General features: G+C 41.7%; 1 protein-coding gene and 9 non-coding genes across 10 annotated transcripts; all 10 read right to left on the minus strand.

The window, feature by feature from the left end:
- Positions 1-8,494: 8,494 nt before the first annotated feature.
- LOC117393423 (U4 spliceosomal RNA) lies at positions 8,495-8,635 on the minus strand. Its single transcript, XR_004543191.1, has one exon. It is a non-coding gene; the product is annotated as a U4 spliceosomal RNA (small nuclear RNA).
- Positions 8,636-19,471: 10,836 nt separating this feature from the next.
- LOC117393424 (U4 spliceosomal RNA) lies at positions 19,472-19,612 on the minus strand. The gene has a single exon (XR_004543192.1). It is a non-coding gene; the product is annotated as a U4 spliceosomal RNA (small nuclear RNA).
- A 997-nt stretch (positions 19,613-20,609) lies between these two features.
- Positions 20,610-20,681, minus strand: trnap-agg (transfer RNA proline (anticodon AGG)). Its single transcript has one exon. It is a non-coding gene; the product is annotated as a tRNA-Pro (tRNA).
- Positions 20,682-21,630: 949 nt separating this feature from the next.
- LOC117393425 (U4 spliceosomal RNA) lies at positions 21,631-21,771 on the minus strand. Its single transcript, XR_004543193.1, has one exon. It is a non-coding gene; the product is annotated as a U4 spliceosomal RNA (small nuclear RNA).
- A 997-nt stretch (positions 21,772-22,768) lies between these two features.
- trnap-agg (transfer RNA proline (anticodon AGG)) lies at positions 22,769-22,840 on the minus strand. Its single transcript has one exon. It is a non-coding gene; the product is annotated as a tRNA-Pro (tRNA).
- Positions 22,841-31,126: 8,286 nt separating this feature from the next.
- Positions 31,127-31,267, minus strand: LOC117393427 (U4 spliceosomal RNA). Its single transcript, XR_004543194.1, has one exon. It is a non-coding gene; the product is annotated as a U4 spliceosomal RNA (small nuclear RNA).
- A 997-nt stretch (positions 31,268-32,264) lies between these two features.
- Positions 32,265-32,336, minus strand: trnap-agg (transfer RNA proline (anticodon AGG)). The gene has a single exon. It is a non-coding gene; the product is annotated as a tRNA-Pro (tRNA).
- A 950-nt stretch (positions 32,337-33,286) lies between these two features.
- LOC117393428 (U4 spliceosomal RNA) lies at positions 33,287-33,427 on the minus strand. Its single transcript, XR_004543195.1, has one exon. It is a non-coding gene; the product is annotated as a U4 spliceosomal RNA (small nuclear RNA).
- A 997-nt stretch (positions 33,428-34,424) lies between these two features.
- Positions 34,425-34,496, minus strand: trnap-agg (transfer RNA proline (anticodon AGG)). Its single transcript has one exon. It is a non-coding gene; the product is annotated as a tRNA-Pro (tRNA).
- Positions 34,497-38,409: 3,913 nt separating this feature from the next.
- On the minus strand, positions 38,410-52,411 carry LOC117393422 (C-X-C chemokine receptor type 1-like). Its single transcript, XM_055232460.1, has 5 exons — positions 52,235-52,411; positions 43,497-43,937; positions 41,323-41,673; positions 39,805-40,023; positions 38,410-38,484 (listed from the first exon to the last, which is right to left on the minus strand). The coding sequence occupies exons 1-4, from the start codon at positions 52,409-52,411 to the stop codon at positions 39,826-39,828; spliced, it is 1,167 nt and encodes a 388-aa protein (XP_055088435.1). The 3' UTR covers positions 38,410-38,484; positions 39,805-39,825.
- Positions 52,412-57,324: the final 4,913 nt, after the last annotated feature.

Below are 57,324 nucleotides of genomic sequence, written 5' to 3' on the forward strand. Positions count from 1 at the left end.
CAGTTTAACGGTTCTGTATTTGGGCCAGGTTTTTAATTTGATCTGTGGCTAAATCACTTTGATACAGTGCTTCTCGATGATTTTCTATCATGCCCCCCCCATGAAGAAGGCCCCCCCCCCATACTACAATACTACTATAATACTACTACCAACTATAAAAGCACAATTTAACAAAACAAAAAACAAAAACAAGAAAGCAATATAGATCAACTTACAACAAAAATACTTTAATAACATTGTTTTTTTTTAACTTTGTAAAATGTAAAATGCGGTTATCATGAAATTTCTCCGCTTCACGGACGGACTGGGACAAGATCCTTAAAGATGCACGGGAATCTCCAGTGACGGTGAATGGAAAAAGCATCCGTTTTACGGCGGACTACAGTAGTTTCACTGCGAAACGAAGACGTGCATTCGCTGGAATCATGGAAGAAGCCAAAAAACAAGGCTTTAATGCTTTCCTCCTTTATCCGGCTAACTTAAAATTATCTAAAGGATCTGAGTCCGTTTTCTTTTTAGAAAAGGGAAGATATGTAAATATACTAATAGTAACGGGAATGGGGCAGATTTTCTTTATGTAGCCACCTTCTCACATAGTCAGGTGAATACATTAGTTTAGGGAGGGGAACCCACCTTACGTGAAGTTTCAGCTTTTTCTTTTCTTTTTCTTTGATGTTTTTCTATTCTTTTGAGCTCATGGTGATACAGGGCGGGAGTTTTGGGATATCCATATGTTATGATTACTATGTATTTTTATTGCATGTTAAAGAACAAACTGAAATAACATGACAACTTGTGTTAATATATGTACTTGGAATACTAAAGGTTTAAATGCCCCTATCAAACGTACAGCATGTTTAGATCACCTTTTAAGACACAGTGTTGACATCGCCTTTATACAAGAATCCCATTTGCAAAAGGCAGATGTTAATAGATTCTCCAATCAACACTATTTTATTGCTGCATCTTCTTCATCAGAATCAAAAACCTGTGGAACATTGTTAAATTTAGATTATGTTTAATTACTATCAATTACAAATGGTTTTGGCAGCTCTGATGGGCGTGTTGCATATATAAAGGCTAATATTTTAGGACGAGATTATGCCTTCATCTCAATATACGCACCAAACCATTATGATCCAAAGTTTTATGGGAAAATAATAGACATTTTATCAGGTTTACAAGAATATGCAGTAATTATTGGTGCTGATATGAATGGTGTATTAGATGTAACCCTTGATAGTTCATCTTGTCGCTCACAGTACGCACAAAAAATGGCATCTAATGCTTTTGGCAACTTGTTATCTGATTTTCTTTACAAGATTTATATCGTTTATCTAACCTTTTTTTCAAATAGGCATAAAACGTATTCTAGAATCGATTATTTATTAGCTAATCCTTCTTCCTTTATGAAAATACACAAGGTTCAAATCATTCCAAATGGCCTATCTGACCATTCAATGGTCATTGCCAAAATGTCTCCAAACAATATTCCATTAAGAGCCACTAGATGGCGTCTCAATATCACTTTACTTAAAAACTTAGATTATTGTGATTATATAAGAATACAAATTAAACAATTTTTATTTTTTAATTCAGCCCCTGAAGTTGACCCACGGACATTATGGTCTTAAGGGTTGCATTCGTAATGCTACGATTTCTTACTCATCACATATTAATTAGATAAAGTTAGAGAAAATTAAATGATATGAGCACATTTTACAAGTATTAGAACAAAAACAACATCGAGTGGGATTCTCTGATAACAGAGCAGAAATTATTGAGGTTGTTAAAACAAAGTTATACACACTTCTTCGAGCCAGAGCTGAATTTGACATTCATAGAGTTAGACAAAACCATTATTTTAACGGTACCAGAAATAATTCACTTCTTGCCATGAAATTAAATAAATCCACAAAACACAGTAATATAACCACTATTAAAGCAAACAATGAAACATTAACAAATCCTAATGATATAAATAATGAGTTTTACTCTTTTTATCAAACACTATATTCATCCACAATTGAGTTAAATAAAGCAGGATGTAAAAAATTTCTACATGACTTAAGATTAACTTCATTATCTCAAGAAGAAAGTACAAATCTTAATAGTAAAATTTCATTGAATGAGCTTCATGCTGCTCTAAATAGCATGAAACAAGGTAAATCCCCAGGTTGGGATGGTATCCCTCCAGAATTTGATCTTACATTTTGGAATGATTTAGGACTTTTGTTCTTAAAAATGATTTGGACCTCAATTGAGAAAGGTTCCTTCATTAATGATGCAAATCAAGCAATAATTACTCTTTTACCTAAACCAAATAAAGATCAAACTCTATGTAGTAATTATAGGCCTTTATCACTTCTTAATAGTGATGTTAAAGTTTATGCCCGAATCCTGGCTCATCGCATTGATCCATATATGTCAAAATTGATTAATTGTGACCAAACTGGTTTTATCAAAAATCGATTGGCATCTGATAACATAAGACGATTACTTCATATTATCCACGCCGCCACTGATTTCCCATCTGACTGTGTTATTTTATCTCTTGATGCTGAAAAAGCTTTTGATCAGCTTGAATGGGAGTATCTCTGGATGGTTATGGATCATTTTAAACTGGGACATACTTTCATCAATATGGTAAAATTACTATACACGGATCCTTCAGCTGTGGTGATAAGTGGAAGTATTACGTCATCTTCTCTTCGTATATCTAGATCATGTCGTCAAGGGTGCCCTTTAAGTCCTTTTCTTTTTGCCTCGTCTTTAGAACCCTTAGCTCAAAAAATAAGACAAAATAACTTTATCTTTCCTATAAGCTTTAATAATACTAATCATTACATCTCTCTATATTGTGATGACATTTTATTATATATAGATAAAGCATCGACCTCTATCCCACATATACTTGAGACATTTAAAGAGTTTGGTTCACATTCTGGATATAAGATAAATTGGTTAAAATCGGCTTTACTTCCTCTTAATTCATATTCCAACCTTGTATCACTTCCGTCTATAATTCCGAGAGTAGAGCATTTCAAATATTTGGGTGTGGAAATCTATCCATCACTAAATGTAATTGCTTCTACAAACTTTATAAACATTTTAAACTAGGTAACTCTTGACTTACAACGATGGGATAATTTCCCTACTACTTTGCAAACTCGAATTTCTATTATTAAAACAGATATATTACCACGTATGCTTTTTTATTTTGCAATGCTTCCCCTCTCTCCACCGCCCAGGTATTTTGAAAGGCTTCACTCTCTGATTTCAAAATATCTATGGAAAGGAAACCGACCACGTGTCTCTTTACCTACGTTACAGCGGCACAAATCTTCAGGAGGCCTTTCAGTGCCCAATTTCAAATACTATTACTGGTCTTTTGTTTTACGTCCACTGTCTTCATGGTTCTGCCCAACGAGTGACTCTGCATGGAAATGCATAGAAGAAAATCTAGTTCATCCTCATAGATTAAAGGACCTAATTTACTCTGCTATCCCACTTAAACGAGCAAAGACTCGTTTTGGCCCAATAATTACTAATTTACTAGCAGTCTGGCGATACGTGGAAAAAGAATCTAAAAGCATACAAAAATGTCATAAGAACAGCCCACTTTTCCACAACTATTCATTACTATCTGGGGCCAAACCATTTGCATTTTCACAATGGGAAGAGAAAGGGATTCATGTGTTAGGAGACATGTTTGGTGATTCTGGGCTTTTCCCTTTTAGTGATTTACGTGCCGTCTTTAACCTGCCAGCATCTTCTTTTTTTGTGTACCTGCAGTTGAGATCCTCCATGAAAGCCTATGGGGTTCCATGGACTGAACCCCTTACCACACACAAATTACACCATAAATAGAAAAAAGAGCTTTGTTACACAAATATATCATTTATTATTGATTGCAAATTATAAACCATTGAAAATTGAAAACGTGTGGAGTAAGGATTTGGATGCAGCAATGGAGAATGACAACTGGAAAAGAATATGGAATACAGTTACTTACTCATCAAAAAATCCAAACCATCAGGTACTACACTTCAACTTTTTACATAGAACTTATTTAACCCCTAAAAAGAGATACTTGATGAAGCTCACTTCTTCTCCATATTGTGATAAATGTTCAGAGAATGTGATTGGTACTTTTATCCACATGTTTTGGGATTGTAAAGACGTCAATATATTTTGGAAAACTGTACATTCCTATTTAGCTAAAATGTTAAAGATTTTTGTTTTACCCCACTTATCGTTTTGATTAATGATTTTTCAATGTTATCAAATTGGTCCTTTTTTCACAAAAAGATTTTACTGGCAGGGTTGACAGCAGCGAAAAAACTGCTGGCCCTTCGCTGGCAAACATCTAACAACTTGACTCCGAGTCACTGGATCAATACCTTTCGCTATATCATCAACATGGAACTATCAGTAGCTAAAATGCATGGAGCCAAAACAAAAACTATCTCATTATGGAGTAAAACCTTATTGGAACTGGATAATCTTAAATAAGCAAGACTGTGTATATATGTGTGTGTGTATATATATACCACCAACACTGTTTACAGTGCGGGTGGAGAGCTGCTGACCTCGACTGGGGATGTTGTCGGGCGGTGGAAGGAATAGTTTGAGGATCTCCTCAATCCCACTGTCACGTCTTCCGAGGAGGAAGCAGAAACTGGGGACCCAGAGGCGGACTCGTCCATCACCTTGGCTGAAGTCACTAAGGTGGTTGGCAAGCTCCTCGGTGGCAAGGCTCCGGGGGTGGACGAGATCCGTCCTGAGTACCTCAAGTCTCTGGATGTTGTGGGGCTGTCTTGGCTGACACGTCTCTGCAACATCGCGTGGCGGTCGGGGACAGTACCTGTGGAATGGCAGACCGGGGTGGTGGTCCCTCTGTATAAGAAGGGGGACCGGAGGGTGTGTTCCAATTACAGGGGAATCACACTCCTCAGCCTTCCCGGTAAGGTCTATTCCAGGGTGCTGGAGAGGAGAATCCGACCGATAGTCGAACCTCGGATTCAGGAGGAGCAGTGTGGTTTTCGTCCTGGTCGTGGAACACTGGACCAGCTCTATACTCTTCATCGGGTCCTCGAGGGCTCATGGGAGTATGCCCAACCAGTCCACATGTGTTTTGTGGATCTGGAGAAGGCATTCGACCGTGTCCCTCGTGGTGTCCTTTGGGGGGTGCTCTGGGAGTATGGGGTCCGGGGCTCTTTGCTAAGGGCTGTCCAGTCCCTGTATGACCAGAGCAGGAGCTGTGTTCGCATTGCCGGCAGTAAGTCAGACCTGTTCCCGGTGCATGTTGGACTCCGCCAGGGATGCCCTTTGTCACCGGTTCTGTTCATTATATTTATGGACAGAATTTCTAGGCGCAGCCAGGGGCCGGAGGGGGCCTGGTTTGGGAACCACAGGATTTCATCTCTGCTGTTTGCAGATGATGTTGTCCTGATGGCTTCTTCGAGCCAGGACCTGCAGCAGGCACTGGGGCGGTTTGCAGCCGAGTGTGAAGCGGCTGGGATGAGAATCAGCTGCTCCAAATCCGAGGCCATGGTTCTCGACCGGAAAAAGGTGGTTTGCTCTCTCCGGGTGGGTGGTGAGTCTCTGCCCCAAGTGGAGGAGTTCAAGTATCTCGGGGTCTTGTTCACGAGTGAGGGAAGGATGGAGCGGGAGATTGACAGGCGGATCGGTGCAGCGTCTGCAGTGATGCGGTCGCTGTATCGGTCCGTTGTGGTAAAGAAGGAGCTGAGCCGGAAGGCGAAGCTCTCGATTTACCGGTCAATCTACGTTCCTACCCTCACCTATGGTCATGAGCTCTGGGTAATGACCGAAAGGACAAGATCGCGGATACAAGCGGCTGAAATGGGCTTCCTCCGCAGAGTGGCCGGGCGCACCCTTAGGGATAGGGTGAGGAGCTCGGTCACACGGGAGGAGCTCGGAGTAGAGCCGCTGCTCCTACACGTTGAGAGGAACCAGCTGAGGTGGCTCGGGCATCTGCTCAGGATGCCTCCTGGACGCCTCCCTAGGGAGGTGTTCTGGGCATGTCCCACCGGGAGGAGGCCCCGGGGAAGACCCAGGACACGCTGGAGGGACTATGTCTCTCGGCTGGCCTGGGAACGCCTTGGGGTCCCACCGGAGGAGCTGGAGGACGTGTCCGGGGTGAGGGAAGTCTGGGATTCCCTGCTTAGACTGCTGCCCCCGCGACCCGGCTCCGGATAAGCGGAAGAAAATGGATGGATGGATGGATATATATGATGGATTCATCATATATATCAGAATCAGAATCAGAATCACTTTTATTGATCCCCGAAGGGAAATTCTCTTAGTTAACAAATGCCACAACCACAGGATAGAATTAGAATAAAAATAAAAAGTCATTTAAATAAGAATAAAATTTGTGCAATAAGATATATATATGCTTCTGGGATGACTGGCTAAGGGGGTTTGGGCGCTACAGAGCACTGGTCTCATCGGTTCTAGTATCAATTGCTGTGTTTGTAGCTATTTTAACCTTGTGTGGATGCTGTTGTATTCCTTGTCTTCGTTCCCTGATCAATAGGTTAATAACCGCTGCCATCTCACCCGCACCTGAGGACAAAGGGGTGCCGGTGTACCTATTGGAGGGCAGTGATGACGAGAACCCTGAAGGAGCACTTCCAAATCACAGTTCGATAAACAGGAGGGAATGATGGATTCAAAATATATATTCAAGTTATATTATGTTATCTCACTGTTCATTTTAAAGGTACTGTAGGTACTGTAATGTTCACTCTTATTATAATCATTATATTCATTTCAACTATGTAAACTATGTAATCTGCACTAATGTTTGTTCTTGAGTCTTGCAGAAAATGTCTTTTGAAAGTGCAGGATCCCACAGGAAGAAGGTCACTGTGAAACCTAAAACAGAAACATCATGGGAGGATGTTTTGTGGAAAGAGTGACCTTCTGGAAATGCAAAAACAGAATATATTTCTCTGTGAATTTCGTCATATGTTTTTACACTGCTTGCCCCCCGCCTTTCAGAGTATGTGTATGTAACTAGGGTTCCCTAACTTTAATAAAGAGGTGAAAGACGGTCTGGGCCCCCAGAGAGGGTGGTGGTTTGTAACTGGGTTTTTTTGCCTCTCCGCTCTTTCTCCTCAATATTGAGACAAAATAATCTCTCTTGTCTTCTCTTCTCTTTTGAACTGTAATATAGGTTGTGAACCTATCTATCTATCTATCTATCTATCTATCTATCTATCTATATATATATATATATATATATATATATATATATATATATATATATATATATATATATATATATATATGTGTGTGTGTGGGGGGGGGTGTGTGTGTGGGTGTGTGGGGGGGTGTGTGTGTGTGTGTAAGTGTATATGTAAATATATATATAAGTATAGTATGTATAGTAATGTATAGGGGTATAGGAATACATATATAATGTGCACACATATATATGTTTTATGGAATAGGTGAGTGTATATGTATGTACGCATATTGGAAGTATGTATTTTGTTATGTATTTTGTAAGTGTACTTGCGCATACACATAGACAAATATGCAATGTTTTGATCTTGTACATGTGAAGCCCAGGGAAGGGGGGGTAGGATATCACCATGAGCTCGGGATGATTTTTTTTTTTTTTTTGGAGGGGGGGTCACAAAAAAGTAAAATGCATAAATGTCCTTGAAATTCATATATATTTTATCCTTATTTGAACTATACACATTTTTGAACAACTGATTGAACCATTTGATACTGAAAAAATAAAATAAAATGAACTTTTATTGAATATCAAATAAAAATCTATATAATTAAATAAACATCAAATGAATAAATTAAAATTAAGTAAATACCAAAATAATACAATAAAATTAAATAAATATCACATTAAACATTAGAATTAAATAAAATCAATAAATAATAATAAATTAATTGCTCGGCAACATTAACAAGACAAAAATAAATAAACAATTTGTCCCTTTTTTTTAATCAAAATTAAGAAGTCAGGATTAATGGCTGCAATGAGCATGGCATAGTATTAGCTCTATGGTGTAGGCCAGATAAAAGGGCACATTTATCAAATGCTGATGTTTATGTTACGGGTCTGGTCTAGGGGGGGCAGACCCGAACAGAAGAAAATCCCTGAAAAACCAGGAAAAATAATGAGACGACAGGCAGTGAGCTTGGTTCTGTGCAGCCTCGCTTCATATTATGAAAGAGGGTTGCACGAGACGCTCCAGGTAGGGTCGGACCGGAAGACCCGCTACATTTCACCGCCCCCTTGTGGCACTCTCCCAAAACATGAAAAAATCTCAAATAAAACAAGTCACATTAAAATTTTATAATAATTGAAGGATTTAGTATATTTTAAAGCAACAGGAGCCTCAAGTAAGTCTCTTTGTAAATAATCCAATAATTAATAACATAAAATATGACTGCTCATTTTGTGTGCGTCACATTTAGTTTCATACTTAAATACCAGTCTCCTCAGAGACTGTCAAAAATTGCCATAGCCGACTATTTTTCAAGTCGTCAAGGCGGGGTATTGGGTAAAGTTTTCAACTAGCAATAATCGCGTCTCGGATGGACCTCATAGACTACGATACTGCCACTGCGCAAAGCTAAAGTTTGTTTGGAGCTAAAATCGGCTGGCCTTGGTTTTACTCACTTCCTGGTCATGGTAGGTTAATTGTGGGCGGAGCAAACCTTTGACAAGCACTGCCTGAGAGAACAGGGCTACTTTGAAAAATGATTGCCTATAACACATTGAAAGTCATTGGTAACAGGCTCCAATGCCATTTGAATGCAATAGCAACAAAATGTATAGCTACAAATTAGAGCACAGAAAAAGTCTTTGATTTTTCCTACACCTGAGCCATTTTTCCCCCAAGAAGGGTCTGGTTGCAGCCGATGAGAAGAGAGAGCTGCACTACCTCAACTTCAGGTGGGGATTAGTTATTGTTTTTAGACCAGTAACCCTGACCTTAATCCTAGCAACTGATTTTGAAATAATACATCATTTCCAGCATTTTATTATTGATTTTTTATTTGCAGTAGGACGTGATGTGGTGGAGCCAAACAGACTCTGACAGATGTTCCATTTTTCAAGCATTAAAGCACTCCCCTGTAGCATGATCAACAACTGAGTGAGTGATATCAGGGGGGAATAGTGATTTAATGGGAAGTGTATGCACTGTTCTTTGAGTTGGACAGTCTGGGATTGAAATTGAGAATCATAGACCTAGACCAACGAGCCACATTTGTTTGCAAAATTGTGGCAGGCTGAGAATAGTTGAGGAAAACTGCAAAGTGACGCAGCTTTTAAAAGACAAACAACGATTGCCGTCTGGGATTTGAAGCCAGGCATGCGAAGCAAGAACCCCTAGACCAACAGGTCAAGATGCTTGAAAGGTCACCTGTAAAATGAACAACATTTTACTGACTGATATCAGTTGTGAACTCTCATTGATTGGGAATTAAACTGTCACCTTTTTGGGTAGAACAGTGTGGGATTAGAATTGAAATCCACACACACTGGAAAGCTTGGTTCTAGACGTTGTATTCGTTGATGGAAATGGCAAACTGGTGCAGCTGTTAAGAGATAAACAGAACTGGAAGCCGGCTTTCTTGGAGTCCCTGGGAGGGGTACTAGACAGTGCACCAACCGGGGACTCCCTTGTTCACCTGGGGGACTTCAGTGCCCATGTGGGTAATGACAGTGACACTTGGAGGGGCGTGATTGGGAGGAATGGCCTCCCCGATCTGAACCCGAGTGGTGTTTTGTTATTGGACTTCTGTGCTAGCTAGTTTGTCCATAACAAACACAATGTTCGAGCACAAGGGTGTCCATCGGTGCACGTGGTATGCGTGTCTTGGACATTCGGGTGAAGAGAGGGGCTGAGCTGTCAACTGATCACCACCGCTGGCGGAGGAGGAAGCCGGACAGACCTGGCAGGCCCAAGCGCATTGTGAGGGTCTGCTGGGAACGTCTGGCGGAGCCCTGTGTCAGAGGGGTCTTCAACTCACACCTCCGGGAGAGCTTCTCCCTGATCCCGGGGGAGGCTGGGGACATGGACTCTGAGTGGGCCATGTTCTCCACCTCTATTGTCGATGCAGCTGCTCGTAGTTGTGGTCGTAAGGTCATGAGCTCTGGGTAATGACCGAAAGGACAAGGTCGCGGATACAAGCGGCTGAAATGGGTTTCCTCCGTAGGGTGGCCGGGCGCACCCTTAGGGATAGGGTGAGGAGCTTGGTCACACGGGAGGAGTTCGGAGTAGAGCCGCTGCTCCTACACGTCGAGAGGAACCAGTTGAGGTGGCTCGGGCATCTGCTCAGGATGCCTCCTGGACGCCTCCCAAGGGAGGTGTTCTGGGCATGTCCCACCGGGAGGAGGTCCCGGGGAAGACCCAGGACACGCTGGAGGGACTATGTCTCTCGGCTGGCCTGGGAACGCCTTGGGGTCCCACCGGAGGAGCTGGAGGACGTGTCCGGGGTGAGGGAAGTCTGGGAGTCCTTGCTTAGACTGCTGCCCCCGCGACCCGGCCCCGGATAAGCGGAAGAAAATGGATGGATGGATGGGTTTGCCCTGTGACTGTATGCTATTTTCTGAAGAATTACAAAAAAAGAAACTGTAAATAATAGCCATTTCCAGTTTCAGTGTAGGTCGTGCCTCCCATCAGATAGAAATAAGGCAGTGTCCACCAGCAATCTGACCAGAACTGAAGACACAGCTTGAATGAGCAGGAAAACGTATTCGCTCCTACAACTTTTTATCTAGTTGTACTTTTGGCTTTTACTATGGATCAGACCAGGATAGATTCTAACTTATAGATACTAACATTTCTAAAACATTTCTTTCGAGAGATTTCACCAAAACTTTCCAACTTTCAATGCCATCCCTCAGATGAAAACTTATATGTAATCAGTAAGTCATTCAGTTAGGTCAGTCATAAGCATTAGTGGACAATATCATCACCTGAGGTTTCCAAAATCTCCCCTTCTATCCAAGAGGCTTCAGATCCCTCTGTGGTGAGGTTAGATCTGAAAACACCTCATATCCAGGTCCCAACAGAAGGTTTAGAAAAGGGATTTAAAGCTGTCAAAACCCCAGATATTCCTAATTCCGGACCATATTTGCAATAAACTCCAGCCGCCAATGCACAGCCACCTGCAATTAGGAGTCCCTTCTTCCATTTGCTGCTTGAATCTGCAAGTTCTTGGATTTTATCTTTTTGCTCATCATTTTTCAGCTGTAAAGTATTGCTTTTCTTTACTTCATGACAGTGTAACATAGTAAGTTCCTCCAACCTTGCTTTTATAAGGACATTTTCAGTTTCTGTTTTGGTTTTAATTGACTGAAATGTTGCAATACTTTTTGAGAGCTCCTCTATTTGAGCTAAAAACTCTAGACGGTCCCGATCAAACATTTGTTTTTCCAAGGTCATTAGACACTGATGTGCCTCCTCCTGTCGACTTAGTTCACTTGTGAGAGCCTTGTTTTTATCAGTTTCTTGTTGAATCTGATTGTTGAGCTCATAGATTGTGTCCTTTGCTCTTTTTACCTCAGCATTTAAATGACCTATAGCCTGAGACATCTTAGAGTTTTCATCTTGAAGTAACTGAATTTGAATTTCATCCCGAAGGCATGTCTTCGGCTGGGTTGAATATTCCTCATACTCTGAGATGGTTTGCAAATGCCTCTCCTCTCTGTGTTGCAAATTGGTGAGCCGGCCTTTAAGCCGTTTGATATCCGCTTCTTTCTCATCATTCTGCATCTCGAGGTCAAGATTTCTTTCTGCTTCCTTACTGTATAAAGAGGTAATCTGTTCAAGCCTCTGAAATAAATGCAACTGTTCAGCCTCCATTTTGTTCATGTTTGACTGAAGTCTGGCATTCTCCTCAGTTTGAGCCACAAGTGCAAGTCTATCCTGTTGTGACTCTTCTTTTTCTTCTATGGACATCCTTTTATATTCTTCCTTCTCTTTGTTAAATTGTGCATTCTTTTCCATAAAAGACTTTAACTGCACTTGAAGTTTACTAATCTCAGCTCTGAGCTCCTGATTTTCTTCTGTTTTTTCCTCAACTTGACTGATTTTGTTTCTTGTTGTCCTTTCAGTTTCTTGGACTTTAGCTAGTAAGCTGGTCTTTTCTTCCGTCAAATCTGAAATTGTCTCCCAAAGCTCCTCTTCTCTAGACTTATAATCACAGATAATTCTTTTAAGATGTTGGACCTCTTTCGATATTAACGTGTGGCCCTCTTCTGGGTCATCCAGATTAAAATCATAAGCAGAATTCTCCTCTTTCATTACTGCAAATTGGCAGCACTCTTCTGTATAATTTTTCTCATCAAAATCCATCTCTGAAATAACCAAATCTGGATTTTAAGATGATTAAAAGCTGTTGGAAAAAAAATACTATAGTGTGTCAATTCTATTACTTCTGCTTATTCCGATGCTGCTTTTAAGTGTATCCTCTGTATTTGATCAAATGTCTAAACTGACTACATAGGCTATATTGGTATACTCAACAGTAAAAAAAGGCTATGTGACATCACAGCTTTATGATGTCATCAAGTTCTGTTGCTAGGACGCATCTCCTGTTTCAGAAGTCTGCCAAGCAGTGTTGCCATGGTAACCATTCTTAGCCTTGCAAGTAATTGCTTGCTGCATTCCAGTTGAGTTCCAACTTCATAAATTCAAACACCCTTCTATCTTAGAATTGCAATCTTGGTCTCCAACTTTCCGAGTAAAAATATCATATCAAAATCCGAGTTTGGACCTGCCTTTGGTGATCATACTTGTATTTAGTTTAGTTATTTTTCCTTAAGTTGCTCCCTACTACCTCTGCAATTATAAATGTGCCTATATTATGCTCTGATTAATGACTACACCAAGCTAATGTTAACAAAAGAAAAAATCCACTCTATACTCTACTGTATATTTACAGCATGTGGCTGAGTGGCTAACACTCACACTTCACAGCAAGAAGGTTTCGGGTTCAGTCCCTAGGTTGCCTGGTCTTTTTGTGTGGAGTTTACATGTTTCTCCCGGTGGGCTTCCTCTGAGCAATCCTGATGAGGTGCCCCAGCGGCATTTAGGGATGGGTCACATGCAGCGAAAAAGCTTTTTTAAAATCTTTTTTTAATTATAAACCAACCATAGAGCTCAACAGTGACCGCCTGCTCCTGGTTCTGAAGTCAATTTCTCATTCATTTTTCCCCATAGACTGAAAAATTAATATTAAAGGTTTGAGGCTTTCTCAGGGATAATCAGCTCTGTAGTAATGAAGGACCACAAGACCTATAATTTTATGCCCAATCATTTTAGTTAGCACGTATTTGGTTAGACTCCATGATGACTTTGAAGTCTTTGAATTTTCTTTTGAAAGTCTATGGGAAAGATGAATTTAAAAAATTAATTATGGGTGTCTTTATTGCACTGAAAAACATGCGTCCATCTGTCGGTTCTGACCTCTCCAAATTAAAAAATGGTAACCATTATTAAACCGTCGGTAGTATATACCCGACTGAAACATAAAGTCAGAAGGTTTAATGAGTTCCACACAGGTAATGTGAACAATGAAGCAACGGACTCTCCAGAAAGGGCAGAAGAGAATCCTGAGACGTGCACAAAATCTTCATGAGTTCCGGTACATTCCATAGGTCTGCGCCCCCTGGTGGGCACGTGTCATTTACCTTAGTGTTAGTAAGTCAAGATACTAGTTTGATGTAGCACTGCGCAAAATACCTTTGAATAATAAGATGAAAAGAACTGGCACGGGAAGGGAAACAGTGCCCTCTACTGTTATTAAAGTGGTGTAGCCACTGGCCAAAATACCAATTGTTAAACTACAATATCCCACTATATGTACAACTAATCAGTGTTCTCTGGTTTATAGACTATGAATGTGAAAATGATATTGTTAGCTCTGTCTCAACATCTGTCTGTGTGCTTACGTAACGTATCTTACGTGACGTCGCTGAAATAATTAGTTTTTATTTTTTAACTATTTATTATTTAATAGAAGACGAGTCAAGGTGTCGTCGTCACAGCCGTTTACTTCTGTTTAAACTGAATGAAGTAAGGAATTAATCATTCCCTTTGAATATCAATAGGCAAATATAAAATTCGAGGTGATTTTTTCCCAATTGTAGCTTCTACATAACTTTAACAAAATGCACCTTGTTAAAACATATAAACAGAGACAGAGGTAACAGTATTATTTTTACATTCAGAGTCTATGTACAACTAATCGGTGTTCTCTGGTTTATAAAGTGGGATATTGCAGTTTAACGGTTCTGTATTTGGGCCAGGTTTTTAATTTGATCTGTGGCTAAATCACTTTGATACAGTGCTTCTCGATGATTTTCTATCATGCCCCCCCTATGAAGAAGGCCCCCCCCCATACTACAATACTACTATAATACTACTACCAACTATAAAAGCACAATTTAACAAAACAAAAAACAAAAACAAGAAAGCAATATAGATCAACTTACAACAAAAATACTTTAATAACATTGTTTTTTTTTAACTTTGTAAAATGTAAAATGCGGTTATCATGAAATTTCTCCGCTTCACGGACGGACTGGGACAAGATCCTTAAAGATGCACGGGAATCTCCAGTGACGGTGAATGGAAAAAGCATCCATTTTACGGCGGACTACAGTAGTTTCACTTGGAAACGAAGACGTGCATTCGCTGGAATCATGGAAGAAGCCAAAAAACAAGGCTTTAATGCTTTCCTCCTTTATCCGGCTAACTTAAAATTATCTAAAGGATCTGAGTCCACCTTACATGAAGTTTCAGCTTTTTCTTTTCTTTTTCTTTGATGTTTTTCTATTCTTTTGAGCTCATGGTGATACAGGGCGGGAGTTTTGGGATATCCATATGTTATGATTACTATGTATTTTTATTGCATGTTAAAGAACAAACTGAAATAACATGACAACTTGTGTTAATATATGTACTTGGAATACTAAAGGTTTAAATGCCCCTATCAAACGTACAGCATGTTTAGATCACCTTTTAAGACACAGTGTTGACATCGCCTTTATACAAGAATCCCATTTGCAAAAGGCAGATGTTAATAGATTCTCCAATCAACACTATTTTATTGCTGCATCTTCTTCATCAGAATCAAAAACCTGTGGAACATTGTTAAATTTAGATTATGTTTAATTACTATCAATTACAAATGGTTTTGGCAGCTCTGATGGGCGTGTTGCATATATAAAGGCTAATATTTTAGGACGAGATTATGCCTTAATCTCAATATACGCACCAAACCATTATGATCAAAAGTTTTATGGGAAAATAATAGACATTTTATCAGGTTTACAAGAATATGCAGTAATTATTGGTGCTGATATGAATGCTGTATTAGATGTACCCCTTGATAGTTCATCTTGTCGCTCACAGTACGCACAAAAAATGGCATCTAATGCTTTTGGCAACTTGTTATCTGATTTTCTTTACAAGATTTATATCGTTTATCTAACCTTTTTTTCAAATAGGCATAAAACGTATTCTAGAATCGATTATTTATTAGCTAATCCTTCTTCCTTTATGAAAATACACAAGGTTCAAATCATTCCAAATGGCCTATCTGACCATTCAATGGTCATTGCCAAAATGTCTCCAAACAATATTCCATTAAGAGCCACTAAATGGCGTCTCAATATCACTTTACTTAAAAACTTAGATTATTGTGATTATATAAGAATACAAATTAAACAATTTTTATTTTTTAATTCAGCCCCTGAAGTTGACCCACGGACATTATGGTCTTAAGGGTTGCATTCGTAATGCTACGATTTCTTACTCATCACATATTAATTAGATAAAGTTAGAGAAAATTAAATGATATGAGCACATTTTACAAGTATTAGAACAAAAACAACATCGAGTGGGATTCTCTGATAACAGAGCAGAAATTATTGAGGTTGTTAAAACAAAGTTATACACACTTCTTCGAGCCAGAGCTGAATTTGACATTCATAGAGTTAGACAAAACCATTATTTTAACGGTACCAGAAATAATTCACTTCTTGCCATGAAATTAAATAAATCCACAAAACACAGTAATATAACCACTATTAAAGCAAACAATGAAACATTAACAAATCCTAATGATATAAATAATGAGTTTTACTCTTTTTATCAAACACTATATTCATCCACAATTGAGTTAAATAAAGCAGGATGTAAAAAATTTCTACATGACTTAAGATTAACTTCATTATCTCAAGAAGAAAGTACAAATCTTAATAGTAAAATTTCATTGAATGAGCTTCATGCTGCTCTAAATAGCATGAAACAAGGTAAATCCCCTGGTTGGGATGGTATCCCTCCAGAATTTGATCTTACATTTTGGAATGATTTAGGACTTTTGTTCTTAAAAATGATTTGGACCTCAATTGAGAAAGGTTCCTTCATTAATGATGCAAATCAAGCAATAATTACTCTTTTACCTAAACCAAATAAAGATCAAACTCTATGTAGTAATTATAGGCCTTTATCACTTCTTAATACTGATGTTAAAGTTTATGCCCGAATCCTGGCTCATCGCATTGATCCATATATGTCAAAATTGATTAATTGTGACCAAACTGGTTTTATCAAAAATCGATTGGCATCTGATAACATAAGACGATTACTTCATATTATCCACGCCGCCACTGATTTCCCATCTGACTGTGTTATTTTATCTCTTGATGCTGAAAAAGCTTTTGATCAGCTTGAATGGGAGTATCTCTGGATGGTTATGGATCATTTTGACATACTTTCATCAATATGGTAAAATTACCATACACGGATCCTTCAGCTGTGGTGATAAGTGGAAGTATTACGTCATCTTCTCTTCGTATATCTAGATCATGTCGTCAAGGGTGCCCTTTAAGTCCTTTTCTTTTTGCCTCGTCTTTAGAACCCTTAGCTCAAAAAATAAGACAAAATAACTTTATCTTTCCTATAAGCTTTAATAATACTAATCATTACATCTCTCTATATTGTGACGACATTTTATTATATATAGATAAAGCATCGACCTCTATCCCACATATACTTGAGACATTTAAAGAGTTTGGTTCACATTCTGGATATAAGATAAATTGGTTAAAATCGGCTTTACTTCCTCTTAATTCATATTCCAACCTTGTATCACTTCCGTCTATAATTCCGAGAGTAGAGCATTTCAAATATTTGGGTGTGGAAATCTATCCATCACTAAATGTAATTGCTTCTACAAACTTTATAAACATTTTAAACTAGGTAACTCTTGACTTACAACGATGGGATAATTTCCCTACTACTTTGCAAACTCGAATTTCTATTATTAAAACAGATATATTACCATGTATGCTTTTTATTTTGCAATGCTTCCCTCTCTCCACCGCCCAGGTATTTTGAAAGGCTTCACTCTCTGATTTCAAAATATCTATGGAAAGGAAACCGACCACGTGTCTCTTTACCTACGTTACAGCGGCACAAATCTTCAGGAGGCCTTTCAGTGCCCAATTTCAAATACTATTACTGGTCTTTTGTTTTACGTCCACTGTCTTCATGGTTCTGCCCAACGAGTGACTCTGCATGGAAATGCATAGAAGAAAATCTAGTTCATCCTCATAGATTAAAGGACCTAATTTACTCTGCTATCCCACTTAAACGAGCAAAGACTCGTTTTGGCCCAATAATTACTAATTTACTAGCAGTCTGGCGATACGTGGAAAAAGAATCTAAAAGCATACAAAAATGTCATAAGAACAGTCCCACTTTTCCACAACTATTCATTACTATCTGGGGCCAAACCATTTGCATTTTCACAATGGGAAGAGAAAGGGATTCATGTGTTAGGAGACATGTTTGGTGATTCTGGGCTTTTCCCTTTTAGTGATTTACGTGCCGTCTTTAACCTGCCAGCATCTTCTTTTTTTGTGTACCTGCAGTTGAGATCCTCCATGAAAGCCTATGGGGTTCCATGGACTGAACCCCTTACCACACACAAATTACACCATATATTAAATAGAAAAAAGAGCTTTGTTACACAAATATATCATTTATTATTGATTGCAAATTATAAACCATTGAAAATTGAAAACGTGTGGAGTAAGGATTTGGATGCAGCAATGGAGAATGACAACTGGAAAAGAATATGGAATACAGTTACTTACTCATCAAAAAATCCAAACCATCAGGTACTACACTTCAACTTTTTACATAGAACTTATTTAACCCCTAAAAAGAGATACTTGATGAAGCTCACTTCTTCTCCATATTGTGATAAATGTTCAGAGAATGTGATTGGTACTTTTATCCACATGTTTTGGGATTGTAAAGACGTCAATATATTTTGGAAAACTGTACATTCCTATTTAGCTAAAATGTTAAAGATTTTTGTTTTACCCCACTTATCGTTTTGATTAATGATTTTTCAATGTTATCAAATTGGTCCTTTTTTCACAAAAAGATTTTACTGGCAGGGTTGACAGCAGCGAAAAAACTGCTGGCCCTTCGCTGGCAAACATCTAACAACTTGACTCCGAGTCACTGGATCAATACCTTTCGCTATATCATCAACATGGAACTATCAGTAGCTAAAATGCATGGAGCCAAAACAAAAACTATCTCATTATGGAGTAAAACCTCATTGGAACTGGATAATCTTAAATAAGCAACACTGTGTATATATGTGTGTGTGTATATATATATATATATATATATATATATATATATATATATATATATATATATATATATATGTATATATATATATATATATATATATATATATATATATATATATATATATATATATATATATATATATATATATGTATATATATATATATATATGGATTCATCATATATATGCTTCTGGGATGACTGGCTAAGGGGGTTTGGGCGCTACAGAGCACTGGTCTCATCGGTTCTAGTATCAATTGCTGTGTTTGTAGCTATTTTAACCTTGTGTGGATGCTGTTGTATTCCTTGTCTTCGTTCCCTGATCAATAGGTTAATAACCGCTGCCATCTCACCCGCACCTGAGGACAAAGGGGTGCCGGTGTACCTATTGGAGGGCAGTGATGACGAGAACCCTGAAGGAGCACTTCCAAATCACAGTTCGATAAACAGGAGGGAATGATGGATTCAAAATATATATTCAAGTTATATTATGTTATCTCACTGTTCATTTTAAAGGTACTGTAGGTACTGTAATGTTCACTCTTATTATAATCATTATATTCATTTCAACTATGTAAACTATGTAATCTGCACTAATGTTTGTTCTTGAGTCTTGCAGACTCAAGAACTTGAGTCTGAGTTGAGTTGAAGGATTTAGTATATTTTAAAGCAACAGGAGCCTCAAGTAAGTCTCTTTGTAAATAATCCAATAATTAATAACATAAAATATGACTGCTCATTTTGTGTGCGTCACATTTAGTTTCATACTTAAATACCAGTCTCCTCAGAGACTGTCAAAAATTGCCATAGCCGACTATTTTTCAAGTCGTCAAGGCGGGGTATTGGGTAAAGTTTTCAACTAGCAATAATCGCGTCTCGGATGGACCTCATAGACTACGATACTGCCACTGCGCAAAGCTAAAGTTTGTTTGGAGCTAAAATCGGCTGGCCTTGGTTTTACTCACTTCCTGGTCATGGTAGGTTAATTGTGGGTGGAGCAAACCTTTGACAAGCACTGCCTGAGAGAACAGGGCTACTTTGAAAAATGATTGCCTATAACACACTGAAAGTCGTTGGTAACAGGCTCCAATGCCATTTGAATGCAATAGCAACAAAATGTATAGCTACAAATTAGAGCACAGAAAAAGTCTTTGATTTTTCCTACACCTGAGCCATTTTTCCCCCAAGAAGGGTCTGGTTGCAGCCGATGAGAAGAGAGAGCTGCACTACCTCAACTTCAGGTGGGGATTAGTTATTGTTTTTTGACCAGTAACCCTGACCTTAATCCTAGCAACTGATTGTGAAATAATACATCATTTCCAGCATTTTATTATTGATTTTCTATTTGCAGTAGGACGTGATGTGGTGGAGCCAAACAGACTCTGACAGATGTTCCATTTTTCAAGCATTAAAGCACTCCCCTGTAGCATGATCAACAACTGAGTGAGTGATATCAGGTGGGAATAGTGATTTAATGGGAAGTGTATGCACTGTTCTTTGAGTTGGACAGTCTGGGACTGAAATTGAGAATCATAGACCTAGACCAACGAGCCACATTTGTTTGCAAAATTGTGGCAGGCTGAGAATAGTTGAGGAAAACTGCAAAGTGACGCAGCTTTTAAAAGACAAACAACGATTGCCGTCCGGGATTTGAAGCCAGGCATGCGAAGCAAGAACCCCTAGACCAACAGGTCAAGATGCTTGAAAGGTCACCTGTAAAATGAACAACATTTTACTGACTGATATCAGTTGTGAACTCTCATTGATTGGGAATTAAACTGTCACCTTTTTGGGTAGAACAGTGTGGGATTGGAATTGAAATCCACACACACTGGAAAGCTGGATTCTAGACATTGTATTTGTTGATGGAAATGGCAAACTGGTGCAGCTGTTAAGAGATAAACATAACTGGAAGCCAGGCTCGTCCAGAATTTGAACCCGGGACCTCTCGCACCCTAAGCGAGAATCATACCCCTAGACCAACGAGCCACAAGACTTTACAGTGCACCTATAGCATGACCACCATTTGACTAACTTTCTTATGGGCGTACACAAGACTGCTTTTTGGTGTACTTTCAGAAGATTGTATACACCAAACCTTTGAGTTGGATGCAATTGCGCAGTGATGTGACGGTCCGTATGCGATGCACATATCGAGGCTTGCTTCATTTAGGGGAGGAGCTGAAAATGTTGACGTCCGAAGCCTCGCTACCTGGTTGTACCACGTGAGTGATTCAGAAAGTGGTTCGGATTTTGCCGCAAGTTTTGACAGCGATATAAACCCCTCAGGCTCCATTCAAAATGTGGGTGTTTGACGGAGAGGTTGCGGCCAGCGAGAGTTTGGACACAGTTTGGATAGAGTTAGAGATAGTTTGGAGAGAGGTAGAGATAATTTGGAGAGATTTTGGAGAGTCAATACTGGGAGAAACAAAAATATGTCTATCCCTATTTATATAAGCTAGCAGCGGCATTCTTGTGTATGCCTGCCTCATTTGTGCCCTGTGAACGCGTGTTTTCCAAAGCAGGATAAATTTTGTCAAACAAAAGAAATAGCCTAAGACCTGCCACAGTGGAAAAACTTGTTTTTAGACAAAAAAACAAAAAAACAATGATGTGTCCTCTAAACCGTAATCACTGGCCACACTTCAACGTTACAAAAGCACAATCATTGTCTATACCTCAACCATCCTCACTTCACTGTAACTGATCATTTCCAAATAACCATTTTCCATACTGCCAGTGTATATATACACAGTATACTGTCATCATTACCATATACATGTTTTGTATACTTCTTTATTTTGCTGACAGTTTTATTCACAGGCTTTCTGCAAAATGCCACACACTTCAAACTCATGCCAACTGATATTTTTGCATCCAGTAGATAAAAGGGCACATTTATCAAATGCTGATGTTTAGTTTCATACTTAAATACCAGTCTCCTCAGAGACTGTCAAAAATTGCCATAGCCGACTATTTTTCAAGTCGTCAAGGCGGGGTATTGGGTAAAGTTTTCAACTAGCAATAATCGCGTCTCGGATGGACCTCATAGACTACGATACTGCCACTGCGCAAAGCTAAAGTTTGTTTGGAGCTAAAATGGGCTGGCCTTGGTTTTACTCACTTCCTGGTCATGGTAGGTTAATTGTGGGCGGAGCAAACCTTTGACAAGCACTGCCTGAGAGAACAGGGCTACTTTGAAAAATGATTGCCTATAACACACTGAAAGTCATTGGTAACAGGCTCCAATGCCATTTGAATGCAATAGCAACAAAATGTATAGCTACAAATTAGAGCACAGAAAAAGTCTTTGATTTTTCCTACACCTGAGCCATTTTTCCCCCAAGAAGGGCCTGGTTGCAGCCGATGAGAAGAGAGAGCTGCACTACCTCAACTTCAGGTGGGGATTAGTTATTGTTTTTAGACCAGTAACCCTGACCTTAATCCTAGCAACTGATTGTGAAATAATACATCATTTCCAGCATTTTATTATTGATTTTCTATTTGCAGTAGGACGTGATGTGGTGGAGCCAAACAGACTCTGACAGATGTTCCATTTTTCAAGCATTAAAGCACTCCCCTGTAGCATGATCAACAACTGAGTGAGTGATATCAGGTGGGAATAGTGATTTAATGGGAAGTGTATGCACTGTTCTTTGAGTTGGACAGTCTGGGATTGAAATTGAGAATCATAGACCTAGACCAACGAGCCACATTTGTTTGCAAAATTGTGGCAGGCTGAGAATAGTTGAGGAAAACTGCAAAGTGACGCAGCTTTTAAAAGACAAACAACGATTGCCGTCCGGGATTTGAAGCCAGGCATGCGAAGCAAGAACCCCTAGACCAACAGGTCAAGATGCTTGAAAGGTCACCTGTAAAATGAACAACATTTTACTGACTGATATCAGTTGTGAACTCTCATTGATTGGGAATTAAACTGTCACCTTTTTGGGTAGAACAGTGTGGGATTGGAATTGAAATCCACACACACTGGAAAGCTGGATTCTAGACATTGTATTCGTTGATGGAAATGGCAAACTGGTGCAGCTGTTAAGAGATAAACAGAACTGGAAGCCGGGCTCGTCCGGGATTTGAACCCGGGACCTCTCGCACCCTAAGCGAGAATCATACCCCTAGACCAACGAGCCACAAGACTTTACAGTCTTGGGGTGAGCAATGAGTTAAAACCGACAGTGTATTTCTATAACCATTTATTAAGACAAGGATTTAAAAAAAAAAAAAGGACATAAAATGTTTTATAAAATGTCCACAGGGAAAATTGGATTTCCGGAAGGCCACAACAACGTCCCTGTAAAATGTCCACCGGGGACGGGTCAAACGCTATGGCCCAGGCGCTCACGACAGCCGACGGGGTCCCCCTCGTACTCCTAGGCCCTCCAGGCTGCACCACCACGCGGACCCTGTGGGGGAGGACACAGACCGGCACCAGTAGACTGTACTAAGGATCTCTTTTCCCCAGCCCAACCCAGGCGTCACCGACTCACCGCGCTGGACGGCGATGAGCCGTCCAGTATAGTCGTGCACGCCGTGGTAATATCAATCCACCTCCGGGTCCACGCCGCCTCCAGCCGCCGCGCTGCGTCGCCCTGGGTCACGCTCTGGGCTCCTCCGGGCCGGGACCGTCGGTTGTTCCTACGGGGAAGGGACAGGACAACTGCCAGTGGGGGGTACAATAGGCCCGTTACAACCCACCCCACATGCGGCCGACTCACCGAGCTGGACGGCTTTTAAGAGCCGTCCAGTGTTAGTATTCGCCGTAGGTCAGCTCCGTCCTCCGGTCCCCCGTCTCCTCCAGGCCGGCATACTACGTCACTCCAGTACTGCGCTCCGGCTCCTCCGGATCGCCCGATGCCGTCTCCACAGGGCCCGGCTTCAATCCCGCGGCTTGCGCTGTGTCCGGGCCGTCCTCATCTGCGCGTCAGCGCTGCGTCTTGTCCCCCGTACGTTTTTCCTTTCCCCTGTTGCACCTGTTGCCTAGTCCAGCGTGTCCAGCGTGTCCCGTGTGCGTCTCCCGTGTGTCCGTGTCTCGTGTCCCTCGTGTGTCCCTCATCTCCTCGTGTGCGTCTGTCTATTTATCGGCCCCCTCTAACAGCCCACACCTGTTGTTCATTTAGGAAGGCACCGGCATCAACCTCTGCGATTGGCCCAAAAGGGTGGGGCTACGCCCCAAGAGCTGTTCAATAAAACAGTCTAAAAGTCACACCATGCGGGAAACAACATGCAGTAAAAACATGCAATAAAAACACGCAACCCACACAAAACATTAAACATAAAACAGCCCAACATCCCCACACCCCCCCATGCCAAATGGGTGCCAGTCCCTGGACCAATTGCTCAGTCTCTATAACGAGCGGGGCACTGCCCTCTAGTGGTACGAATAGGTCGAGAAGGCGCTGGTTCAGGTACTACATCTACTACAGGATAATAAAACATTAAGGGCAGTTCTTGAGTTTTAGTCTGAACTTGTCGCTGTTCTGTAGGCTGATTATTAGTAGGAGCAATGCAAGGCTTAAGGGCATTTCGATGCAATGTTCTCTCTTTACCACCCCTCTCAGGTCGCACACGATAAACCAGGCCGGAATCACCCACCAAATCCACAATTACATGGGGCTCTGGCTGCCACCAACTGTGCAGTTTACCCTGGTCTCGTCTGTTTCGGTCACGTACCCAAACCCGTTCACCAGGGAGGAGAGCATTAGCTTTAGCTTTTTGATCGTAATATTGCTTTTCATGTCCGGCTGCGCCCGTCATTTTAGTATGAGCTAAATTATATGCATGAGACAACTTTTTATGATGTTCCGCAACCCATCCCTGCAAGTCATGACGTGGCTGATTGTCCACAACCCCCAGATTAACGTCGATAGGAAGCCTGAGGTGGCGCCCAAACATCAGGTACGATGGAGCAAACCCAGTCGCACTGTGGACAACATTATTATAAGCATGTAATAATTCAGGGAGATGCTCTGGCCACCTACTCTGTCTCTCCACCTCAAGAGTACGAAGCATATTTAGCAAGGTTTGATTCATTCTTTCAACACGGCCGTTACCCGCAGGATGGTAAGGAGTAGTACGGCTTTTTGAGATACCATACATACTACACAACTGTTTCATGAGTTCAGATTCGAAATTTGGCCCCTGGTCTGAATGAAAGCGGGACGGACAACCAAACGGTTGGATTATCTTAGACCAAATCGCACGAACCGTGGTTTTTGCACTTTGATCGCGAGTAGGGATGGCCCAAGAGTACCGTGTGAACATATCAGTCATAACCAAAATGTACTGATAAACATCGTTTGGTCGGCGCAGGGAAAGAAAATCTACAGCAATCACCTCAAGTGGGTACGATACCTCTATTGGTCTAAGAGGGGCCCTTGGTTCAGTCCTATCTTTCTGTAGGCTACACACCACACAGCCCGATTGGAACCCATGCACCTCCCTGTCCATGCTTGGCCAGAAGAAATGGCGCCTCATGTGAGCAAGGGTCCGCTCCACACCAGCATGGGCTGTAGCTTCATGGCACTTCCTCCACACCTCCTGGCGACTGGAATCTGGGCAAACAATCTGGAAACGAGGCTCACATGCATGGGAATCAAACACTTTCCTACAGAGGATGCCCTTATACAAACAAAGTCTTCTTCTCTGCTGTAGCAGCCGATTAACCGCTCCCGGAAGGGCCTCCCTCTCCTCCCTAGTTGGGGCAATATTATCCTCCACGTACCTCCGTACCAGATTAATGTGTGGGTCCACCCCTTGAAGGACTCTCCAGTCTTTGTCCAGCGCCGGTGAGGCAGAGGTCTCGGCTGCCGGAACATCCGCTGCCCCAGTACTGGTCACCGCAGCAACATTAGTCGGGGCACTGTTCTGAGTAGCAGCTGTAGGGAACCTGGAAAGAGCATCTGCATTCACATTCTCACGCCCTGCTCGGTATTTCACATCAAAGTCGAATGATGCCATTTGGGCCACCCATCTCTGCTCTACGGCCCCAAGGTTAGCAGTCTGTAGGTGGGCAACGGGATTATTATCAGTAAATACTGTGAATTTGGCCCCAGTTAAGTAGTCCTTAAATTTTTCAGCAATTGCCCACTTGAGCGCTAATAACTCCAGTTTAAATGAACTGTAATTCGAATCATTTTTCTCTGCAGGGTGTAAACTGCGACTCGCGTAAGCAATTACACGCTCTTTCCCATCATGATTTTGTGCCAAAACTGCCCCGAGCCCACTGTGGCTTGCATCAGTGTACAGGATGAAAGGCCTTGTATAGTCCGCATAGGCAAGGATTGGGGCCTGGGTTAAAGCGTCTTTCAGTCTGTCAAAAGAAACTTGGCACTCGGCCGTCCAATCAACTGTCCTCGGGCTCGACTTTTTGTTGTTAGGGATGCCAATCAACAAAGAGTTGAGTGGTCGAGCAATTTTAGCAAACCCCTGAATGAACCTTCTATAGTAGCCTGCCAGGCCCAAGAATGCTCTCACCTCACGCACAGACTTTGGAACAGGCCACTCGGTCACTGCAGTTACCTTCTCGGGGTCAGGCATCACACCTAACTGGTTGACTACATGACCTAGAAACTTTACCTCTCGTTGGAGGAGTCTACATTTGTCCGGCCGCAACTTCAGTCCATGCTTCCAAAGCCGTTCAAACACTTCTTCCAAGTGCTGCAGGTGGGTATCAAAGTCAGGTGAGTACACAATTATATCATCCAGGTATACAAGCAAGGATTCTGTAATCTGACCACTAAGACATTGCTGCATTAGTCTCTGAAATGTGGCGGGCGCATTGCAGAGGCCAAATGGCATGCGTTGGAATTCAAATAAACCCACGGGTGTGGTAAAGGCCGTCTTCTCCCTATCCCTAGGGTCGACTTCTACCTGCCAATACCCGCTGGAGAGATCCAATGTAGAAAACCACTCTGCCTTTGAGAGGGAGGTGAGCGTTTCTTCGATCCTGGGAAGAGGGAAAGCATCCTTATGAGTGACACTGTTCAATTTCCTATAATCAACACAAAACCTCCAATTCCCATCTTTTTTCTTGACCATGACAATAGGCGCAGCCCAGGGGCTGGAACTCTCGGTTATTACACCCCTCTCTAACATGTCTGCTAATAGCGACCTCATCTCGCGATACATGAGGGGTGGCAATGGTCTAAATCGCTCTCTAATAGGATCCGAATCACCCGTTGGGATGTTGTGCTTAACTACGTCCGTCCTACCAAAGTCCTCTTCATGTTTTGAAAAAACCTTCTCCCACTTCTGCACGAGGGCAGTCAATTTAGCAGCTTGTTCTTGGTTCAATTCCATTCCGTTAACTAGACTCTGCATGTCGAAGTTTTTACTACTCTCAGACCCTTCCGCCATCTCTACTAACCCAACCTCTATCTCGCCATCATCGTTGGAGGTCAGGTCGACATCACAGCCACCATGGACATCTGCGTCGTCTACTTGATACAGGCGGCCAATCTTTTGGTAACGTCCTAAAATGACGGGATGATTATTCAAATTTCTCAGTCGGACAGGGATCCTACCGTTGTGGACAACCGCGAGCGTCCGAGCCACAGAGACTGCATTCGGCTCGTCCAGGGCCTCAACCAGGCCACAGTAGTCCCTCCCCGCTGGTCCGGCTCGAGTCCGTCCCCAAACCATTATCTCACTCCGGGCAGGGATCCTGACTCCCCGTCGCTGAGACGGCCACACGTACCCTCTAAACCCATCTTCTGTAGTAACAGCCATTCCTTGGCACAGGGCGAAGGCCGCCCGCCATGCCTGCTGGGACCTAGGGCTTTGGCAAGAAAAAGACACGGGCCCTTCGGGGTTATGAAACACAGCATCCCAACACGGCCTAATTACGTTCATGCCAATAATAAAAACATTGGTAGAGCATTCATCAGTCACCACAAAAACACCTCTCTGGTTAACTTCAACACCCTCAATTTTAAAGTCCAACACAGCATACCCTATGCAGGGGATTTTGAGACCATTAGCGGCCTTCAGCTTAACATAGGAGGGCACGTTTTTAACACTATACTCCGAGAAATACTTTATGAACAAACGCTGTTGCATTAGTGTCACTTGCGAACCAGTGTCCAAGAGTCCCGCCATGTTAACGCCACCTACTGTCACATCCACGTAGGGGCAATCTCCCACTAAAGCTGTGGCCCTTTGGTCCTTCGGACCAAACCCCACTGCATGGGCCTCAACAGCAGGGTTGCTTAGTTTAAAGCCGGCTGGTTCCCAGGATGCACTCTACAAAACCGGGCAAAATGACCTGGCTGGTTACACTTTCTGCAGATCGGCCTACCATCTTCATCCCAACGGTCACTGGGGTATGGCTGTCGGTGTCTTCCTTCGGGCCGAAGCTGGGGGGCGCTGTTGCGGCGCATGGACATAGGCGCAGGGCTGTCCGACCTCAGTTCTTTCACGAGCTCCCGAGCAAAGTCCTTCATCTGGCCCCTCAATTCCTCCACAATCTCCCTCTTTAGGTCCTGTTTCCACGCATCAGCCTGTTGGTGAGATCTAAAATGGTTAGGCTCTCTTACCGCTGCACAAGTCGCTTCGGGCCATCTTGGGCTCTGGGTTTCTTCCTCTAGTAGAAGGGCCTCCTGTTGTAGGGCCCTGAAGGTTGTGTCCGGGTCCAATCGAACAACCCGCTTAAGGGCCCTCTGTAAGGCGCCATCCTCCAGGCCAAGCATAAACTGATCTCTCAGGTGGGAGTCTGTGGGTGCTCCTTCCGCATCGTGTTGCTCTAACCTGCGGTACAGTTCTCTCAAGCGCAGCACATAAGCTTGGACAGACTCAGCCGGCTTCTGTACACAACCAAAGAATTGTGACCTCAAAACAGACACAGGAACTTTTTTAACATAAAGCTCATCTAGTGCAGTGAATACTTTTACAGCCCTATCGCGCTCATCCTCAGCCAGCACATTAATTTGCCTCCTAGGTGGCCCAGACAATGCACCAATTAAAATTCTTACTTTTTGAGGTTCCGTCAAGTTATTAGCATCTAAAAAGCCTTGCATTTGCTCCTTCCAGTCCACATATTTTAAATTACCATCATGGCCTTCAAATTTAGGCAGCCACGGGGCCCCAGGATAAATAGGCATCATCATTTTGAGAAAAGAAAAAAATTAAAAGTGGGTTTACAGCACTAAAACAATCTTTGGTTTAAAACACTGCTCACAATCCTGTGATCCTGCCGACAACGCCAGAAAACTGTCACGTGGCCGCCGTAAGGCGAGTGGGGGTTTAGGAAAGGGTTAATACTCCGTCATACTCTTTTTAATTTAATCCGACAACGCCACCTAGAGTTAAAGAGTCTAGGACTCTATTCTAATATTCCGGCAGGTCACAGGGGTGAGCAATGAGTTAAAACCGACAGTGTATTTCTATAACCATTTATTAAGACAAGGATTTAAAAAAAAAAAAAAGGACATAAAATGTTTTATAAAATGTCCACAGGGAAAATTGGATTTCCGGAAGGCCACAACAACGTCCCTGTAAAATGTCCACCGGGGACGGGTCAAACGCTATGGCCCAGGCGCTCACGACAGCCGACGGGGTCCCCCTCGTACTCCTAGGCCCTCCAGGCTGCACCACCACGCGGACCCTGTGGGGGAGGACACAGACCGGCACCAGTAGACTGTACTAAGGATCTCTTTTCCCCAGCCCAACCCAGGCGTCACCGACTCACCGCGCTGGACGGCGATGAGCCGTCCAGTATAGTCGTGCACGCCGTGGTAATATCAATCCACCTCCGGGTCCACGCCGCCTCCAGCCGCCGCGCTGCGTCGCCCTGGGTCACGCTCTGGGCTCCTCCGGGCCGGGACCGTCGGTTGTTCCTACGGGGAAGGGACAGGACAACTGCCAGTGGGGGGTACAATAGGCCCGTTACAACCCACCCCACATGCGGCCGACTCACCGAGCTGGACGGCTTTTAAGAGCCGTCCAGTGTTAGTATTCGCCGTAGGTCAGCTCCGTCCTCCGGTCCCCCGTCTCCTCCAGGCCGGCATACTACGTCACTCCAGTACTGCGCTCCGGCTCCTCCGGATCACCCGATGCCGTCTCCACAGGGCCCGGCTTCAATCCCGCGGCTTGCGCTGTGTCCGGGCCGTCCTCATCTGCGCGTCAGCGCTGCGTCTTGTCCCCCGTACGTTTTTCCTTTCCCCTGTTGCACCTGTTGCCTAGTCCAGCGTGTCCAGCGTGTCCCGTGTGCGTCTCCCGTGTGTCCGTGTCTCGTGTCCCTCGTGTGTCCCTCATCTCCTCGTGTGCGTCTGTCTATTTATCGGCCCCCTCTAACAGCCCACACCTGTTGTTCATTTAGGAAGGCACCGGCATCAACCTCTGCGATTGGCCCAAAAGGGTGGGGCTACGCCCCAAGAGCTGTTCAATAAAACAGTCTAAAAGTCACACCATGCGGGAAACAACATGCAGTAAAAACATGCAATAAAAACACGCAACCCACACAAAACATTAAACATAAAACAGCCCAACATCCCCACATATAGCATGACCACCAATTGACTAACTTTCTTATGGGCGTACACAAGACTGCTTTTTGGTGTACTTTCAGAAGATTGTATACACCAAACCTTTGAGTTGAATGCAATTGCGCAGTGATGTGACGGTCCATATGCGATGCACATATCGAGGCTTGCTTCATTTAGGGGAGGAGCTGAAAATGTTGACGTCCGAAGCCTCGCTACCTGGTTGTACCACGTGAGTGATTCAGAAAGTGGTTCGGATTTTGCCGCAAGTTTTGACAGCGATATAAACCCCTCAGGCTCCATTCAAAATGTGGGTGTTTGACGGAGAGGCTGCGGCCATCGAGAGTTTGGACACAGTTTGGATAGAGTTAGAGATAGTTTGGAGAGCGGTAGAGATAATTTGGAGAGATTTTGGAGAGTCAATACTGGGAGAAACAAAAATATGTCTATCCCTATTTATATAAGCTAGCAGCGGCATTCTTGTGTATGCCTGCCTCATTTGTGCCCTGTGAACGCGTGTTTTCCAAAGCAGGATAAATTTTGTCAAACAAAAGAAATAGCCTAAGACCTGCCACAGTGGAAAAACTTGTTTTTAGACAAAAAAAAACAATGATGTGTCCTCTAAACCGTAATCACTGGCCACACTTCAACGTTACAAAAGCACAATCATTGTCCATACCTCAACCATCCTCACTTCACTGTAACTGATCATTTCCAAATAACCATTTTCCATACTGCCAGTGTATATATACACAGTATACTGTCATCATTACCATATACATGTTTTGTATACTTCTTTATTTTGCTGACAGTTTTATTCACAGGCTTTCTGCAAAATGCCACACACTTCAAACTCATGCCAACTGATATTTTTGCATCCAGTAGATAAAAGGGCACATTTATCAAATGCTGATGTTTAGTTTCATACTTAAATACCAGTCTCCTCAGAGACTGTCAAAAATTGCCATAGCCGACTATTTTTCAAGTCGTCAAGGCGGGGTATTGGGTAAAGTTTTCAACTAGCAATAATCGCGTCTCGGATGGACCTCATAGACTACGATACTGCCACTGCGCAAAGCTAAAGTTTGTTTGGAGCTAAAATGGGCTGGCCTTGGTTTTACTCACTTCCTGGTCATGGTAGGTTAATTGTGGGCGGAGCAAACCTTTGACAAGCACTGCCTGAGAGAACAGGGCTACTTTGAAAAATGATTGCCTATAACACACTGAAAGTCGTTGGTAACAGGCTCCAATGCCATTTGAATGCAATAGCAACAAAATGTATAGCTACAAATTAGAGCACAGAAAAAGTCTTTGATTTTTCCTACACCTGAGTCATTTTTCCCCCAAGAAGGGCCTGGTTGCAGCCGATGAGAAGAGAGAGCTGCACTACCTCAACTTCAGGTGGGGATTAGTTATTGTTTTTAGACCAGTAACCCTGACCTTAATCCTAGCAACTGATTGTGAAATAATACATCATTTCCAGCATTTTATTATTGATTTTTTATTTGCAGTAGGACGTGATGTGGTGGAGCCAAACAGACTCTGACAGATGTTCCATTTTTCAAGCATTAAAGCACTCCCCTGTAGCATGATCAACAACTGAGTGAGTGATATCAGGTGGGAATAGTGATTTAATGGGAAGTGTATGCACTGTTCTTTGAGTTGGACAGTCTGGGATTGAAATTGAGAATCATAGACCTAGACCAACGAGCCACATTTGTTTGCAAAATTGTGGCAGGCTGAGAATAGTTGAGGAAAACTGCAAAGTGACGCAGCTTTTAAAAGACAAACAACGATTGCCGTCCGGGATTTGAAGCCAGGCATGCGAAGCAAGAACCCCTAGACCAACAGGTCAAGATGCTTGAAAGGTCACCTGTAAAATGAACAACATTTTACTGACTGATATCAGTTGTGAACTCTCATTGATTGGGAATTAAACTGTCACCTTTTTGGGTAGAACAGTGTGGGATTGGAATTGAAATCCACACACACTGGAAAGCTGGATTCTAGACATTGTATTCGTTGATGGAAATGGCAAACTGGTGCAGCTGTTAAGAGATAAACAGAACTGGAAGCCGGGCTCGTCCGGGATTTGAACCCGGGACCTCTCGCACCCTAAGCGAGAATCATACCCCTAGACCAACGAGCCACAAGACTTTACAGTGCACCTATAGCATGACCACCAATTGACTAACTTTCTTATGGGCGTACACAAGACTGCTTTTTGGTGTACTTTCAGAAGATTGTATACACCAAACCTTTGAGTTGAATGCAATTGCGCAGTGATGTGACGGTCCGTATGCGATGCACATATCGAGGCTTGCTTCATTTAGGGGAGGAGCTGAAAATGTTGACGTCCGAAGCCTCGCTACCTGGTTGTACCACGTGAGTGATTCAGAAAGTGGTTCGGATTTTGCCGCAAGTTTTGACAGCGATATAAACCCCTCAGGCTCCATTCAAAATGTGGGTGTTTGACGGAGAGGTTGCGGCCAGCGAGAGTTTGGACACAGTTTGGATAGAGTTAGAGATAGTTTGGAGAGCGGTAGAGATAATTTGGAGAGATTTTGGAGAGTCAATACTGGGAGAAACAAAAATATGTCTATCCCTATTTATATAAGCTAGCAGCGGCATTCTTGTGTATGCCTGCCTCATTTGTGCCCTGTGAACGCGTGTTTTCCAAAGCAGGATAAATTTTGTCAAACAAAAGAAATAGCCTAAGACCTGCCACAGTGGAAAAACTTGTTTTTAGACAAAAAAAACAAAAAAACAATGATGTGTCCTCTAAACCGTAATCACTGGCCACACTTCAACGTTACAAAAGCACAATCATTGTCCATACCTCAACCATCCTCACTTCACTGTAACTGATCATTTCCAAATAACCATTTTCCATACTGCCAGTGTATATATACACAGTATACTGTCATCATTACCATATACATGTTTTGTATACTTCTTTATTTTGCTGACAGTTTTATTCACAGGCTTTCTGCAAAATGCCACACACTTCAAACTCATGCCAACTGATATTTTTGCATCCAGTAGATAAAAGGGCACATTTATCAAATGCTGATGTTTAGTTTCATACTTAAATACCAGTCTCCTCAGAGACTGTCAAAAATTGCCATAGCCGACTATTTTTCAAGTCGTCAAGGCGGGGTATTGGGTAAAGTTTTCAACTAGCAATAATCGCGTCTCGGATGGACCTCATAGACTACGATACTGCCACTGCGCAAAGCTAAAGTTTGTTTGGAGCTAAAATGGGCTGGCCTTGGTTTTACTCACTTCCTGGTCATGGTAGGTTAATTGTGGGCGGAGCAAACCTTTGACAAGCACTGCCTGAGAGAACAGGGCTACTTTGAAAAATGATTGCCTATAACACACTGAAAGTCATTGGTAACAGGCTCCAATGCCATTTGAATGCAATAGCAACAAAATGTATAGCTACAAATTAGAGCACAGAAAAAGTCTTTGATTTTTCCTACACCTGAGCCATTTTTCCCCCAAGAAGGGTCTGGTTGCAGCCGATGAGAAGAGAGAGCTGCACTACCTCAACTTCAGGTGGGGATTAGTTATTGTTTTTAGACCAGTAACCCTGACCTTAATCCTAGCAACTGATTGTGAAATAATACATCATTTCCAGCATTTTATTATTGATTTTCTATTTGCAGTAGGACGTGATGTGGTGGAGCCAAACAGACTCTGACAGATGTTCCATTTTTCAAGCATTAAAGCACTCCCCTGTAGCATGATCAACAACTGAGTGAGTGATATCAGGTGGGAATAGTGATTTAATGGGAAGTGTATGCACTGTTCTTTGAGTTGGACAGTCTGGGATTGAAATTGAGAATCATAGACCTAGACCAACGAGCCACATTTGTTTGCAAAATTGTGGCAGGCTGAGAATAGTTGAGGAAAACTGCAAAGTGACGCAGCTTTTAAAAGACAAACAACGATTGCCGTCCGGGATTTGAAGCCAGGCATGCGAAGCAAGAACCCCTAGACCAACAGGTCAAGATGCTTGAAAGGTCACCTGTAAAATGAACAACATTTTACTGACTGATATCAGTTGTGAACTCTCATTGATTGGGAATTAAACTGTCACCTTTTTGGGTAGAACAGTGTGGGATTGGAATTGAAATCCACACACACTGGAAAGCTGGATTCTAGACATTGTATTCGTTGATGGAAATGGCAAACTGGTGCAGCTGTTAAGAGATAAACAGAACTGGAAGCCAGGCTCGTCCGGGATTTGAACCCGGGACCTCTCGCACCCTAAGCGAGAATCATACCCCTAGACCAACGAGCCACAAGACTTTACAGTGCACCTATAGCATGACCACCAATTGACTAACTTTCTTATGGGCGTACACAAGACTGCTTTTTGGTGTACTTTCAGAAGATTGTATACACCAAACCTTTGAGTTGGATGCAATTGCGCAGTGATGTGACGGTCCGTATGCGATGCACATATCGAGGCTTGCTTCATTTAGGGGAGGAGCTGAAAATGTTGACGTCCGAAGCCTCGCTACCTGGTTGTACCACGTGAGTGATTCAGAAAGTGGTTCGGATTTTGCCGCAAGTTTTGACAGCGATATAAACCCCTCAGGCTCCATTCAAAATGTGGGTGTTTGACGGAGAGGTTGCGGCCAGCGAGAGTTTGGACACAGTTTGGATAGAGTTAGAGATAGTTTGGAGAGAGGTAGAGATAATTTGGAGAGATTTTGGAGAGTCAATACTGGGAGAAACAAAAATATGTCTATCCCTATTTATATAAGCTAGCAGCGGCATTCTTGTGTATGCCTGCCTCATTTGTGCCCTGTGAACGCGTGTTTTCCAAAGCAGGATAAATTTTGTCAAACAAAAGAAATAGCCTAAGACCTGCCACAGTGGAAAAACTTGTTTTTAGACAAAAAAAAACAATGATGTGTCCTCTAAACCGTAATCACTGGCCACACTTCAACGTTACAAAAGCACAATCATTGTCCATACCTCAACCATCCTCACTTCACTGTAACTGATCATTTCCAAATAACCATTTTCCATACTGCCAGTGTATATATACACAGTATACTGTCATCATTACCATATACCTGTTTTGTATACTTCTTTATTTTGCTGACAGTTTTATTCACAGGCTTTCTGCAAAATGCCACACACTTCAAACTCATGCCAACTGATATTTTTGCGTCCAGTAGATTTCCTGCTAGAGCAAATGAAGCTTCAAGAAGCTTTGCGTTGGAGTGAACCAATTGGATGAAATGCTTCATGAAGCTTCATCTGCCCATCACTACATTTGCGTATAGCTCGGCATTTGATAAATGGGCACATTTTTCAAATGCTTAGCTTTGACCTTTTGTTTTAGGTCAGAAGTATTTTCAGTGCGTTGACGTTCCTGGAAAAGGTGGGAACATCCCTCTGCGACCTTTCACCCCAGCCCTGCCCATGATGATGTCACCGTCTTTCAGGGCAGCCATGGAGCAGCAGTGGGATAGGGCGTCTGGGAGACAATAGACAAACTACAGCAAGAGACAATCTACAACAAGAGACAATCTACGACAAGAGCAGACAGAGGAGCGACAGGAGTAGACAGAGCGGCACACACACCATCTGTCTGTGTTTGAGGAAGTAGGCACAGTACCGTCCCTGTAGTACTTTCCCTGTACTACAGTAATTGTACTTGTGCTGCTCCTGTAACCAAACCAATGCTTCGGTTCATTTGCTGAACTTATGTTTAAAGCTCCTGTATTTCACAGAATGGACTCTGTGAGCTTTAAGCCATGTCATGATGTTGTTCCCTCCTCAAGAATGTACTGGAGTTATGTTTTGTTTCATTCACACACGTTTGAATTACCCTTTATTATTAGTCTGTCTACATCTCCAATGCTCTGTTCCACCTTGTGATGTCATGAAGTGTTTATTTCAAAGTTAACAGCTCCTTTTAACTTTAGTTCAGTAGAGATTGGCAATTCCAGGGCTGAAATTATCCAAATGATTCTAATGAATGTGTATGGAGTTTAAAAACACAGTGGAGCACTTCCTGTTTTCCCACATGATATCACAAGTTGGAACAGTGTTTTCTTCTTTGAGAGAAGAACTTTGTGATGAGGAAACATCATTATAACAGCGATCAGAAAACAGTGTAATATGGGCCTTTAAATGTTACTGAATAGACCTGCTCTGGGTGTGAGGGACACATGATTCTTCTGTGTTTTTGTCTGAGATAAACACTGTAAAAAGGTCACTTTCTTATGTCCCTGACATGTTTGGGCTGTAGTACCCCACCTTGGTCAGAGGTGTCACTGTTGTGTCTCTGATCATACAGGGGTCACAGAACAGACAGAAAGAGCTCTATTAAAGCACAACGTCAACACAATAATAAAACCACACCAAACTCAGACCACTCCTGGTATAGCCCAAAGACAAGTCCAACCAGACAACAAGTGAAAAGCCATCCAAGAGATATAGTGGGGCAAAAAAGTATTTATTCAGTGACCGATTGTGCAAAAAGGTGAGAGAGACCTGTAATTTTCTTCATAGGTGCACTTCAACTATGAGAGACAAAATGAGAAAAAAAAATAATCCAGAAAATCACATTTATTTATTTATTTTTTTTACAGCATTCATTTTGAAATTATGGTGGAAAATAAGTATTTGGTCAATAACAAAAGTTCATCTCAATACTGTTATAAACCCTTTGTTGGCAACGACAGAGGTCAAACGTTTTCTGTAAGTCTCCACAAGGTTTTCACACAGTGTTGCTGGTAGTTTGGCCCATTCCTCCTGCAGATCTCCTATAGAGTAGTGATGTTTTGAGGCTGAGGTGAGATCTTTCGTGGAGCCCCAGATCGAGGGAGATTATCAGTGGTCTTGTATGTCTTCCATTTTCTAATAATTGCTCCCACAGTTGATTTCTTCACACAAGTTGCTTACCTCTTACAGATTCAGTCTTCCCAGCCTGGTGCAGGTCTACAATTTTGTTTCTGATGTCCTTTGACAGCTCTTTGATCTTGGCCATAGTGGAGTTTGGAGTCTGACTGTTTGAGGTTGTGGACAGGTGTCTTTTCTACTGATAACGAGTTCAAACAGATGACATTAATACAGGTGACGAGTGGAGGACAGAGGAGCCGCTTAAAGAAGAAGTTACAGATCTGTGTGAGCCAAACCAGATCTGAGACAGAAAAGGTTTGAACCTAGGACTCTGGGACAAGACCAAAACAGCAGGTAGAGAGGATCACAAATAAGAGAGGCAGACACAAGGGGAGTTTACCTTGGCTTGCACATGAGACTCCAGACACATCACACGGTGCAGTGGTCACTCTGATAAATCTCTCAAACTGAGCGCGCATAGACAACAGCAGAACAGACACAGCAGTGACAGCTCTAACTAAGGTAAAGTACTACAGCCCAAACATGTTAGGGACTTTTTACAGTGTTTGTTTTTCACTAAAATTATTTAAATCTGAAATCACATTTTAAGTTTGTAAAAGTCACTTTGGTTTGAGATTTTAAAGAGTTCTTTGTAAATGTCCAGCCCCTCTCAAGGAGTTGGGTTCCAGAACCCAAGCTGTACATGGAGGTGAGGCTGACTATATCTAGCAGGTAACGCTCAACCTCCCGCACAAGTTCAGGCTCCTTCCCCTCCAGCGAGGTGACATTCCATGTCCCCAAAGCCATGTCCGGAGATCGGGACGTTGAGGCTCCCACCTTCGACTGCTGCCCTGATCTCTTCACACCCGCCCCTCACGGATCCTCCCACAGGTGGTGTGTCCACGGGAGGATGGCCCCACGTCTTTCCTTTGGGCTGGGCCCACCTGGGTGGGGAAAGGCCCAGCCACCAGGCACTCGTTGCTGAGCACCCACCCCAGGCCTGGTTTCAGGGTGGGGCCCAGTAATGCCAATCCGGGCGACCTAACTGGCCTTGTTTTGATGATCGTCATGGGGGGCTTCTGAAACACTCTTGGTCTGATCCGTCTCCCAAGACCAGACCCTATCGGGCACAAAGTCCCTGACGACATAACTCCACGGATCATTCAGGTGCTCAAACTCCTCCACCACATTAAGGTGGTGGTTCAGGGAGGGGCCAAAAGCATGTATCCTTTAAATGTTAGATTAAACAGAACTCAATATTTTAGAGGTTTTATTGAGAAACATAAACAAAAAGATCACAAGGAGTCCTCCTGAAGTCCTCCTCCATGGTCTCACAGGAAGCAGGAAGTGACGTCATCATATCAGAGGGAGCAGGAAGTGACGTGATGATGTCAGAGGGTGTAGGGGGCGGAGGTGATGGAGATTCTCTATTTAAAGACACAACACAAACACATTTTAAGGCGTTTCAGTGTCTCATCAGTGTATTATATATTTGTGAGGTTTAAATTTTATTTGACCCTGTAGGAGCTTTGACCCTGTAGGAGCTGCTCTAGTTTGAGTTGGTGCTGGTTCATTTGGGTCATTTTCATTCCCCAGTTTCAGTCAGAGCCGAATTTGCGTCAGACTTGGATCTGCACATGCTCAGATCCTTCTGCACAAACACTTGTCTACAACACACACACAAACTCTATATAATCTGCTATCTGTTTGTTTAAATGTGTTTATTTGAAGGTAAATGTGAGTCCAGCATTGGTGTGAACAGCACATTTAACTGTTAAAAGAGCAGACAAACATAGAGGCCAGCTGTTCTGACTCTAAACCAGGACTAAACCAGGACTTAACCAAGACTAAACCAAGACTAAACCAGAACTAAACCAGAACTAAACCAGAACTAAACCAGAACTAAACCCGGAATAAAGCAGGACCAAACCAAGTCTACATCAGGACTAAGAGTGAACGAACCCATAGAGCAAACAGATGACAGCAGACAAACATGGAGGCTCTGATCTGAGGTTAATATTTCATGTGTTTGTGATTACAGCCAGACGGGATCTGAACAGTGTCTTTATCAAAATAAAACTCATCAAACTTTATTTACAAACTCTATTTCACTTAAATGAAAAACAACTAAGGTTTAACTGACGCAACATACAACTGTTTCTGGAGTCAACTCATGAACTCAGACTCTCCACTATGGGAGACAGGGCCTTTCAGGCTGCTGCCCCTCGATTGTGGAATGCCCTTCCAGAGTCTCTGAGGGCTCCACAAAGTGTCGAGGCCTTTAAAAAAGGCCTTAAGACATTCTTTTTTTAAAAGTCTTATTAAGTTTTATGACTTTTAATAGTACTACTACTATTAACTATTTATTGTTTGCGAATGTAAATTGTAATGTCTTTTTATACTTATTGCCTTTTCTGATTTGTAGTGTTTTTGTATGTTTGTTTTTTTTGTTTTTTTTCTGTGTCTGTAGCACTCTGAGATTTCTTTGAAATGTAAAGTGCAATACAAATAAAATGTATTATTATTATTATTATTATTATTATTATTATTATTATTAAAATAAAAGGCAAGCTAAAGAGTAGTATGACTGATGCAGATTCGGCACATGACTCAAACTGGAGATGATGGTCTCATCCCTTTTTAATCACATACTGTTTCCTGGTCCTGGAGTATGACATCATAATTTGGTATCCAATAAATGCGAAACTCCCCCAAACATAAACTACGACTGTGTCCGAATGTCAAACCTGCTGGTGCTGTGTGACTGGTCAGAGCGTGTAGTGCGTGCTGCGCTCAGAATGGCTGGTGGAGGACAGACGTCTCTGTGGGCGGAGTTTGTGCAGGACACTGTAGAAGCGTGTCCTGAATGGGGCGCTGTTAAAGCCGTACAGCAGTGGGTTCAGCACACAGTGAAGAAGAGCCATGGTCTGGGTGAGCGCCAGGGCCATCTCCAGGCGGTCCACAAACTGGAGGTGAGAGGTCAGAAGGGAGAGAGGCAATATGATCTGAAAATGTGTGTTTCTGCAGAAAAGATTTAATTTGGCTCAATTTTGGGTCAGTTAGAAAATTCAAGATTTTGTGACTTATTTCTTGTTTTGTCAAATGGAGCTCCACAGCCCCGCCCACTTCCAACTCCCACCCAGTACGGTTCTGAAAGTACATTTCCATTTATTTTTCCCATAGACTTTTCAAACATTCAGATATTGCGAGTTCAAAGGCATCGCGGAGGCTAAGCAGCTACGTGCTAACCAGTTGTTTTAAGTCCAAAAAGCTCATTTAAAACACAAAATTCTGAAATCTTTGAATAACTCTGCAGTTTACAAAGGTTGTAATAAAAGTGCAGGTCTTGTGTCTTTAGTTCCATGTCACTGTTCAGCCCAGAGCTTTTAATATTCTTTTTTTTTTCTTTTTTTTTTCGTCAAGTCTATGAGAAAAATGAATGAGAATTTACTTTAACCAGAGGGGGGCGCTCACTGTTGAGCTCCAAAACATTCACTTCAAATTATAAATCAGACAGTTACTCAAATAGTCTCCCCCAAATACTTTTATTCTTATTAACGTAAATTTCGGACCATAGAGCGCACCTGAATATAAGCCGCACCAGCTAAATTTTAGAAGATAATACATTTTGTACATATATAAGCCACACTCGAATATAAGCCTCATGTTGCAAATATGTTGTAACATGAGATATTTACACAGAAATACGGTACAGGGCGGATTTTTAGAGTTTTAATTTAAGACACGTTTTTTTGTTTTGTTTTGTTTTTTTCAAACTATGCCTGAAAAAACGGCACAAACACAACATCAACACGGGATGAACATATCTGCATGTTTAGAAAATAAAACAGCACCAACACGGGCCATCTGCTTTTATTTCATCTGAAAGCTCTTGTCGCTTTTTTGTCTTTTTACATTTACTAAGTTCTTCATGTGTTTTCCATGATGAGTGTGTGAGTGTGTGTGTGTGTGTGTGTGTGTGTGCATGATGCGCAAGATGGCAGCTCACAATCAAAACTGTTTTATTCTTCAGCGCAAAATCTTTCCCCATGTCTGTCTCACTGTTGCATTTACTGCTGCAGAGTGCCCCCCGGTGGCCGTTAGCCAGTAATAATCTATAAATTAGCCGCACCGTTGTATAAGCCGCAGGATTCAAAGCGTGGGAGAAATGTAGAAGCTTATAGTCCGAAATTTACGGTACCCTGCTGCTGATACAGCACACACACAGTCTAATGGTGTCACAGTTAGTCAGTGCACCCTCTCACCTCACAGTCTCTGGTTTGGAACTGCAGCAGTGTGTGCCACAGCAGCACGACGTTAAAGGGGGCGTGGCATAAGACGAACACCAGCGCCACCAACAGAACCAGGCGGACGGCGCGCTCTCTCCTGAAGCCCCGCCCCTTGCCACTCAGGTGCCGCCCCCTCAGAAGCGTCACCACAATGGAGCCATAACAAAAGCACATAACGAGGAGCGGAATCACAAACCCCACCGCTATCTGCATCACCGGCAACATAATTTTTACCAAGCGTGCCATTTCGCTGTTAGGAAAGCGCAGGGCGCACACCAGAGGGGCGGGATCATAAGAGGAGGAGTCACGGAGGGAGGAAGGAGTGGGCTGAGGAGAGACACAGGCATAATTAATATAATACTGTTTTTAAGGAAGGGGTATTTTACTTAATTAATTGTAATTAACTGTAACACAACATATTCAGATCACCATGTTTCCTTTTATTGTTTTGAAGGTACTACATTCGCCCAGAACAACGTTGATATGCATCATGTTTTTGTATGTTTATGTAGAATTATTGTGTGGGAGCACGGGTGATATAGGATTGTGGGAGGAGCCTTGTACAGCCTCATACTGCTAACCCTAAAAAGGGTTTGAACGGGAGCGATCGCTAGATTGCTCAAACATGCATGGATGACATCTAAAACCTCTTCATGTTTTTGATGAGGGAACAACGGTAGAACACGAAATATAAAAAACATTGATTTTGCTGTATACCCCCTCTTTAAAGTGAGCTTCAAAGCACACACCAGGGGGTGGTGCCATAGGAGGAGGGGAGCTGAGGAGTCAGAGGAGAGGAAGCAGCGATACCAGTGAGAGGGGGAGGAGTCAGAAGTATGTTAGACTCCAGAGCAAGAATCCTCAAAGGAATCCTCTATCTAATTATAGATCCTATCCTTAATATAATAAATACCTCATTAGAAAATGGCTATGTCCCCAGTCCATCATATATACAGTGATTAAATTGCTTCTGAAAAAAATAATCTTGAACCTGATCTTTTAGCCAACTATAGACCCATCTCTAATCTTCCCTTTGTTTCAAAAACTCTTGAAAAAGTTGTAGTTAAGCAGCTTTTTCGCCACTTACAGTCTAATGATGTAGCTGATTTGAAATGTTTCACTCCTGATTCAGAGCTCACCATACACAGAAACTGCACTATTTGAAGTCACAAATGATTTGTTATTAGCTGCTGACAGTGGACTGGTCTCAGTCCTGGTTCTGTTGGACCTCAGTGCAGCGTTTGACACCATCAACCACAATATTCTGCTGCAGAGGTTAGACTGTGACATAGATGTCAGAGGGGCAGCCCTCGGCTGTTTTAAATTTTACTTCTACTTACTGAGAGGTACCAGATTGTTCATGTAACTCTGAGCTCCCATTTGGGGAGTGCAACTGTTTCAGATGCCCTCCCACTGACCGCCCACTGATGGCTGGACCATAGATGCCCTTCTATGCCCTGGTCCTGTTCGGCGGAGCCGGACCCTCCTCTTCCCTCACCTGGCTGGATGACCCCCACCCACCGTGGAGAAGCCTCCCTCTGACCCTTAGGTGAGTGGCTCTGGTTCTACAAATTGAACTCTATCTGCAAATGGATGGACAATAGTCCTGGACACATCTGCAACCTGCTCATTTAGTCCTGGTTTAGTCCTGATTTTGGTTCCTTGTTTTGGTTCTGGTTTAGTCCTGGTTTAGTCCTGGTTAAGTTCTAGTTTAGTCCTAGTTTAGTCCTAGTTTAGTCTTAGTTTAGTCCTGGTTTTATCCTGGTTTAGTCCTGGTTTAGTCAATGGGAGTGGATCGCTCCTTCACTGTGGGTCTACTCAAAGTTTCTCTTTTTCCCACTGAGTTTTTTTAGTTTTTCTTTGCTGAGAAGGAGGGTCAGGGGGTGCTCTGGGACACTTCTCCATTTGCTTGTTTTCTGTTGATTCATTTGTTTGTCTGTTTCTGTTTCATTGTTGATTTTCTAACTTTCTGTTTGTTAAATCAATTCTCATGTCTCAAAATTGAGGGAGGAGTGATAAAAGTGACAGGTGGGAGGGGAGGAGTCAGAGGGGGAGGAGTTAGAGGGACAAGGGTCAGAGGAGGAGGAGTCAGACAGAGATGGGGAGGAGTCAGAGGGGATAGTTTGGTTCAAATTAGCAGTATCTCTCACCTGATCCCCGGTCATGTTATAGTCAGTGTCCTCATCCTGGTTTATGTCCAGAGTCAGAACCATAGTGAGGTTAAACCCACCCCCTGACTCCAGGTCCTGATGCCCCATCCACATGTGGTGCTGGGGCAGGTAGCGCTCGTAGAAGATGAAGTTGGGCAGACTGAGCAGTATTGCAAAAAACCACACGAAGGCGCAGAGGAGAAGGCGAGGCATCTGCGAGCGTACACGGAGCCGTCTGCGAGCGTGCACGACTGCTGCGTAACGGTCTGCACTCACCGCCGCTAGCAGCAGGGCGGCGCTGTAAAGGCTCACGCTGTACCCACCCCTCAGCACCTTACACCCTGCCCCCCCATCTGACCATGCCCCCAAATCCATCACCACCAAACCCGGCAAGACCAGGACTATAACCAGATCAGCCAGGGCCAGGTGCAGGAGCAGCACCTGCAAGAGACAAAAGGGCTGTGAGGACCAGAGTAGGACTAAACCTAAACCAGATCTAATCCAGGACTAGAGTAGGACTAAACCTAAACCAGATCTAAACCAGGACTACACCAGGACTAGAGCAGGACTGAACCAAGATGGAACCAGGAGTAAACCAGGACTAGACTAGGACTAAAACAAGACTAAACCAGGACTAAACCTGGTTTAAACCACGATTAGAGCAAGCTCAGAGCAGGACTAAACTAGGTCTAACTAGGACTGAAGTATGAGTAAAGCAGGACTCACGCAGGATTGAACCAGGACTGAACCAGGTCAAACCAAGACTAAACCAGGACAAGAGCAGGAGTAAAACAGGACTAAGGAAGGACTAAACCGGGACTGAACTAGATTTGTCAGGGCCAGGTGCAGGAGCAGCACCTGCAAGGGACAAGAGGTCTGTCAAGGTCTGACCCTTGCAGGATGAGGTGAAGGTAAAGGGGACTGTTTCCCCGGGGCCCATGGCACAGAGGGGCCTCAGAGCCATGTTTTTATACTTTTATATATTGTAGTTGCACTCAAATGCTTCTATATAAACACGCTCTATACAAACACACTTTATACAAACACGCTCTATACAAACACGCTCTATACAAACACGCTTTATACAAACACGCTTTATACAAACACGCTCTATACAAACACGCTCTATACAAACACGCTCTATACAAACACGCTCTATACAAACACGCTCTATACAAACACGCTCTATACAAACACGCTTTATACAAACACGCTCTATACAAACACGCTCTATACAAACACGCTTTATACAAACACGCTTTATACAAACACGCTCTATACAAACACGCTCTATACAAACACGCTCTATACAAACACGCTCTATACAAACACGCTCTATACAAACACGCTCTATACAAACACGCTTTATACAAACACGCTCTATACAAACACGCTCTATACAGACACGCTCTATACAGACACGCTCTATACAGACACGCTCTATACAGACACACTTTATACAAACACACTTTATGCAAACGTGCTCTATACAAACGTGCTCTATATAAATGCAGTTTATACAAACATACTTTATACAAACACGCTCTATACAAACACTCTACATACAAACACATGAGGGGTCTGACTGGCGTCTTTTCTTAAGTTCAAATTTAAGGGCTAAGAATTATGCCATTTTAAGACTTAGTCCTCTGCTCCTCTCTGGCTCTGCTCCTCTCTGGCTCTGCTCCTCTCTGGCTCTGCTCCTCTCTGGCTCTCCTCCACAACTAAACCAGGATTAAACTAGGATAGAAAAAGGTCTAAACCAGGACTAGTGCAGGACTAGTGCAGGACTAGTGCAGGACTAGTGCAGGACTAGTGCAGGACTAGAGCAGGACTAGAGCAGGACTAGAGCAGGACTAGAGCAGGACTAGAGCAGGACTAGAGCACAACTAAACCAGGATTAAACTAGGATAGAAAAAGGTCTAAACAAGGACTAGTGCAGGACTAGTGCAGGACTAGTGGAGGACTAGTGCAGGACTAGTGCAGGACTAGAGCAGGACAGAAACAATACTAGACGAGGACTTTATGAGGACTAGACGAGGGCTAGACGAGGACTAGACGAGGACTAGAGCAGGACTAGAGCAGGACTAGAGCAGAACTAGAGCAGGACTAGAGCAGTACCTGGGTGATGGAGGGTTTGGGGGCGCAGCAGAGGGGGATCACTCACCTTCACCACTTATTCCACAACAATAAATTCATAACATTTAGACAACAGTTCGAAATCAACAACAATAATCGCTTTCAATACTTACAAATCAAATCCATTATCCAAAGCAAGATTAATATACCGTAAATTTCGGACTACAGAGCGCACCTGATTAAAAGCCGCACCAGCTAAATTTGAAGAGAAAATCAATTTTGTACATATATAAGCCGCACCTGAATAAAAGCCGCAGGTTTTCATATTGTAACATGAGATATTTACACAGAAAGACGGTGCACTGACACGCTTTTTTTTAAACTGTGCCTGAAAATTGGAACCAACACGACAACAACACGGGATGAACACATCTGCAGGTTAAGAAAATAAAACTGCACCAAAACGGAAAATCTGCTTTTATTTCCTCTGAAAACTTTTGTCGTCTTTTACATTGACCAAGTTGGATTCACTGATGTCGAGCTTACGTGCAGTGGCTCTATTTCAGGAGTCTGCAACCCGCGGCTCCGGAGCCGTATGCGCCTCTTTCAGCCTTATACTGCAGCTCTGCGTGGCTGAAGTGTATTTTATTTGTGTTAGTTCTTTTTTGTTGTAGTTTAAATTGGAAGATTATTATGATCTTAAAATAAAATTATATTTTCTTATTTTTCGTTGCTCAAAATAAGCGTCACACTCGCGGAACAATGTTCAAAACAAACACCGCTCACGTCTCACAGACACAGATACAGACACAGCTCACTGTCGTGCGTAAAGAGCCCTGATTTTCAGACGCTGTGCGCACAGGGGTCAGGAGCAACTTTGGCCCGTCCCTAATGACACACTAATAAGCTCGTCCATAGATGTATCATGAAAATCCTGCTGGAAATCGCCACAGAAATCTATTTGATGTAGTAGCAAGTTTATTATCTGCTCTTGTCTCCGCGGTGACGTATCACGTATAACACATCAGACACGACGCACAAAAGTAGAGCCACAAGCGAGTGAAAATGAGCCAAAACAAAAGTCTTTGGAGATCTTTTTAACAAAGGGGAAATGGACAACTGAGGAGCCAGAAGAGGAGACTACACCTCCAAGAAAAAGAAAGATAAATTTAACAGACAATACCTACTTAAAACCTGGGTTTGTCGCTGCAGGTGACTCACGCGCACAGTCCGCTCTACGTAACATACGGGAAAAGCAAATAAGGCAATGAAACCTTCAAAACTGCTTTGGCATATGGAGAATAAGCACCTGGGATTAAACGATACGCCTTTAGAGTTTTTGAAAGAAACTGCGGAGCAGAGTAGACATAATCACATAATCAGCGCAGGGCTCCCTCTGATGCAGCGGTTTGGTGAGTTGTATTTTTTTAATGCACTTAAGTTGTTTTTGCCATATTTATCTGCCACGTGTAGAAGGCTTGTCCGTGAAAATAAAACCCAGGGGCCGTTATCCAGTAAAAAATCCATAAATAAGCCGCACTGCTGTACAAGCCGCAGGGTTCAAAGCGTGGAAAAAAAGTAGCGGCTTATAATCCGAAATTTACGGTAACTAATAATACCCTGGATCCCCCTCAACTATTAGAAAACATAAAGAATATCAAGAAACCAAAGAAACTCATTTCCAAACTATACAAACTTATCCATTCAGACAATATAATACATGCACCACAACTTAAATGGAACACAGATATAGATACACCATCTACATACGAACTCTGGACAGAAATTTGCAAAAATACATTCTCAATGACATCCAACACTAATCTACAACTTATCCAATACAAAGTTATCCACAGGACACACATCACCCATACTAACAGACACAGACACCTGTTCACAATGCACCATGGGAGTCACAGACACTTATTTACATGCACTCTGGGAATGTTCACCAGTTCAGGGTTTTTGGAACACAGTTACACACAAACTCACAGACATCCTGAGCTGCAGAATTCCTCCCTCCCCATCCCTATGTTTACTTGGCATTATTACAACTTTCACCATACCACCTAAATATAAAAACAGTTTGTTGACATCTCTAACTATCGCCAAGAAAATAATTCTACAAAACTGGAAATCAAAACAGTCAATAAACATCAAACACTGGTCTAACTCGCTCATCCATCACATTTCAACCTCTCAAATGACAGCATACTTTGAGGATGACATATCGTCTTTCATGGAAACCTGGACACCATTCATAAACCACTTCAATATTGTTTTCAATCAGTCATCAATATCAACAACATAAACTCCACCAATAGACTATTATAACACCATTAACATAGTAATTATGAGAATGCCACGCACACTCCTATACACACCCCCATTCCAACAAAGAGACACACACACACACGACATTATGTAAACTTTATTACAATAATTGCAATCATACCACCACTATTGCTGTATACCACTATTATTGTTGTGTTATTGTTTTCATTGTATGTACACGTTTCTATTGTTGCTGTCACTACTATTATTGTCATTATTATTGCCTTATTCAATTAACTAATTTATTTATTGAATTAATTTGTGGTTCTGATGGAGATAAATAAATGGATGAATATAAACACACATATTAAATATTAAAATAAAGAACATGAATTATTAAATAATAATTTTTATATATATATATATATATATATATATATATATATATATATATATATATATATATATATATATATACACAATAATAACAATTATTAATAATAATAAATTAATTATTAATCAATAATAATAATAATTGACAACAAATACATAAAAAGATTAGGGTTAGCAAGGAATGGGCATGTTGCTAGGGGGTACTGCCCCTTGAGTGCGGGCTCACCAAAACCTTGCCTCTTTTAATGCATTGTACAGGACACGCATGCACACACATTTTACATTTAAATCTAAATAACCAATACCACCATTAGGACCACAAAACTAGAGCGGAGAGGCAAAAAACCCCCAGTTACAAACCACCACCCTCTCTGGGGGCCCAGACCGTCTTTCACCTCTTTTATTAAAGTTAGGGAACCCTAGTTACATACACATACTCTGAAAGGGGGGGGGGCAAGCAGTGTAAAAACATATGACGAAATTCACAGAGAAATATATTCTGTTTTTGCATTTCCAGAAGGTCACTCTTTCCACAAAACATCCTCCCATGATGTTTCTGTTTTAGGTTTCACAGTGACCTTCTTCCTGTGGGATCCTGCACTTTCAAAAGACATTTTCTGCAAGACTCAAGAACAAACATTAGTGCAGATTACATAGTTTACATAGTTGAAATGAATATAATGATTATAATAAGAGTGAACATTACAGTACCTACAGTACCTTTAAAATGAACAGTGAGATAACATAATATAACTTGAATATATATTTTGAATCCATCATTCCCTCCTGTTTATCGAACTGTGATTTGGAAGTGCTCCTTCAGGGTTCTCGTCATCACTGCCCTCCAATAGGTACACCGGCACCCCTTTGTCCTCAGGTGCGGGTGAGATGGCAGCGGTTATTAACCTATTGATCAGGGAACGAAGACATGGAATACAACAGCATCCACACAAGGTTAAAATAGCTACAAACACAGCAATTGATACTAGAACCGATGAGACCAGTGCTCTGTAGCGCCCAAACCCCCTTAGCCAGTCATCCCAGAAGCATATATATGATGAATCCATCATATATATATATATATATATATATATATATATATATATATATATATATATATATATATATATATATATATATATATACACACACACACATATATACACAGTGTTGCTTATTTAAGATTATCCAGTTCCAATAAGGTTTTACTCCATAATGAGATAGTTTTTGTTTTGGCTCCATGCATTTTAGCTACTGATAGTTCCATGTTGATGATATAGCGAAAGGTATTGATCCAGTGACTCGGAGTCAAGTTGTTAGATGTTTGCCAGCGAAGGGCCAGCAGTTTTTTCGCTGCTGTCAACCCTGCCAGTAAAATCTTTTTGTGAAAAAAGGACCAATTTGATAACATTGAAAAATCATTAATCAAAACGATAAGTGGGGTAAAACAAAAATCTTTAACATTTTAGCTAAATAGGAATGTACAGTTTTCCAAAATATATTGACGTCTTTACAATCCCAAAACATGTGGATAAAAGTACCAATCACATTCTCTGAACATTTATCACAATATGGAGAAGAAGTGAGCTTCATCAAGTATCTCTTTTTAGGGGTTAAATAAGTTCTATGTAAAAAGTTGAAGTGTAGTACCTGATGGTTTGGATTTTTTGATGAGTAAGTAACTGTATTCCATATTGTTTTCCAGTTGTTATTCTCCATTGCTGCATCCAAATCCTTACTCCACACGTTTTCAATTTTCAATGGTTTATAATTTGCAATCAATAATAAATTATATATTTGTGTAACAAAGCTCTTTTTTCTATTTAATATATGGTGTAATTTGTGTGTGGTAAGGGGTTCAGTCCATGGAACCCCATAGGCTTTCATGGAGGATCTCAACTGCAGGTACACAAAAAAAGAAGATGCTGGCAGGTTAAAGACGGCACGTAAATCACTAAAAGGGAAAAGCCCAGAATCACCAAACATGTCTCCTAACACATGAATCCCTTTCTCTTCCCATTGTGAAAATGCAAATGGTTTGGCCCCAGATAGTAATGAATAGTTGTGGAAAAGTGGGCTGTTCTTATGACATTTTTGTATGCTTTTAGATTCTTTTTCCACGTATCGCCAGACTGCTAGTAAATTAGTAATTATTGGGCCAAAACGAGTCTTTGCTCGTTTAAGTGGGATAGCAGAGTAAATTAGGTCCTTTAATCTATGAGGATGAACTAGATTTTCTTCTATACATTTCCATGCAGAGTCACTCGTTGGGCAGAACCATGAAGACAGTGGACATATGGACATAAAAAAAACAACAAAAAAAACAAAAACAAAAACACACCAAAAACTATTTACAAGAATTGGGGAGCTTACATGGAAAAATAAAGTGTAGTCAAACATTTATATATGCATTATACCGTAAAAATATAAATCTTCACCCAAAATGGAGAAGTCACAAAAAGTATGTTCTAATTGGAGCGATATACTTAATCCACTTGTTCCAAATACAATAAAATTTGTTCCTTTGAATGTTTATTGTGTACGTTAGCCTTTCCATCTTAAATATTTCATTTACTATATCAATCCAGCCATCCACTGAAGGCGGAGCAGAATTTAGCCATTTTTTAGTGATGTTCTTTTTACTTGCTGCCAGGAGGGCTTGCAACAGCTTTTTATCACTTCTCCGTTCCAAAAGGGCAACCCTACCTAAGTACAAAGTTTCAAAGTTGAATGGCATGTTCACTCCAAAAACTAAGTTTAACCGCACATGAATCTCCCTCCAATACAGTTTTAATTTGGAGCAAGCCCAAAATATGTGGTAGTGATTCCCCTCCTCAGAACCACACTGTCTCCAGCATGCCGACTTATTGCTCCCCTGTGCAGGAGTTCTAAAATATCTAATAATGTTCTTCCAGCAGTGTTCTCTCCAGGACAGGGATGCCGTCGATGACCACTGGAATGACCAGATGCTGTCCCAATCCTCCTCAGTCATTTTAATTGTTGCCTCCTTTTCCCATTTCTGTTTCACATATAGCGTATTACACTTGTCAGTCACATAAAGTGCATTGTATACTTTAGAAATCATTTTTTGGGTAGATAGCCCATATGCCGATTTCAATATTTTTAAAAAAGCTTCTTCAGATTGTGTAAAGTTTGTTAAACTGCAATTTGAGTTAAAATAATGTCTGATTTGTAAGTATCTGTAAAAGTCATTTGCCCGCAGATTGTATCCACTTTGCATTGCCTGAAAGCTGAGAAAAGTGTTTCTCTCTGTGTATGACAAGTAGGTGGTCAAACCCCTGTCTATCCAAGCCTTGAAAACACAATCACTTCTGTTTGGGGGAACTCTGTGTCATAAGCACACCATCTAAATAGAGTTATCATTTTCTGAATTTGAGTTAAATTTACCACCTTTTGCCAGATCTTCAAAGTTAAATTCATGCAACAGTTGCCCATTTCACCCACCTGTGACCATAGATTTTTATCCCCTATAAAGGCCTGCAAAGGGAACTTTTTTTTATCATTTTAAACTCCATTTCCTTCCACTTTGCTTTGTAATCATCATTGCACCAATAGAGAAGCGGAACCAACTGAGATGCATAGTAATAATGTCTTAAGCAGGGAAGGGCCATGCCTCCTTTTTCTCTTCTTAATTGCATTGTACTATACCGCACCCTAGGTTTCTTACCTTCCCAGATAAAACGTGATATCTGTTTGTCCCACTCCCTGAAATAATTGTCCGGTACTTCCACTGGGAGTGTTCTGAACAAGTATAGCAATTTAGGAAGTACGGACATTTTGATGGAGTTCACTCTGGAGGTCAAACTTAAAAAAGGGATGAGACTCCATCTATACAAATCCTCTTTGATTGCTAATGACAGCGGTTCATAGTTTATTTGAAACAGATTTGAAAGATCTTTAGTCATTGTGATACCCAAATATTTCATTCCCGTTGCTTCCCAGTTCAAATGATATCCTTCCTGTAGCTTTACTGAAGCAGTGAAGTTTATGGCCATCACCTGTGTTTTGGCAATATTAAGCCTGTAACCAGATAAATTCCCAAATTCTTTCAACATAATCATCAGCTCATTAAATGACTTCTCAGGATCCTCCATGTAAACTAGTACATCGTCTGCGAACATTGCCACCTTATGTTCGACCCCTGCCATTGTCACCCCTTTAATCTGGGAGCTTTGTCTTATCCATTGTCCAAGAGGCTCAATAAATAAAGAAAATAACAGCGGAGAAATTGGGCAGCCCTGTCTACTGCCCCTTTCCAACTGAAATGAGTCTGAGAGATCACCATTAATTTTTACCTGTGCAGTTGGTTTTGAATATAGAGATTGGATCACTCTGGTAAATTTGCCATGAAAAGCAAATCTGTCCATTACTTTATAGAGAAAAAGCCACCTTACAGAGTCAAAGGCCTTTTCTGCATCTAGCCCCACTATTAATGCTTCAGTTTTTTGACGTGTTACGTGTTCTATAATATGCAATGACTTCCTGATGTTGTCCAATGTTTGTCTTTGATGAATAAATCCTGTCTGGTCTAGATTAATTATCTCTGGCAGAATATTTTCTAATCGACGTGCCAATATGGAAGTAAATAATTTATAATCCACATTGAGGACACTTATAGGTCTATAGTTTCCACATTCTTGTTTGTCTTTATTTTCTTTTGGGATCAGTGATATAATGGCTTCGCACCATGAGGGAGGAATTTCACCTGTTTGTAATACCCAGTTAAATGTCCGCAACAACAGTGGTGTTAGATTTGCCCTCAGGCATTTATACCACTCTCCTGTGTACCCATCAGAGCCTGGGGATTTACCAGACTTCAACTTTGTTATGGCAAGGTTAACTTCTTTGATTGTGATTGGTTTCACTAACATCTCATTTTGTGAATCTTGGATTTTGGGCAGCTCAAGGCCACTCAAAAACCTATCAATACTCTTCTCATTAGCTGCTGGTGGTTGAGTATATAATTCTTGATAGAATTTCCCAAAACATTCTTTAATTTTCTCCCTCGAATCTATCACCTGACCAGTAGTAGGATTTTTTATCTTATAAATTGTATTCTCCCTTTGTTGTTTTCGCAGTTTATAGGCCAAAATTTTTGCCGATCTTGCTCCAACCTCATAGTGTTTCTGTTTCAAAAACGTCAACTTTTTTTGCACTTCTAAATTATAAATCTCATCTATTTGTTTCTGTACTTTCTTTATTTCAGCTCTCAACTGGACATTGATGTTTTGGCTGTCCCTGTTTTGCATCTGTTTCAATTTTGCCTGTAGATCTGCCAGACTTTGACCCCTAGTTTTTTTCATGAACGCTGTTAGGGAGATAAGTTTCCCTCTTAAAACTGCTTTTAATGCATCCCATAAGATTGTGGGCTTAATTATACCATCATCATTAAAATCCAGATATTCTTTAATATCTTTTTTAAGTTTCTCTACTGTTGTGGAGTCATTGAGAATATTTGAATTAAGTTTCCACGAGGTTCTCTTTGTATCTTTTTTTTAAATCTAGCAGCAGGATTATTGGGCTATGGTCTGATATGTCGATCGTTAATATTTGAGAATCCTTTATCTTAAGTCTATCAGAACTAAAGACAAAGTAATAATCAATCCTTGAGTAAACTGAGTGTGGGCTAGAAAAATGTGTATAATCTCTAGTTGTTGGGTGCATATCTCTCCATACATCTATAACACCCAGCTCCTCCATCAAGGATCTAACTTTTTTTGTTAGTGGGTTACTCTGGGTGCTCCTCCGTGATGAGTCCAGGTTTGGGTCTAGCCTGATATTAAAATCTCCGCCACAAATCACCAGACCATGGGACGTGGCCATCAGCTCAAAGATGCTTTTATAGAAGGGCCAATCACTCCCTGGTGGAGCGTATACATTTATCAAAGTTATATCAATGCCCTCTAATCCAGTGTATTTCAACCTTTTTTGAGCCAAGGCACATTTTTTTCATTGAAAAAATCACGAGGCACACCACAAGCAGAAAATGTAAAAAAAAAAATGAAACTCTGCATCCTATATTTACAATATAAAGTAATTCTCATCAGATTATTTTGAACAGGAATCAAATAAACACACAAATAAAGCATTTTATAATAAAATCAAATATTTCTACTCACTCAGTGTGAAACCTGATATTTTTTAGACCAGTTAGGTGTAATTGGATAATTTCCTACGGCACACCAGACAATATCTCACGGCACACTAGTGTGCCACGGCACAGTGGTTGAAAAACACTGCTCTAATCTACCAGTAATCTTAATAAATCGTCCTCCCTCATCTATAATCTCGGACCCATGTTCATATGTCAGTTCACTAGATATTAATGTGGCAACTCCTCTTTTATGAGCCTGTTTGTATGATGAGGCAAATACATATTTAAAACCTTGCCTCTGAAGCTTAGCGTGCTCTAACCCAGACATATGTGTTTCCTGGAGAAAAGCTATTTGGGCCTTTTCTTTTTTAAGTTTAGAAAGAATTTTAGATCGCTTAATTGGATTTAATACTCCATTCACGTTAAAAGAAATGCATTTCAGTACATTACTATGCATATTTCCTTAGTCTAGTAAAGTAAACAACTCCAATCAGAACTATTGTGTAGCTACCCCTTTTAACGAAACAACAAACACGAACATAAAAACTACAACTAAACCTTGTAGTAGTTAAAACAATTAAACCGCGAACATTCATACCCACTTCCAAGGATGAGGTCCCAACTCTATTGGACCTCGGCTCCAGGGGATATCCTCTTTGGCCTGCTTGGCGTCGAGGGCCCTCTGAAACAGTCATTTTACTATTGTCCCCGACATTAAATATTTCACGTCCTGCATCCAAGTTCTTAAGTCCTTCTCAAAATATATCCACTCCATACCTGTCCATTATTGCTCCTTCAATTGCTGGTACCTTCAGATACTTCCCGCCTGAACACCTGTAGCTTTTCTTTAAAACCCCGTTTACGTCGTCCTGGCGCTGGCATCCAACTGTACCGCTGTAGTTTCTCCAGAGAGGAAACCGGGCGCTCCACCCTCGTTACAGGTAAACCTTTATCAGCCAGATCTGACGCAGCCTCCTCTACTGAATCATATATCTTCGTCTCATCCTTCAGGAAGACCTTAAGTCGAGCTGGATACAGCGTTTGAAATCTTATGCTGCTTGCTTTAAGATCCCTCCTGATCTCTCCGTATTCCTTTCTTCTTGCCAAAACATCTGGCGCGTAGTCGTGATCCAGGTTGATTTTGCTCCCCTTCCATGTGAAGCCTTTCCTTTGCCAGGCCGCTCTGAGCACTTCGTCTTTGATCCGGTAACTTTGGAATCTGATGATTATAGATCTGGGCTGGCTGTCCACCGGAGGTCGCGGCGCCAAGGCTCGATGCGCTCTCTCGATTAGCAAATCTTTAGTAGTTGGGAGATCCAGGTTTTCACGCAGCAACTGCTCCACAAACGGGATAACTGATAGAGCCGTGGACCCCTCAGCCCCCTCCGGGACACCGTAAATTCTTATGTTCTTCCTACGGGAGCGTCCCTCTAAGTCAGATACTTTTAGTTGAAGTTGCACTTGTTGCTTCACTAATTCAGTAATGATGTCCTCCACCCCCTGCACACGATCATCGATAGTTACAAACCTTTGCTCCACTTCGTCCATTCTCACATTTGTCTGTGCAATATCTTGTTTTAAGTCGCCAAATTGTTTTTTATTCTCCTCTCGCATCTCTCTAATTTCCTTCAGGATTAATGACAGTTTATCCTCGCCGCCGGCCTCACCGCTGCCCTCATCTTGGCTAACAGAGTTAGCGTCTTCATCTTCAAAGTTTTTCTTGTGTAGTGGAGCGTTCCTCCTTTGACTTTTCTTGGATGTCATTTTCTTCCCCTTTTAACACATTCCTAGTGTGGCAGAACACGCTTCATAAGTTCGTTTAGGGGATTTTTTTAATCAATTTGTCGCTGCGGACTTTTCACGCTGCCATCACTGGTGGTGACCCGGAAGCGCTCCAACAACAATATCATTTTCACATTCATAGTCTATAAACCAGAGAACACTGATTAGTTTTACATATAGTGGGATATTGTAGTTTAACAATTGGTATTTTGGCCAGTGGCTACACCACTTTAATAACAGTAGAGGGCACTGTTTCCCTTCCCGTGCCAGTTCTTTTCATCTTATTATTCAAAGGTATTTTGCGCAGTGCTACATCAAACTAGTATCTTGACTTACTAACACTAAGGTAAATGACACGTGCCCACCAGGGGGCGCAGACCTATGGAATGTACCGGAACTCATGAAGATTTTGTGCACGTCTCAGGATTCTCTTCTGCCCTTTCTGGAGAGTCCGTTGCTTCATTGTTCACATTACCTGTGTGGAACTCATTAAACCTTCTGACTTTATGTTTCAGTCGGGTATATACTACCGACAGTTTAATAATGGTTACCATTTTTTAATTTGGAGAGGTCAGAACCGACAGATGGACGCATGTTTTTCAGTGCAATAAAGACACCCATAATTAATTTTTTTAATTCATCTTTCCCATAGACTTTCAAAAGAAAATTCAAAGACTTCAAAGTCATCATGGAGTCTAACCAAATACGTGCTAACTAAAATGATTGGGCATAAAATTATAGGTCTTGTGGTCCTTCATTACTACAGAGCTGATTATCCCTGAGAAAGCTTCAAACCTTTAATATAAATTTTTCAGTCTATGGGGAAAAATGAATGAGAAATTGACTTCAGAACCAGGAGCAGGCGGTCACTGTTGAGCTCTATGGTTGGTTTATAATTAAAAAAAGATTTTAAAAAAGCTTTTTCGCTGCATGTGACCCATCCCTAAATGCTGCTGGGGCACCTCATCAGGAGTGCTCAGAGGAAGCCCACCAGGAGAAACATGTAAACTCCACACAAAAAGACCAGGCAACCTAGGGACTGAACCCGAAACCTTCTTGCTGTGAAGTGTGAGTGTTAGCCACTCAGCCACATGCTGTAAATATACAGTAGAGTATAGAGTGGATTTTTTCTTTTGTTAACATTAGCTTGGTGTAGTCATTAATCAGAGCATAATATAGGCACAT

This window comes from Periophthalmus magnuspinnatus, unplaced genomic scaffold (genome assembly GCF_009829125.3).
Source record: "Periophthalmus magnuspinnatus isolate fPerMag1 unplaced genomic scaffold, fPerMag1.2.pri scaffold_115_arrow_ctg1, whole genome shotgun sequence".
Lineage (NCBI taxonomy): Eukaryota > Metazoa > Chordata > Actinopteri > Gobiiformes > Gobiidae > Periophthalmus > Periophthalmus magnuspinnatus.

Coding starts and splice junctions, on each gene's coding strand:
- LOC117393422 (XM_055232460.1), bottom strand. CDS start 52,411: ATGGCAGGGGTCGAACATAAGGTGGCAATGTTCGCAGACGATGTACTA. Junction 41,674..43,496: donor ATAACATGACCGGGGATCAG/GTGAGAGATACT, acceptor GTCTCTCCTCAG/CCCACTCCTTCCTCCCTCCG. Junction 40,024..41,322: donor TCCAAACCAGAGACTGTGAG/GTGAGAGGGTGC, acceptor TCTCACCTCCAG/TTTGTGGACCGCCTGGAGAT.